Genomic DNA, 72,089 nt, shown 5'->3' on the forward strand with positions numbered 1-72,089 from the left:
AATCAGGGCATAGACAATCCCTACATAAAAATACTGGAAGAAATCTACAGTAGATCCGCAATGACCATAGTTCTCCGCGAAGAAAGCGACATAATCTCAATAAAGAATGTAAGGCAGGAAGCCATCCTGCCTGCCTGCCTGCCTGCCTGCCTGCCTGCCTGCCTGCCTGCCTGCCTGCCTGCCTGCCTGCCTGCCTGCCTGCCTGCCTGCCTGCCTGCCTGCCTGCCTGCCTGCCTGCCTGCCTGCCTGCCTGCCTGCCTGCCTGCCTGCCTGCCTGCCTGCCTGCCTGCCTGCCTGCCTGCCTGCCTGCCTGCCTGCCTGCCTGCCTGCCTGCCTGCCTGCCTGCCTGCCTGCCTGCCTGCCTGCCTGCCTGCCTGCCTGTCTGTCTGTCTGTCTGTCTGTCTGTCTGTCTGCCTGTCTGTCTGTCTGTCTGTCTGTCTGTCTGTCTGTCTGTCTGTCTGTCTGTCTGTCTGTCTGTCTGTCTGTCTGTCTGTCTGTCTGTCTGTCTGTCTGTCTGTCTGTCTCGTCAACTGCCAGTGGGCTAGGTAGGTACGTCTTTGCGTTTTTGGTGATTATTTGGGAAATACGTACGGCCCCTTCCGTGCGTGTCAAGTGACAACTACGGGCGCTAATCTTTCACTTTTATCTGCTCAATTGACATCTAACCACTTTTACAGCATGAAACTGTCTCGGTATTTCTAGTGGCGTCAAAACAAAAAGCGATCATATCAGTGACAAAAGATACCTTACGCTGCGCCCTCCACGTCAGACTTGACTAAGCGTTGACAGATTACACTAATTATGATTTACTGTCTGGAGGGAGATCAAGTGAGAAGCAAGATTACCGATGGAACTCGATGGTCTTGACTGTTTTGTCGGGGCGTGCAATTGGGGAGTAAGAGAATCAAATTTGAAATAAACAGTAATTACTCCGAATCAAATACGAATAATATTTGAAACATGTTTTAACAGTTTTTGAATGGGTTGTAAATCATATTTAGAGCAGTCCTGAAACACCAAACTTCATTTTAAACAAATATTCACAAACTTCCACCAAAAACATAACAGTTAGTGTTATTCGACTAAAAACCTCACAGCTACAAAAACTAAGGTAAGCTTGTATGTTGCAGAGACTGGAGCCTTCGTGATATTTTTACCTGTGGGCTCAATCGAAGAATTCACTAATGCCTTGAAGGTCACATTTAGTCCCCTAATTTTAAATGAAGTTAGGACCTAAAAACCAAATATTTTTCAACAAACATAACGTATACAGGTAAAAATGTGATGAAGCTGATCAACCTGTAATTACGACAAGGCGTATGCACTGAAAGCATGTAACAAGCCACAACGAAAATTACGGGAATGCATTTCTTGTTAGTAAAAAAAACTGAAGCAGTCGTTGTCCCCTCATTCAACTATGACAAGATCAAGACAGGAGCTGATTAGTGCTAAGTAGTTCAAGCTTAGTAAAAAGAAATGAAGTGGAGTTTGAAGAAGAAATACGTTTATTTGGCAATAAATATAGTGCCGGTAGTCTCATAAAAGCATAGGGTTCATGCATATCATTAAGGTAGTAAAAGAAGAAAAAAATACCTATAATTGTTCACAGACTTTTGTTTCGGGGTTGACTTGTCGGTGCTGACTATTCAAACGTTATACGCAAAATATTCAATATTTTGAATACTTCAAGTTTGCACTATTCCTTTGTTGCACCGAATCAAATATAACACCATTCAATTAGTTATTCGATATAATCGAATATTTGCGCACCCCCTACTGTCTGAGGACTGCCATGCTTTCGTGCGTCTTTGTGCTTCCGGTGGATATTACGGAAACCGGCAGGTTATCTCTGCAATGTTTAAAAATAGAGAAGTGCATACGCGAAGGGCCCACATACCAACCATTGCTGTAAGTCATCATGCAAGAAGCACAGCTAGAGTCCTTGTAGCGTTGATTTTAACACAGTTACGCCCGCATTAGTACTATCTGCTGCGTAAAGACACTGCCTGGGTACCTTTCGTATTTTCGACAGTGCTGCAACGTAGTTGTCAGATGGAATATATATTAGTAATGCAGTGGGGCTTTTACCACCTTCATTTTCATCTCCGAATTATAACATCAGTCTTGCAGGCTCTCACAGTCATTTTCCACCATTTTGCTGTACATTACTAAAAAAAAACCTTATTCGTGCCTCATTTGCCCTTCTCTTTTTCTACATTCTCGCACTTCAATCTTTCCTCCCAGGTCTGACGTACTTACCCGCACTGTCAGTATAAAATAGAGTAGGAGGCTATTCTGTGCATGGTTTTCAAGCTCCGCGAATCTCTTTATAGCTATGTTACACTATTCCCTCTCTCATTACTACCCTCCTACGTAACTTCTGCTCACCTTCACTTCTCTTTACCGCCTCTTCCTAAAAAGAGCTATATTATAAATTATTATGCTGTATACGGTTCTGTGCTGAGAGACGCTAAGCGACATTATATACGACGAGAACTCGGGTACCTGAGCTGCTCCGCAATTGAAGGAAAAGAACGAGCCCTCGTTACTAAAGTAACCAGCTGCTCGTGCGCTTGAGCGATGCTACCATCCATAACGGCTTCGCGTCTGTCACGACCCCATCCTGTGAGCAACTCTCTTCGCTCTACCTTCATGACAAAACCAAAGACGACTTTAAGAGGCTTGTTGACAGTCAGTAAGCGAGAGGTTAGAATTACAATACACTAACAGCGGACAAGAACAGCCGGCCAAATTTCTACCCAGTAAACTGGCGTTGTATGTGCTTTTTATTTCGTTTCATCATTACTCCGCATCGTCAGCGGCTTTGAGCGTATCTATCTATCTATCTATCTATCTAGCCATCTACGACTATTAGCTCTCCTGGCTGTTTCGATAATATTAATAATACCAAAATTGGTAAGGCATAACATGACTGTATGACGAGCAATAGTGAGAAATCATAAGAAAAAATCTTATAAATAGTATATCATGACTGTCATATTTTCATTTTATGGTCTTGCTGTTATTGTGGTAGTTACGTCATCATGATATGCTGACGAAAAATTCAGCAGATCCCACGTAACTGGCAATTGGCGTTATGCGAAGCACGCGGAGGAAGGTTGACCGTGTTGCAATTTTTTCATTGAGTGACAAGTCATCAAATGGCGTAAATATATGTACGAATTTTGCAGGAATAGACAAAAGTTGAAGAATTGCAGTTGTTTATATAAACAGTTCTTTCTACCTGTGCAAGATGCCAACTAAAACAAGCATATTTGCAAAAGCAGAAGCTGAATTAAAGCGCTGATGCTCGCGAGGATCCTGGCCCTGCACACTGGTACATTGATCATCTTCAGCGCGTGGCAGCTAACCAAAATTGACGTTATTGCGACGTGATGGCTCTATCGCAGGAGTACATATGTAATGTTTATAAAGTTGGCTTGGCAGCTCTGCAACCATTTTTGACATTTACTGAAGATAAGATTAGTATCTATTTAAAAGTACTTCAGAGCCTTCACTTAGCTCTGCGGTAAAACGCTTCATTTGCCAAACAGAATGCTTGGGTTTGATTTCAGCTCGGAGTCTGACATTTATTCCTTGCATTCGTCGGGTTGGCGCTACCGATGTCGGGTATACCTTTGCGCTTGCGCGTTAAAATGGCCCATGTTTGTTCTCGTCATTCCTAGGTACAAAATAAGTGTCAATCACCTGCGGCACATACCCGCACACCAGCGGCACATACCCACCCTTAGATTTGTGCCACTGTCTGGCGGGAAATGTCTTGAGACATACGCGATGAGATTTTGACATTACTCAATTCTTGACCAGTGCGTAATCTTAGTTAAACCATCTTACCCTCCCATGCTAATTCTGGTTCACGCCGAGTTAAGGGGCGACCACGAGAGCACCCAAACATGAGCGGTGAGATAGATAGATAGATAGATAGATAGATAGATAGATCCAAGTCGTTGAAGATGGCTTAGAAATGCTACGCATTTAAAACTGGTGGGGTCAGACATAACTGCCTGGCGAGTCCAAGTGATAGACCCTGACGTGAAAATCATGACATGCATGTCATGTAAATCATGCCTACACACCGTGCTCACGGTGCGCTTGCAGTTTGATTGATATGTGGGGTTTAACGTCCCAAAACCACCATTTGATTGTGAGAGACGCCGTAGTGGAGGGCTCCGGAAATTTTAACCACCTGGGGTTCTTTAACGTGCACGCAAATCTGAGTACACGGGCCTACAACATTTCCGCCTCCATTGGAAATGCAGCCGCCACAGCCAGGATTCGAACCCGCGACCTGCGGGTCAGCAGCCGAGTACCTTAGCCACTAGACCACCGTGGCGGGGCATGTGCGCTTGCAGTCATTTCGCTAGTTTCACGTATACCAAATGTGGTATTACGGGACGGGAATGTAGGACGAAGGTGTATGACTGGTTCATACATAATACTAATGACATGCGTTTCATGTAAGAAGAAGACAAAATACAAGGCTCATTAGGCGCTCGCGAAATTTCCGCTATTTTCACATATACCAAATTTGGTATTACGTGAGGCGAACGGACGACGAAGATATATGACACGCCCAAACATGATAATCAGGACATGCGTGTCATGAACAACCTGACTACATGCGACGCTCATGATACGCTTGTGGCGTTTTCGATACCTTAACATATACCCAATTTGGTACTACACCACATGACTGAATGACGAAGATACTTTACATGTGTAAACATGATAATTATGAGTGTCGCGTCATGTAAGAACATGGCTACATGCCACGCTCATCATGCACGCACCGCCGTTTCGCTAGCTTCAAATATAACCAATGGGGTGTTACGTTCCGCTAACGGATGACAAAGGTAAATGACACGTTGAAACATGGTAATCATAACATGCGTGTCAGGTAAAACATAACTACATGCTACGCTTATAGCACGCTCGCGGCCGTTTCGCTGGCTCCACACATACAAAATTTTGGTATCACGTGACGTTAAACGATGACTGTTTCAAATGACACGTCCAAACATGATAATATGGCATGGAAGTCATGTACGGCATAATTTATGTCCACTTCGTAATGTTGGACTGATTTTAAAGTGACATATTCCCCTTCCTATTCGTGCTTCTCGTATCAACGATTTGAACTAGATGTGGGATGTGACAACTTTTTGATTCTTGTGCCACAGTGCCTGTTTGAGGTTGGATATAGCTCAGTAGCCACTGTCCCGCTACGCATTCTATTTAACGTGTTTTGTGAACGAGGTGGACACATCATGCTAGCCAGTGCAAATACATTGTTACCTGTCCGCATCGTTAGCCTATTTCGGCATTTTTGTATGGTCTTTCTGGTCCACTACAGCGACAGGTTTTTCATTTGAGGTGACTGTCTGAAGCCTCATTTACTTTTCAAGGCTACGACTCCCTGTTCTAAAGCTGTCTAAAACCAAATCACATGCACGCGATTTTCGTGCGACAGCAACAAACTTGCTCCGTCGCGACGGCTGAAACCACTCGTCGGCATCATTGTGTGTATACTCATAGTCGCTAAGACGGTCAATGACATCCTGCCAAATTTACTACTATTTTGTGCGGTCTTATAAGAAAGTCACAAATGCCTTTCATGACCTTCTTGTTTTTTGCGACCTTTGGTTTAACCCCAACGAGATGCCCTGAAACATACACCACGATGGCTGCGACGCACTTCACATGATGATTTTACATTGTGTTGAGCTAACCTAATATTCACAAGCTATCATGGAAACATCCAAACTAACCTTCAAAAACAAGATTTAGTACAAGATATGGTCGGTGTTACTCTATGCGTAAGATGCGACTTTAAAAAGTTTCAGCATGTCCACAGAGTGAATGATGATGAGCGTGGTGGAACGTCCATCCATCCGTCCATCCATGACTTCGCCCGTCCGTTCATGCTTCCATTCATCTATCCGTCCACGCTAACGTCTGTCCATCTGTCCGTGCTGCTGTTGGTTCCTCCATCCATCCATCGATCCGTCGGTCGTCATGCTTCTGTCGGTCCATTCATCTGTGCTTCCATCCATCTGTCCATTCATGCTTCCGTCCACCTCACCATGCTACCATCCGTCTGTCTTTCCGTGCCTCTGTCTATTCCGTCCGTCCATGCTTCTGGCTGTCTGTACATCCATGCTGCCGTTCATCTGTCTGCCCACGCGTCCATCTGCCCGTATGTCCGTCCTTCCGTCCGTCGATGCTTTCGCCCATCTGTCCGCCCGTGTGCCCACCTATGCGTCCATTCATCCGTGCTTACGTGTCGCTTAGTCTGTTTCTCTGTCTGTCTGTGTTTCTGTCCGTCTGTCTGTCTGTGTTTCTGTCCGTCTGTCTGTCATTTGTGTCTTTCCGCCTGTAAGTCTGTTAGTTCGTCCGCCCGTCTCTCTGTCTGTTCATCCCTCCGTGAACTACAGTTCTCCAGTTCTTTGCAATTGGATGACCACGTAAATAATATTCAAATAAAATTAGGCCGGATAACTGGAATACTCAGCCGTATCCGGTACCTCATCCCCAATTCGGTGAAGTTATTGATATACAAATCGCTGTTTAGTTCTTATCTCAACTATTGCTATTTGGTTTGGGGAACAACTACAGAAACAAACTTAACAAAATTACTGAGAATACAGAAGAAAATACTGAGGCTGATAGACAACGCTACAGCTCTAGCACCTAGTGACCCACTGTTTAAAAAATATAAGATAATCAAAGTGAATGACCTATATCAATACAGACTACTACGAGAGTACTGCCTTAGCTGCAAACGCGCAAACTTTTTGTTTACGGAAATGGCGAATCTTTGCTTAAAGGAAAAGGCGTATGAAACAAGAAATACAGAAATGTGGAACGTTCCGTACTTTCGCACTAATTATGGTTTTCAGATGCTTCGATGTACTCTACCGCGAATTCTGAATACTTATATTAGCAAAGGTATAGATGTGTCTCTTTTAAGTGTCGCAGAATTAGCGGCTCTTTTTGTTCTATAAACTATGTAGCAAACTATGTTATATGTTCTATAAACTATGTATTTATTCAGGTGCAGAAGAAGCTGCAAGTTTCTTTGTTGTGTAAGCTATGTATCAACTACGTTTTCAGGTTTCCTTCCTTTGTGGCATGATCTTTACGTAAAACAATGTGAAAGTGTATGATATTGTGATGTCCTTCATCTGCTGCCATTGTTCACAAAGGGGGCGGAGGATCCCTCAAGCCGTCATTACGGCTTTTCCCTCCGCCTCCTGTTACACTGTACTGTGACGAAGCAAATAAAGCAATCAATCAATCAACTATACGACATCGTGAACTATACGAAAACCACTGATGCCATCAAGTGATATTATCTCTAAGGACATCTAGACGTGACTACTACTACTACTACTACTACTACTACTACTACTACTACTACTACTGCAGAGGAGAGAACGACCGGCTGCCCGAGAAAGTTTTTACCAATGAAAATCACAGCATATCCAAGGAGTGAATGTTGAGAGGGGGGGGGGCCGAACATCTCTCAGCCCGTGCGTGCTTCCAACAGTCCGTGCATTTTTGCTACCTTCTGTTAATGCATCCGCATGTGTGTCCGTCCATGCGACCGTACGTGCGTTGATGCGTCCGTTCATCTTTGTATCTGTATGTGTGTCGGTCCATCCGCGCGTATGTCCGCCCGTTCGTCCGTGTGTGCATCCTTCCTTGCTTTCATCTGCCATCCGTCCGCGCATTCGCCAGTCCGTTCATCCATGCGTCTATCCGTTCATGCGTGCGTCCGTTCGTCCACCCATGCGTCAACCTGTCAGTCCGCGCGCCCGATCTTGCGTACATCCATGCATTCTTGTGCCTGTATGTGCGACTATTTGTATGTCTGTCTGTCTGTCTGTCTGCCTGTCTGTCTGTCCGTCCGTCACCTCGTCTGTTTGTCCGTGCTAGCGTCCATCCATCCATAAAGTGAACACTCCGAGTACCGCTGTCTCACACCCTTTTATCATATATTCATCATCATATACAAGTACCGTCATCCAGCAGACATTTTAAGGAATTAACAAGAGGTAGCTACCTACTATGACGAAGATGTAGTCGCAGGCTACCTAATACTACTTCTACTATCACATACATCGGGAACGCACGTCCCAAGCACAAATGAGGAAGTTTGATATGTCACTTTAAAATCAAAAAATAATTACGAGTCTTGCCCTGTGCAAATATGTTGATTCCCGATCCCCCCATAGCCCAAGCAGCTGTCTTATCAAGTTATGAGGCAGACGTAAATTATGCCGTACATTATTTTTATTTTTTATTTTTATTTATTTATTTGTTTATTACATACTGCAGTCCTATAAGGACCAAGCAGGAGGGCAGATGGGAAAGTTACATGTATCGCATGGAAGCGGTGAATACATATCAATTAGCATGTTTTGGTCATACACACGAACAGTATAGATATATAAACAAATACACACATACACACATTTATACACTCATTTGCTGGTAAAAAATCGTTGCACAGTGCAAAACTCATTGTAAACTAGAAAGTTGCAACGATCACACTGTCTTTAGGTCAAGCAAACAAAACCTTTATACAGTAGAGCACGTACATTCAAGGACCACCCTAAATTTTTCAACTTCAAAAAAATCAGACAAATACGCACTTTTCCTAACAAACAGTGAAAACCCACGACTAAAACATCCTCAACCGTTCGAGAGCTGCACAAAAACTAGAAAAGCACCAGCAATCGGTCAGCAAACCTCTGAAACAAAGACGATAATTATTCTAGGGCAGCAAACACCTTCGCTGAAAAAACGGCCGCAGTTCGCGCAGAGAAAACCGAACTCGGTAATGCATTCCAATCCGCAATTGTCCGCGGGAAGAAAGAGTGTTTGAATAGATTTGTGCGAGCTTTGTAAGGAAGAAGATTGTGTGAGTGGCGATGTCTCGATGCTCGAGGTAAGAACGGCTTGACATAAGGGTTTGCGTTAAGCTTCAGGTGGCCATGAAAAAGCGAAAACAAAAATTTTAGGCGGGCTAGTTTACGTCGCTGCTCTAAAGTTGAAATTCCATTTTGCACCATCAGCGAAGATGGGGAATCAGTGGATCTGTACTTGTTGAAAATAAAACGCACTGCCCGGCGCTGCACCATTTCTAGCCTTTGCTTGTCTTTCTTAGAAAAGGGGTCCCAAACAATGTTGGCGTATTCAAGCTTAGGTAACACTAAGGTCTTATAAGCCAACAGTTTTGCTTCTGTAGGGGCAGCTTTAAGTTTGTGCCTTATGAACCCAAACCTGCGCATGGCAGCTGCGCAGGTATTTTCAATGTGCTTAGACTACGATAACGTATTGGTAATTGTCACCCCTAGATATTTGTATTCCGGGTTTTCTTTAACAGCCTCTCCATCGATACAGTAAGAAAACTTAAGCGGCTCTCTTTTATTTGTGATTCGCAGTAGAACAGTCTTGTCCGAGTTTAACTTCATGGACCACGACATGCACCATTGGCCAACACGTGTCAAGCTGTCATTTAAGAATATTTGATCCTCAGTACATGTAATTTTTCTAAACATTATGCAATCATCTGCAAATAATCGTATTTGAACATCAGACGAGACAATTGAAGTTATATCAATTGCATAAGTTAAAAAAATTGCCCGCAGCTTCCCTCGGGGGAACACTGAGGAGGATGCGGAGCATATAATTGGTTAACGGGGTGTTAAAGTGCGACTTACTTGGGTCGATGGCTAAATTGGTTAACGTGGTTGTGAAATGGGGTGTTAAATTGCGACTTACTTGGGTCGATGGCTAAATTGGTTAACGTGGTTGTAGGAGGGGGTGTTAAATGAGTGAACACGTACACACGTATGCGAAAGGGCGGCGCTGGTCGAAGGGACGTCGATCATTGTGTTTGTGGATTCGTTGGAATTCATTTCACCGCGACCTTGGACGTCGACGCGCCGTACAAACCAACCGACGAGCGGCAACTGAGCGAGCGAGCGCCGACCTTGAGTATATATACAGCACGACGGCGCATGCACTGTCAGCTGTTGAATGTTCTCGAAGCGCGACACCACATGCGCGTCCACTGGAGAATCACGAGAATTGTAGATGTCGAACGCGGTGTGTAGAGGAGGAAGGGTGCACAGATGGTGGAGGAGTGAAGCGCGCGCGGTGTGTAGAGGAGGAAGGGATGCACAGATGGTGGAAGAGTGGGCGACGGCGCGACGGCGCATGCGCGCGCGTCAGCTGTCGAATGTTCGAGAAGCGGTGCGGACGGCGCGGACGGCGCACTACAAGGCGCGAGTATAAGATGCTTTCGCATCTAAAAGAGAATTGGGCCCAAGACGCTTGCTTCCCTGTGGAACACCCGATAAGACAGGTAATGCGCCTGACGAGCACCCAGAGATCTCCACATATTGAGTCCCGTTGGAAAGGTAAGATTTAATCCAGTTAACAAAAAAATCGGTTATACCAATGTTTAGCAGTTTGCCTATAAGCTTACCATGAGGAACACGATCGAATGCTTTGCTGAAGTCGAGGAATACTAAGTCAATCTTGCTGGCCAAATCAAAGGCAGAGGCAATTTCGTGCACCGTAGCTATGAGCTGTGTGTGCATCGATAGCCCTTTACGGAAACCGTGCTGAAATTCGGAAAGTAAGTTGTTACGTTCAAGAAAGTCTGTTATGTAGTGAGCAACAATGTGCTCCATCAATTTACAGCATGTAGACGTTAAAGAGATCGGGCGGTAGTTTTCTATCCGTAATCGATCTCCCTTTTTGTGTGTGGCCAATATGCAAGCAACTAGCCAGTCATAAGGCAAAATGGCAGACGCTAAGGACAAACGAAAAATTTCAGTTAAAATTTGAGATATTGGTTAGGCGTATCTGCGCAAGAATGCGTTGGGTATGCCATCTGGTCCACTAGATGACTTGTCTCGCACACTGACCAACAGTGATAACACGCCGTTTTGACATATAAAATCTTCAGGAGGGCAGGCTGTAGGAACCAAGGGATAACTGTCATCGTGCGGTGCGGAAAATACTGAATGGAAGTAGTCGTTTGCCTTGTCGGCCACTAAACGGGCATCGGTAGTAAGAGAATCATTATGTTGGATTTGTTCTAGTTTACCACTTTTGGAGGCTAGATAACGCCAAAATTTTTCCGGGCTTTCTTTGATGAAGTTTCGCAGCGTTATTCCAAAATATTTGTCTCTAGAAGTTGCCAGAGCTGTGGAGAGCTCAGTCTGCGGCGTCTGTATCTGCTGAACACTTACGACCTGTTTTTTTTTATTTCTTGCGCGTTTTAGTCTTCTTTTTAAGTGTATTACGTTCTGATCAATCCAGGGACTTTTGCGCCGTGACTTGATGCGGCGTAAGGGAACGTGCTTGTCAATACAGTCCTTCACAGTTTTCTTGAATGTTTCTCAAAGCGTTCGTGGATCAGTATCAGAAATATTGTCAACAAGCTCCCACAGTCTGTCAAGTACGGATTGATCATCAGCACGCGTAAAATCTTTGATTGCTATAAGTACAGGCCTATTAGGTGCACACTTATCGAAATCGCATGTAAGAAGAACTATTTTATGGTCCGATACTCCCGGTTCCAAACTTAATACATACTCGGTAAATGTGTTGCTTACGAAAAGAAGGTCTATTATTGAGCCGCTGTCACCATGTTCATGCGTGATGGTGCGTACTACTTGTTGTAAATCGCATGCTAGCATTATATCCACCAATGGGCAATCGAGCAAATCAGTAACATTTTTCCAAGACCAGTCGATTAACGGTAAATTAAAGTCACCTGCCATTATAATTTTTTTTATGAACCAGGGAAGACATGTATCTGTACAGAGAAGATAAGTACTGAGATGGCGATGAGGGCGAACGATACGCAGCGCACACTGTAGGAATGTGGCCCCAGCAGTTGACTTTTACAAATAAACTTTCATGTTCATCAATTTGGGGCATCAATGTAGCAGAAAAAGTGCTCTTCAATATTATCGCTACCCCACCACCGCGGGAAACGCGATCGCGGCGAAATATCTGGTGCGAGGGACCGATTAGCATATCATCCGTGATCCCCTCGTGAACCCAAGTTTCTGTTATGATTGCTACATGCGGGTCGTATTTTAGAAGCAGATCTTCCAGTTTATCAATCTTATTTACAACACTGCGGAAATTTGCACTTAGGACACGCAGCTGCCTCGAGTCACGCTGATGTACCTGTCACTTGGTTTTCCGTGACCTAGGAGCATTGATGATAACACGGCAGTTCTTGGAATCATCCCACGCATAAAGGGTCCCATCAAGTTTTAGCTTATCATGAATAAGATACGCTTCCTTTCCGTTAGCATTATCGTCCTTCACTGTTTTCCACAAAAGTTTACGCTTGCGCAGCGTAGCTCTGCTAAAATCATTTTGCAGAAATATGTCTGTGCCTTCAAGTTCTTCGTACGGCGCAAAATTGTCTCTTTCTCAAGAAAATCTTGAAAGTAAACAATAACTGGCCTTTTAGTGGCACCAGGCCTTCCAATGCGATGAATTCTAGCGACAGAGCTGCACTTCTGTTTAAGCTTCCGTTCGAAAATGCCGTCTAGAACCTTTCCTCTTAAGCTTTCATCGTTTTCTTCGCTGTCCTCTTCAACGCCGAAGACGACAAGGTTGGAACGGCGGCTTCGGTCTTCCAAATCGACAAGTTTCTGAGACTGTTCCTCAATGACCCGTTCGAGATTTGATACCTTTGTCTGCAGTGTGTCAATTTGTAAAGTTTTTTCCCAAACTTTAAGGAGCAGTTTGTCGAGATCATTCCATCGAGTGTCGAAATTTGCAACAGTATTTTCAGTCATTGTTAGTCGTTCTCGAACATCAGTAAGTTTCTTTAAGATGGTTTCCTGGCCACTCTGAATTTTCGCGAACATTTCCTCAACGGTAGGACCTGGGTTCTCTTCCACGTCCCCACAAAGAAGAAGCACACATATACGCAAGCAGTTTTGAACATACAAGACACAGGACCGTGGGCACAGCAAAATAATCAGCATTGGATCATTGCAGCGAAGTGTCGACACGGTTTCACTAACCTGTGTGGTGAACGAAAATTTCTGGATGAGCGACATGGTTCCCGCTGCCTCGCCGCGCCCACTGGTGAACTGCAGCCACGGTTGATCCTTTATAGGTTGGACCGATGACGTCACAGTCGCTGGAAGACCCCAGTGCAGAAGACTGAGGCTGCGCAGCTGTGGTTGTTGGGGCAGCAGCAATGGTTGATAGCCGATGTCTTCGATGTGGTAATCTTCTCGACACGTTGAACCCGTGCACGCGCCTACCTGAGTTGCGCAGGCGTATTCATCCGCTCCAAATACCGGTTTGGCGCCGATACTTGCGACGAAAAGGCAGACCTGTGTGGTGAACGAAAATTTCTGGATGAGCGACATGGTTCCCGCTGCCTCGCCGCGCCCACTCGGGAGTCCAGGTCATCAATCCACGTCATCAATTTTCCACGTCATCAATCATGTTTGCGCCTACAGCAGGTGTGTTCGACATCCATTCCTGTCACTTAAAACAAATTTTGGTATATACGAAGCGAGAAACATGGCCACCAGCACGCTGTGTAGGCAGCACATGATTGTCATGCTTGTACCTGTCATTTACCTTCATCGTCTATTGATGTCACGTGATACCTAATTTGGTATATCTGAAGCTAGCAAATTGGCCGCGGCGCACCATGTAGTCATAATTAGCATGACGTACATGTCAAAATTGTCGTGATTGCTTGTGTCATTTACATTTGTCCTCAATTCATGTCACGTAATACCAAATTTGATATATGTGAAGCTAGTCAAACGACCGCAAGCGCATTATGAGCGTGGCATTTAGTCATGTTTGTACATGACACGCATCTGATTATTATTATAAAAGGGTATCTTGAAGAGAGTTAGTACATGATACTGAGGGGAACAGTGCTAACAGCGGAACAGTTATAAAACGATTTTCATGTTATAACTAGTCACTTATGCTCATCATGCGGTGATGTTATGCAATACCAATTTTGTTATAAATATTATATAACGAAATGTCTAGGAGAGCTAAATGTAGGTGGCTAGATAGTTAGAAAAATAGATAGGTAGAATAATAGATGAATAGATAGATAGATAGATAGATAGATAGATAGATAGATAGATAGATAGATAGATAGATAGATAGATTCCTAAGAATTTTCTACCCTCCATGGAAGTTTAGCCTCCAAGGCACTCGGCTGCCGACCTGCATGTGGCTGCATGAAATCCCGGTTGTGCGGTCGCATTTTCAATGAAGGCGGATATGCATGAGGCCTGTGCGCTTAGATTGACGTGCACGTTAAAAAACCCCAGGGGGTCAAAATTTCCGGAGCCCTCCACTACGGTGTCTCTGATAATCATAAGGTGATTTTGTGTTAATAAACACCAACAATTATTATACCTTCCGATTATCGATTGCCAGCTTGCAAGGAAAGCTACAGACTTGGTTGATGCCGTGTATGAAGGTAATATTAGAACTGATGATTTTGCCTTCGTTTTAATTCACTACTCTACGGCAGGTTTAAGCTAAATAACGCTAATCTTGAAGATTTGAAGTCGAATTCAGCGACGTTTTTTACGTGAACTTTAACACGTCTCTACTTGCCGATTTGGTGATGAAAAATTTAATTTTGCATATTAGAGTCGCGTCACTAAATATTTGATCTTTTTTGTAAGAATAGAAGTTTCTCGAGAAATACTTATCAGGTCATGGTTTGGTAAGCCGCACCTTTAACAATAGAAAGTGAGCATAACTCATGATTTGGTGCAAATTTTTATAGTACAAATATTTTTGTCTGGCAGTCACGGTTCATAATAAACACATCCCACAAAGGGAAAGCGTGCAACTTTACTTGATCATATTTGTGCCGGGCGAACTATGTATGTTCTTGTTATGTTAGATGTGAATTGTACCCCAACAGCTACGATGCCGATCAACATTCCGAAATGAAGTTCATTTCGCATAATATTATCTTAAGGCTATACAGTGTTCTCGTATTCATTCCTAGCAGAATTCGCAAGTACTTGAAGATGCGTGGGACAGATTTAGCATAGCACAAGATATTCAGATACCAATGGTTCTTGTAGCTGTGCTTCAAGTCTGAAACTTTTTAGATGTTTTATCAACGCACACAACCTGATTTGCTGCATAGTGGCTGCTTAATATAAACGAAATGCTGTTGCGCAAACGTCAAAAGTTAGTAGTCGCCATCACTATAGTGTGTAGCACTAGGAAAGCAGGCAGTATTGCCACACGCGCTTCTGTCTTTGTTTTACGTTGGCGTTCTATTGCACGTGTATATACTGCTTTGGGCAAGGCACTCCAGAATTTCTGGGATCATGTCATAATGCTTAATTATCATCTATATAATGTAATGTGCAAACACATAGAGCTCAGTTTATTCTAGTTCACACGGAAACACAACCGATAACGTGCCTTTTTCTAGTCCATGCAGCACCTCAAGTGCAGATCACATAAATCAAAAGTGGTGGCACCTAGACTCCAAAACTGTCCACCGCATGACGGTAGACGATTTCGGAAGCCTGCAGTCGCGCCTGTTTTGAAGAAAAAATTTGCATATTTGTGATTCCAGATGGCGCTTAGCCCGCACCCATTGTTGCGTTTTCGCTAGCAGAAATAATAGCACGTGCCTCCTCGAAGAAAGCGCGCGTGCGCAGGCCACCTACGCGTAAAAAAGGCCCATTGTCTAATGTTAGGTGCTGCATATATAATTGCCGCTGCAGCATGTCATAAATCGGATTATTGACGGATAACGTGGTCCTCGCCGCTCTCGGCGCACAGTCGGTATCGCTCACAGTTTGACTATCCGTTTCTCTTCCCCAAGTTCAGTAAAATAAATAATTAATTGTTAAACCTACCAACTGCTTACTTCGTCTTATTCACGACCCCAGGACAATATTTAGGCCACTGCGTGTGTGCTTATTTGTCAGAGGTTTAAAGTATGCCTATTGCTCTGAGTGGTATTGTTCAGGCCTATAAGAAAAGATTTGATTGTTTGCCGAAAGTCGTTGTGTGGTGGTGTGTATTCATTGTGTTTGTTTCTTCATTGTTTCAGTGTGAGGAACACAAAGTTGGAGTGTGGTGTTCACCCGGCTGCGTTTGTCGCGTGATGGATGCCATTGGAGAACCCCTATTTTTATGCTTTGAGGAAGGCAAACCACTTCCACTGGGCTTTCACTGAGCGTGACACAAGTTGCCTTCCTGTATCAAATGAATGTGACTATTTATTGTATTATGACTGAATCCTAATTAAACATCTTTATGTCTAAATAATACGGGTAATTTTTATAGACCAGTACATGGACAAACACACCTACAAAAACAAACATCGCTTCGCTTGAAGCATCTGATACACTTTTTTTTTCTCTGTTGAAGTAGGAAAATAAGTATAACAGTTGTCACCATAGCTTCGCGACGGCTACCTCTCTTCACTTGTCTGTTGCTATAAAAAATACAGGAATAAAATATATTTTTATATTACAGTTCTACATCAGAAAGTTTCAAAATTATCATTTGGGTAGAGCAAGGAAGAAGTCATGTTGCACACTTCCAATACAGTCCCTCCACTTTTCACCACCAATCGTTGCGTCCTCAAAGAAACGTTAAAGATCTTTGATCATTTTGCCATGTATCATTGACGGTCGTTTTACTAGTGTTTTCACCAACGAAAATTTTCTTTGTGAGTCTAGCACGTGGAGTTTTTGCGCGAGTCGCCTTGTATGTGCGGCGTACTTGAGGCCGTAGAACAGTAGAATATACACATTGTCATCGTCGTGGACGCATGAATATTTTGAGGATGGTGCACGTTGTATCCGAAGAAGTGCTTTGTGATAACTTTTTTGAGTCTTTGGCGATGCATGAACGTGTTGATATGGCTTGTGAGCGTCTGATTAACACTCAAGATCACCAACAAGGGCGTACGGCATTGATTCCCACGGCGTTTAGGCGCCTCAAATTGGACATGCACTATGACTTTTTGTTTTCATGGCCACATGCATTTTTTACAGATAAAGCTGTAAAGGCTACAAGAATAAAAAACATTTCGGCAGTGGTGTCACGAGTGGTATCTATTGACTTTACTAAAGGTTGCACCGTTCTCAGCGTCATACCCAAGAACGCGTACCCTTGGCTGCGTTGCGAGTGAGGTCGTTTGTATGGTCGCTGCCGGGGCGTCAAGGACGCTCTCATTGGTTTCTACTGCAACCTTTCACATGAATGTTCCACGGACAATCCTAGAAGAGCGCCGACATTGGAAACGTGAGAGAACTCGCATATGCCTCGCCGATGGTACAGTCCTGGCGCGAAAAGAGGACCAGCAGGCCGAGTGCCGGCAGGAACTGTGTACCAACGATGCGGCATCCTCACAAAACGCGCTATATTGTGGATTCTGCAAACCACGACACCTTGTAAACCACGATGTCAACTGCTGGGATCAATGCCGCGCCTAACAAGCGCCGTGGCGGGCCGTACAGCGTCAACGTGACGATTACAGGAGCGCGTTCGCCGGGGACAACATCCGATTTCGAGAGCGAGTTTCTGCAGCGGCTCTTTGGCTTCGGCTGCGATGTCTGTGACCACCAACGGTTCGAGAACAACCACTATGATCTATGCATTGCGAAACAAATTTAGCCACTCACAACACTCCTCCCTAACCGTGGTCATGCGCGGCACAATGTGTGGCGTGTGAAATAAACAGGTAGTAAACCCAAGCCAGCGCCTCCTTGCCCAAGCCAAGCGTATATCTAAGCTGCTTAAGAAGCATGAACATGTAACCAATAATTGTGAAAGGCTTCAGTGCAGCGTCGGGTATAACCCATTGCTACGCACCGGGGCCACACAGTTCAGCTTTTGCTGGTTTACCATTCGTACCGAGTGCTAGGGCGGTAAATTTTTCACATAAACACACAAAAAGACATGCACAAGCATACGTAAGATCTAACCTAACACACTTTACGTCTACCCTCTTGACACCCTTCTCTTCGCGAGAGAACATGCTCGTTATGGCTTTTCAAGGTTCCATGATTGAAGATTGAGGTAGGTTGGAAAAAGTATGGCGGCACATTTATACAAGGTTTGGAAGGTTAAATATAAACATTTTCGCAGAACTATCTCTCGCTGGGTAGAACATTTCGCTTGTTGAAATGGCCTCACCCATATTCGTAAAGAGCCCGACATTTCAGGACCGACTTCGTGCCTTACTCAGGAGGTAACTGTGTTCGTCATAAAAACATCGCCATGTTTTCTTTCACCAAAGTTCCAGCTTTCCGCTTTTCTCACGTTTCGGAAAGAATGGACGTGTAATGAAGGCGTTCCTCCCAGCGAGTGGTTCACGTTTTCAGGTTTGTTCTAAATATGCCTGGACTCGTGAAAGAGGTTTCTCCGTCGACTATTATCTGTGGCATAAAGACTTCAAATTGCTAAAAAATACCTGACTTTTTCATAGTTATTCAAACCTAATATCTCTGCAGTAGGAACAGTAGAATACGGTCTTATAGGAGTACCGCATGTGTATACATAAATATAGACATTAGTATGTGCTGTTTTCAATGTGGTGTCGTGTTTTGGAAAAACAGACACTTTCAATGTTGGGGCCCGAAATTTTTTTTGCACAGAAGTGATGCTTTGGACACTCCCCTTCTTATAGGTCAATATAGTCTTGCACGAAGGCCATCGCTTCAGTGAGTATTGTCCTCTTTGTTTGATGCAAAGCGTTCGGGGTAGGCTTTGTAGCTTCCGCTCAATTCTATTGTAAAAGTGATACCTTTATTGAACAAATAAACGTAAACCAGTTATAAATTATGCTGTAACTTAGTCACAACTCCATTTGAGTTTACTTATCTAGAGGTCTATGGCGCAAACTATTTTAAGTAAACGAGAAGTGTTGCAACGAAGAGCTGTTGGTCCTCTTAAACAAATTTCTCTCACTGATACCACACTTCCAAATAAAGTAAGCAGAAACTAGTTCCACCAGGTCTGCTTTACATAGAGAAGCTCTCACGTTATATGTTCAGGAGAATGAAAAAAAAGAGCTAATTGTGAGGTCAGCTATTTTTAACCACCACTAACCGCGACCTACGTGTGATCAACTATAAAGAACATAAAGGCGGAACAAATTATTTAACGCAATCTTTGAGATACGAATTTTTTTGTTCCGGCAGGCAAAGAAACAATTAGGTATAATAAACGAATCACCTTCTTTAAAAGTGTATTGAATACAAACCTGCAAATGTCGTTAGATGTGTCGCATATTTCTCTTCTTGCACGCTGTTGCTGTCAGGGTGGCTGCAAACTTAATATTATAGTCTATTGTTCTTTAGGCTATCTATAATGATTGGTTGGTAACAACTTTATTGTGGATATCTCTATCACTTATGGTATTTATTTTAACAACTTTCTTATGATGATTCCGTTCATTACTCGATCATGGGTATAGTGTCTACATAAGCTGTTTTTTGTTGCTTTTTTGTAATTGTGTCCTTACCGAGCACTGGAATGTACTGGCGTCAGGGCCTCAGTCAGGTGAACACTCACGCTTGACTGTGCGTTCACCTGACTGAATCCTGACTGAGTAAGAAACTTATCAGATTTGCTTATTTATTTCTATACCCTAACCATCCAGAGGGTGTTACAGAAGTGGTGGACACAATATGAACGTGGCAAAAATGATAATGACAGCGATGAAAGAAACACAACAAATCGATTGTGAAAAGGAGACATAAGAGAAGACAAGAGCAGTCACTCCATAAACTGAACTGCTGACTTGAACAGCCCCTGGTCCTTAGTGGCAGCAATGCAAGGGAGAAGGCGGTTCCAGTTTCTACTTGCCTTCGGAAAAAAGAAAATTGCAGAAAACTCTGAATGCAGTAGAAGAGAATGGCTATTTGGGTGGTCAACATGTGTGGGAATCGAGAGCGCGCTCCTACCTGGCGCCTCGTTCCCCAGCGGCCGCGCGCGCGCCGACAACGTAGCCCGGGCACGCTTAAGCACCGGCATCCGCCGAGAGGGCTGCCAGGGCGCCTCTTGGTCTGGGTGGGTCATGCGTCGGCTCCGTCTCGCGCTGGTATGTTCGGGCATGCTACGCTGGCGTGCTGCGCGGGCCTACGCCACAATGCAGCGTCATTTCCCTTTGGCCGCGCGTGACATCCTCCTCTCCTACGAGCTATGTTGCGCCCGACGATTCGGTAGTCGCGGCAGATGCTCTCAGGCCTCCGCGAGGGGTTGACGCGCTGCTCAGCAGGCGACTTGTCGTTCGGCGTTTGACTTCGGCCCTTCAGCGGGAGTCGTCGCACCCTAGGAAAGCGTACTTGCTCGGTCTTGCGGAGTTCCCTATACGGCCTGCAAGCCCGTGAGTTTCGCGCGGTGCTGCATCTTGGGTTAATAAACCCTTTGTTGTTGTTACCCTGCCTCGTGCGTGGTTTCTGCGCCGTGTCGGAGAAAACGACGAACCCCGCCGCAGCGTCGTCGCACGCAGCGGCACTGGAGGACGTTGCATCCCTACACGCCTACACGGTTGCGCTTAGTAGGTAAGCCTCGTGCAAACCTATCTCCAAATAAGTGGCGCCAATCTTCGCTTCGGCAGGGCTTCAGAGCAGACCCCTTCGAGGTGCTAGTTCCTGTTCGATCCTGTGCCGACGGACTTGATCTCATTCGAGGCGGACGGCTGCAACAGCACGGGGTACGGCCCTCTCGGCGACCCTCTGCTTTAGTTCACTGGGAGAGATGCTTTTTCGGGGCCTCCAACAGTGATGCGAGCCGCTTGAACGACTACCACAGTCCTAGCCAAGCCACTAACGGGCTGTATCAGCTGTTCGAGACGCACGCGCTTACGGGCCCGTCCCCGGCGCAGACTCCGCTCGCTGGCCTTTCCCCGTCGGCAGCTCGGTTGACAGCTCATATCGCCGCACCCAGTCCTTTCTTTCGGGGTCACTCAGGTGTTGCCTGGAACACGCTTACTGACCCGTCGTGGTCGCTAGTGCAAAGGGTTGACGATGTCGTTCGGGAGCCTGCTCGCTTAACCGACAACGTCGCCGCGTTCACCGACGCTCGCTGGCCTGAGACTCGCGTAGGCGACGCTTCCGACGGACGTTGGCCACCGTGCTCCGCTGTCGACCCATTTGCCAGTCGCGTGAGGCCTCAAGCACCAGTCGGAGCGCAAACCCTACCCCTTTCCATGCCGTGTACTGGCCCTTTTCGGTCGGACGCGCATGTTGGGGAACAGGCGCACGCACCTGTTACGGCAGCGCCCGCCTCGGAGCAATCACCGCTGCACGCAACTGCGGCGCAGCTCCTAAACGTTCTGTTGGAAGCGGTGCGCTCGCAGCCTTGTGCTTTAAAGGGAGACACCGAGTCCCCTCAGCCAAGCGTTCCTTCCGAGTAGCTTAAGGGTACCTCTGCCTGAGTACAGCGGTTATTCGGACCGCATCAGTGCCACAGAGTACCTCGAGGCGCTGCACCACTATCAGCAGGCTACGCAGCTGAGCGACAGCGTTATGCTAGGCTCTGTTTTGCCTGTGTCGCTGACAGCCCAAGCGGCGAGGTGGTACCGGCTCGTCGGCCACCAAGCTCGCTCGGTGGAGGAGTTTAGGGCGCTCTTCCGTAGCGAATTCCTTCCTCCTATATACGAGCGCCGCATGCGTCGCGAGTTAGAGCTTCTCACACAGCATCCCGACGAATCTCTTCTCGAGTACGTTCGGGCTTTGCAGGAGCTCTACCTCCTTGCCGATCCTACGGCATCAGACGCCGAGAATGTGGAGCGAGCCATACGTCAGGCTAATGAAACCTTCGCCGCTTACCTTCGGAACGCCCGTTATCGTGACCTAAACGAGCTGGCATCCGATGCGAAGCGTATTCAGGGCGCATTTTGGCGGCGCGAGCCTACCGCCTGCCGCCATTGCCGTCCGCGTCTCTCGAGCCTCGTTGCGCGTGGGCTGGTCGTGACTCGTCACACTGGGGTTCCCCGAACCATGAGGCGGCCTCTGCCGCGAGAGACAGAGACGCGCTCGACGTGTCGGACCACGCTCTGTACCCGTACTATTATGCCCGGGCGGCCACCGTTGCCAAGCAGCGTGAACAAGAACGGAAACCCCATGCTACAGTGCACGAAGGGATATCCGATCGCGGAGCCCCTACTTCGGCTAGCGAACGGACACCTCGTAGCTCTAAAGGATCGCCAAAATCCCCTCCTGTTGGACGAAAAGGCGTTCTCTGCTTTCGTTGCCGTGAGCGTTGTCATACCGCGCGTAAGTGCAGCGCTCCCCAACCGACACAAGGGCCTTTTCGCCCGTCGGTAAACGGGGTGAGTCGTCGGTGAGGTCCCCCTTGCCGGCGGCTGCAGCAGTAAGAGAGCACGGGAGAGTAACACAACCTCTGGGACTGATGGCGTGTAGCACTGGACATGACATTCCAGCCACGCCGGCGCCGTTCATCGCCCTTACGATCACTGCTCGAGAGTTTGCGGCGTGGCTGTATGGTGGGGCTTCGATCTTGCTGTTCGGCGAAAAGGTTGGTTGTGCGTTGGGACAATCGGGCACGCCGACAGCGCTTTGAGCATCTCCCTGGTCTTTCCGTGCCTGTGATTCTCGGTCACGACTTTATCGCGCGCACAGGTATTGTGATTGACGTCGCAAGTGAAGGCTACAGGGACGGCCCTTCCGGCACCCTATGGTCTTTCGCTGCACCTCCTGTGGTCTCGGCTGCCAGTAAGTCACCGGACGCCATGAGGAAGGAGGAAAGGAAACAAAGTGTCACCCCCGCGGCCCGCGTTTCCCCCTCCGACGCCAACACTGGTCCTTCGGCCGGCGCGGCCGAAAAGGGTCCATGCGTACAGCTTTCCCTCGAGCATAATGCTGCCGCGGTGAACGAGGTCTCGGCTATTCAGGAGACCCCCCCCCCCCCGCTAATCCGCAACTCGAATGGCTCGCTACCGCCTTTGCCGGACAGCTTGTCAAAACGCGAGAAAACACGCCTGTCGTCGCTGCTGACACGTTTCAGCGACACGTTCACGGAACGTCCGGGTTGCACCTCTGTGGTGAGGCACTGGATTGGCACAGGCGAAGCACAACCATGGAAATGCGATCCTCGCCCCGTTACTGCGGCAAAGAGGAAAGCAAATGACCAGGCACTGGATGAGTTGATTGAGACCGGAGTTGTCCATCGCTCAAACAGTCCTTCGGGTTCACCGGGTGTAATGGTCCCCAAAAGAGACGGCTCTCACGGGCTCTGTGTGGACTACCACCGGCTGAACGAGGTCACGAGGAAGGATGCTTATCCTATCCCTAACGTTGACTCGATCGTGGCTGATCTAGGTGGTGCTTGCTACTTCAGCACCTTGGATGCCAGCCGTGGTTACCTACAGGCTCTGATGGAGCAGGCTGATGCGGAGAAAACTGCGTTCACCTCTTACAGAGGTTTGTACGAGTTTACCCACATGCCTTTTGGCTGTTCTGTAGCTCCAGCTACGTTCCAGAGATTGATAGACCGCGTTCTAGGGGATGCTAAATGGCAACACGCCATGGCGTACCTCGACGACATCGTCATCTTCTCTGGAACGTTCGAGGAACACCTTCACAACTTCGAGGATGTCCTCGGGAGGTTGCGTGCCAATTGGTTGACTTTAAACCCGAAGAAAGCTCAAGTAGCTGAGACTCGCATCTCACTATTAGGCTTTACCATTCAGAGTGGTCGTGTTCTGCCGTGCGAGGAGAAGGTACGTGCCATTGCGTAGTACCCGACACCGGCAAACATTCAGGGCCTGAGGCGCTTTTTGGGCATCGTGAACTACTATCGACAGTTTATCCCAAACTGTGTGGCCCTCCAAGCGCCCTTGACTGCACTCTTGAAGAAGTCGGCACGATGAAGCTGGGGGCCAGAACAAGAGCGAGCCTTCAAGGCGCTCTCCGAAGCTCTAGTGACCACAGTCGAGTTGAAGCTGGCCGACCTTAACAGGGAGTTCGTTGTCCAAGCAGACGCGAGCAACCTGGGTCTCGGCGCAGAGCACGACAGCGTCCTCCGGCCAGTCGCCTTTGCGAGCCGGTCACTTAACACCATCGAGAGTAACTATAACGTCACAGAAAGGGAATGTCTCGCTATAGTTTTTGCTCTCCAGAAGTTCGACTGCGATGTCGACGGCGTGCCATTCGTGGTGGAAACAGACCACATGGCACTCACATGGCTTAAGTGCATGAGCGAGTCCTCGGGCCAACTCGCACGCTGGGCATTGACCTTGCAGCGGTACAACTTCGTTGTGCGCTACCGCAAAGGGAGTTGGAACGTCGTGGTGGACGGCTTGTCGCATTCCCCTCTTTTGGCGTACGGCACTTGTGTTCACCACTCCCGAGAGCAATCGCATCAAGTAGACTCCGGGCCCTCTGGCTCCAAAGGGTCGAAAGGCACGAACCCCGATGGCAAAGTGACTTTCGAGTCGATAGCCTCGGGTGAGGACGCATACCTGGTAGACCCTGTCACGTCCGCCGGTATCATCTTTAGCAAAGAGGAGCTGCCTGAGGCACTGCAGGACGATCCGTTTTGTCAACACATCGTTGACGAGCTCAAAGAGCTGAGCTTCCAAGCGGAGCGTGGCGGTCAGGCCGCCGGGCGCGGACAGCTGGTATTGCTGTCAGCGCCGAGTGCCGTAAGCAGGCTGGTATTGCTGCGGGCACGCTGAACTCGCACCTCCTTGATGCCGACGGCATTCTCCTGCGCTACGTCCCATCTGAAGAAGCTCCCCAGGAGTCTTTCAATGTGGTGATACCCCACAGTCTAAGGAAAGCCAACCTAGGTTATTTCCACGAGTCGTGTTTGGCCGGACACGCGAGTGGCCTTAAGACTTTTCGAAAGCTGTGCCGCTCCGCTACCTAGGCTGGCATGAAGTGCGACGCCCTTCACTACGCCCGCTCATGCCGCGTGTACCAATGAATCAGCCTCGCGGGGGCAAGCCTCCCGGGCTCATGCAGCCTATCGACAGCCAACAATCTTGGCAAGTCGCGGCCTGTGACATTATGGGACCTTTCCCAAGAAGCTTTTTCTCCTGGCTGTCACAGATCACTTCACGAAGTGGGTCGAACTGTTTCCCCTTCGGAAGTTAACTGCACGCGCAAGCTGGGACAAGTTCACCTAGGTCTTTACCCGCTTTGGCTTTCCGGCGGAGTTGATCACGGACGATGCGTCCTGTTTGACGGCCAAGGTGTTCGTGGATGCCTGTGCTGCCTCTGGCATTAAGCACCATAAAACAACCACGTATCACCCACAGGCCAACCCTACCAAGCGGATCAACTGGAACCTCCAGCCCTTGCTGACAGCCTTTCTGCAGCAACACAAGGATTGGGATGCCTGTCTTAATAAGATCAGCTTCTCCTTGCGATATATGGTCAATCGCTCGACAGGGTACACGCCCACTTTCCTCAACTTTGGGAGAGAGCTGCCTAACCCCATGGACCACGTCCCACGGGGCGGCGGCGGGGCAAGCGCCGTGAAGGTTAGCCCGTCTGGCTACGCGGAAAATCGCGCTGACGGATGGACGCGGCCCTCGACCTGGCGCGTTCCAACTTTGCAAAAGCGCGAGCTGGTCAGAAGGCTCAATACGACCGGTCGCATCGGGATGTCTGTTACCATGTCGGCGATCTCGTAATCAGGCGCAATCACGTCTTGAGTGACGCCGCCAAAGGCATCTCCGCCTCCCTTTCGGCCAAGCGGTTGGGCCCATACCGAGTGCAGATCAAAGTGTCGCCCCTGGTATACAAGCTGGCTGACTCCCAAGGGAAACCAGTTGGCGGTCCAGTTAACATCTCCGACCCCCAACCTTTCGTTGCCCGCAGCAACAACTTCGGGGAGGGAGAGGCGGTCACCGAGCCGCAGGGAAACCGGGATAAGATTGGTTCCAAACCACGCTACTGGTACAACCTGCGAAAACGCACTTAGACTGATTTTCGCTCCCGACATGTAGCGGGACGTTATCCCCTCCATGTAAGGTAGCAGAGATTATAGCTGTTGTGCGAGAGCCCATCCAGCAGCAACAGTAACGGCTACCTGGCGAGCCTTTTCTCTAGGAACATCATTACACGCGCCGCGCGCAGAATATCTAACCGTTTCCCAGCGCTCCCGGCTGCTCGAGAGAGAAAAGCTCTTTCTCTGGTGACTAACTCTCTCCCTTGGTATCTTCCGCGTAGTCGGCGGGAGAAGGGAAGCGTGCGCCCTATTGGCTCACGCAACCTTCAATACGATGGACTAGGCTCTCTTTATTGGGCCAGCCTTTCGCGCCTCCGGGGCCGCACCTTCAGTTGCGTTTCTGCTTTTCACCAACACCCCAGCATTCCTGATGTCCTCCTCGATGACCCGTTCCTCCAAGAAAAAGCCCGGGAGACCAGCCCCGTGCTCGGTCATTCCGCAGGCACTGGCTGCGTCCTTACCCCCTCCGTCGAATTCTCCCCCGGCCCCAGCCAACAAGACACCGCCTCGTCGTGAAGTCGCTACGTCGACGTTCCAACAAGGAACTGAGGCCCCGGTCACCTTCGTGTCGACTCGTCGCTGGTCCAAGCAACGCAAAGTCTAGGTGGGGTTAGACCCCGTGACCATCCCGCGTCCTTTCCGCGGACGCACTCTTTCGGCTCTGCTCGACGCTTCCAGAGGTGCCTCGCAGCCGCCTGTTCTTGAGGCCTCCTACTATGACGCTTGCGGTGTCCTGCTTGTGGAAGAGGCTACCCACCTCCGCCGCGGGTTCACCGAGCGAAGTCCAGCGGTGCCCCTGCAGTCTTGTCCACCCCGGCGGTGCCGCCTGGCCCGGGCCTTCGAACCACCCCGTCGACCGACTCCATTCAGGCGGTCGTGGCAGCACTCGTTACGGACTCTTCATTCAAGTCGGCCATCGCTGCTGCGGTGTCCACCACCCTCCCACGGCCCCAGGCTCCTGCTCAGACGCCACCGAACGAAGACACTGGGGTGCCCGATGATCTCGTGGATGGCACTGAGCTGGACCTAATTGTTCGGTGTCGGTGGATGCCTTTACTACAGCGTCTTTAGGGCAACCTCGGTCTTAGGAGAGGGGGAATGTGGGAATCGAGAGCGCGCTCCTACCTGGCGCCTCGTTCCCCAGCGGCCGCGCGCGCGCCGACAGTGTAGCCCGGGGCGCGCATAAGCACCGGCATCCGCCAAGATGGCTGCCAGGGCGCCTCTTGGTCTGGGCGAGTCAAGCGTCGGCTCCGTCCTGCTATGGCATGTCCGGGCTTGCTACGCTGGGGCGCTGCGCGGGCCTACGCCACGATGCAGCGGCATTTCCCTTTGGGCCGCGCGTGATATCCTCCTCTCCTACGAGCTATGTTGCGCCTGACGATTCGCTCGTCACGGCAGATGCTCTCAGGCCTCCGCGAGGGGTTGACGCGCTGCTCAGCAGGCGACTTCTCGTTCGGCGCTCGACTTCGGCCCTTGTGCGAGAGTCGTCACGCCCTAGGCAAGTGTACTTGCTCGGTCTTGAGGAGTTCCCTATACGGCCTGCAAGCCCGTGAGTGTCCCACGCCGCTGCATCTTGGGTTAGTAAACCCGTTGTTCTTGTATTCCTGCCTCGTGCGTAGTTTTTGCGCCGTGTCAGAGAAATCTACGAACCCGGCCGCAGCGTCGTCGCGCGCAGCGGCACTGGAGGACGTCGCATCCCTACACGACTGCGTTTAGTAGGTAAGCATAGTGCAAACCTATCTCCACACATGGCAACAGAAATGTTCATGTTCTGAGAATAATTCCTACCTAAACACTAGATTATGTAATAAAATTTTGCGAAAGAGTGACAGACGAAAGATTATTCTTCTAGTGGAAAATTTAGAAAGTTGTAGAGCAGCTTTTATTAAGATCACGTGGGTAGTACGAGCACAGTTATTATAAATGAAGTGGGCTGAGTGGTCTTGGACAGCTTCTAAAACTTCAATTAACACTGATTGAGCTTTTTCACAAATGGCAGACACGTACTCAAGTTTTTGTCGGACCAATCTTTGGTAGAACTTTAACTTAAGGTATGGGGGGTGCTTGGCGCAAGTTTTTGCTGAGGTAACGAAAAGAACGGTTAGCGTTGTTAGTGCTGTATGAAACGTGAGAATGCCTTGACAGATAATTTTTATGTGAACACCAAGGTATTTGTATCTATATACCAGTTTAAATTAGTTCCATTTGTAGCTGAGAATTTTTGGAGTCAAAGAAGTACGTGTGATTGTCATGATTTTACACTTAGTTACGTTGAAATCTATTAACCACATGTTGCAACAACTAGCGACGCTATTAGGATGTGCATTAATAAGTAATTTGTCGTCTTTTTGTTTATTTTACAGTACAACACTGCACTCGTCTGCAAACAGTTTATTGGTCGATTGAACATTAATTGCCAGATCGCTGATGTAAACAAAACAAAAATTAAAAGACTAGAACCAGAACCTTGCGGTACACCAGGTCTAACTTTATTCACATAAATTGGGATGTGGGAGTTAAAAATAATGACGAGAAACGGTGAGTCAAACGTAAAACACTAGTCCAGCTTGTGTCTCACACACGCGCAGTGGACTCGGCACCATTGCTTTGGGACCACAATACTATTGAAGACCCTATTCAAAAACTCCTATTATTCAGAGGGGTTTAACATACCGAAACTGCAGTGTATATAAAAGAGACACTGTCTGGGAGCACTATGAAGATTTTTACAACCTGCGGTTTTTAGCGTGCACTTATATTCACATACATGGGCCTGAACATTTAAGCCGCCTTCCAAAATGCATCCCCTGCAGCCGAGATTCAATCACGCCTCCTTCAAGTCAGCAGTCGATCACCATAGCGGGTATACTTTCGGCAGGTCAAAAGCGTAACACAGCAGCCATTTCATGATTCACAGCTATTGCCGGAACCAGCATGAAAATAACTTCATGTCCGTTCCATAGTATCCATCCGTGTGGGCCACTTCAAGGGTGATCTCACCCACCCATAAGGAATGCAGCGCTAGGATTAGTCATCATTGAGCATGCCAAACCGGACGCTTTATAGGTACCCGCAATAAAAAGACATTGTCTACATTATCCTTATGACCAGCCTGTATCTACCTTTCTTTGTCAACTGGCTAGCGCGAGGGCCTTCATGGCGTCGATAGCAGTAAACAGGGTTTGAATACCCTAATTTGCTACAGCCTTGCAATTTTCGCATGTGGGCTTTCCGCTTCCGAGGAAACGTGTCTGTATTGTCACACACAACGTCTCTCACGATTATCCTCCGGATCTCAAAGCACATGGGAAAGCATTTCAATAAATGCGTTGGTTTTAACCAGCTATTTGCTGAGCGCAATGCATGCCGGGTGCACCAGTAAATAGTTCATGAGCGGCTCTTACTAGGTCTTTCCTTATTAGCCAACATCTTAATTGTGCAGTCTGTTCTACGCTAGCCTAAATGTTTTTTTTCATGCCTTGCTTAGTCAAACCTCCGACCATATAGGCACAAACGCTTCTAGCTTTTCGTCGGAGTGAGCCCATAGGAATAAATTGCCGATTAGAATTCATTTATTAATAATATAGATTTTATTATTAAGAATATAAGAATAATAATAAAAATAATAATATATTAACGTGTTATCAGTACCAATAATACAATGATAATAACATTATAATAATAGGTTGCATTTGACGTTAGAAACCCACAAATTCATTTTAAATACCAGTACATTCAGATGCAGTTGAAACGGCTACAACCTCTGAGCGTATTTTTAAGATAACCTAAATATGCTAGTTTGAATTCGTATGAACCTAAACAGCTCAATATTGGTCTAAAAAGAAGACATGTGTACAGCTGTGGCTCCGTCTGTGTAGAGCACGGGAACAACCGTTTTTTGCTCTGCGGGGCGAAACCTTGGGACAGTATCAGGCTCTCACGTGTTCAGCCTGACAACTAGGCTGTGCATGCTCCTGATACACCACTTCAGAGTCCAAAACTTCCTCATGGTTTTGGCCCGCAGAGCACGAACCGGCTGCTCGAGCGCTCTACACATACGTGGCCATGGCTGTACGTCATTGGAAATTAAACTGGGCTCTCTATAGTAGTATTCTTTGCGAATAAACACGAACTGACACACTATGTGCACTTCATGTGCACAGGCACTCATAAACTATTGAATACATAAATTCCTATAAAACTTAGTTGTATTGCCGAAAGATAAGGTCTCCCCACTTCTAGTTAAGACTGCCTCAATACATGCATTGCCTCGTTTCGGTGTACTGCACGATAAGGCGTAAGAAAGTAGCCGTACCTTCATTGCGATAGCAATGATATGGACAATATCGGCTGGATATTGCCACCGGCGTCAGCGTCGACATCCCCGTCACTCAGGGTATGTGTACGTTACCTATGTATACGAAAATTGTATCTATGTAATTGTATCTATGTATATTGTAATTGTATCTATGTATATGAAAAAACCAAGAAAAGACTCCGGCACACGGATACGAACATTGGTCCTCTGAATCTTGAGTGCCAGGCATTAAACATTGAGCCACTCAGGAGCACTTCCTCCACTGTTCAGACGGCAAGCAATTTCTATTTACCAATTACCACTGCTGACGGGCATCTCAGGAAGAATTATTGCGATTTCAGCATTACTATCAAGATTGCGCAAAGAGCGCGCGTCGCCACATCGCGCAGCGGCGCGCGATCTTTTCTCCCACGCGTCCTTTGCCCCGCTTAAAGATGGGGAGCGAGCCTCTCTCGCGATTCCTTATCTCGCAGTGCGGAGAAAGAGAAAACGATACGTCTAGCTGGCGTCGGGTTTCACCTGGAAGAATTCTGTTGTAGTTACCAGGCGCACAAAGGTCACTGCAATCATTGCAGACTCGGTTTGCGAAAAGCGCGCGCTTTCAATACACAGCGAAGTAACAACTGAAACACTTATTGGCGTGCATCTGTACCTGTGAGTATACGTTTCGTGCGTAATTTGTGCGTGAGAAACGCAGGGCACATTTTGATCTGCTTTCCATCCTTCGCGCAATCTTCCAATTTGTTGCTATCACTTTTATTGCTTCCCCTCTGCAGCAAAGCAGTGACTTTTTTGTCATGTAGAGTTATTTTCCTGGGTAATTTGTTACGTTGCCGAGTTTCACCTTGAATTGCACGCCAACTCGCCTAGCTATCTACATTGCTGCTACACATTGACTGATGTCGCGGTAAAACACCATTGCTGTCAATATTTAGTTCACAATACTTTTCCCGGTTATCAATATTGCTGAACTTTATTAGACTTGCATCTCGAAGTACGATAGGTCATACGAGAGCAAGAAAGCCAGTGTGTCACTTTTCAAACTTCTCTTCGTTTCTTCCGAATAAATTTGCCATTGCTGCAGCAAATTCAGGAGTGATTTCTTCAGCATGGTAGGATCCAATGTTCAGCGCAACTGGAAAGTGATAAGTCAAAGAATTAGGCTCACTTCTCTTTGAAATATTTAAGAACATATTCCCAAATATACGATTTAGTACTGCTTAAATTGTGTAAATTGTGTATTTTTATGTTGTGCCACGGTTTTTTGTAATGTTTCAAGTGCATATCAGACACAACAATTTTAAAAGAAATGAAATTGATTGCCTGCCTGGATTGCTTTTTCATCACGAAAAAGTGGGTCTGCTTGAGACAAAAGCGTTTGCAGTCATAACGCTGTAGTCTTTATTAACGTAGGGTTCATATATTTATCTTTGTTCATTTTTTATTTCAAGATATTCCTAAAAGGTTTCAATCTAGAAAGCGTATAGCCAATGAGAGAATAATGCGATATAGAAGTGGCAGATTGGTAAACGTAATGGTATTTATACGAAACGAAGTCATTACCCAAGTGAACGTCCACAATAAAGTTATACTGGAGGTACCGAAAATAAATAGCAAAATAACAAGTAAAAATTAATGTGGTCGCATATAAGGCTATCAAAATGTACCAGAATCGTTTTCACAAAGGTAAAGCAGGCACTTCATAGAGTGACCTAAACAAAGAGCGTAACACAATGGATACTGACGCGCGTATGTGCCAGTGGTGAGGACAACGAAGGAGCGCGAGTGTCTTTTGCCGAGGGTAAAAGACGAAGAAGTCGTTGCAGTCTGTTTCCTGCGATCGATAAATCATATTTGTTTGAGGCGCTTTGTGTGCTCGTCAATCTCGCGTCGTCACACTGGTGGAAGTGCTGGGTACGTCTTCATGCTTGGCACCCCTTCGCGGACCCGACATTCAAGCCCGGAATCACTACCACCCGTCGACACACCAGTCCACCGTTCCAGCCGCCGTCTGCGAGGCCTAGCTCTCGAGCTAAATCCATTTCCAGAAACTGCCAGCAATCGCTTGCCTCCTTCAACCACTATGGCCACTGCAGCTACATCGCACATGACAATTCAGAATCCCATGATTCCTGACTGGTTTCATGGTGAGACCTATGAAGATGCACAAGACTGGCTGGACCAGTTCGAACGCTGCGCGAAGTACAACCAGTGGGCCACCCCAGAAGACAAGCTCGCGAATGTGTACTTCTACTTGAAAGACAACGCCCAGACGTGGTACATTAACATGGAAAGAAGCATGGCTACGTGGGATGACTTCCGTAACCAGCTGATTGACACCTTCAGTAGTCTTGACAGAAAGGAGAATGCGCAACGTCTCTTGGAAGCTCGAATTCAAAAACCAAACGAGAGCGTCGCTATGTTCGCCGAGGACATGACCCGTCTTTTCAGCAGGGCGGATCCCGAGATGCCAGAAGACAGGAAGCTCCGGTATCTAATGCGAGGCGTGAAGGAGCAACTGTTTGCTGGGCTTGTGAGAAATCCGCCAACAACAGTAGCTGAGTTCACGAAAGAAGCCACAGCTATTGAACGGGCCCTACAGCAACGGTACCGCCAGCAGAACCCGGTCAACGTTGGAGCGAGTAGCCCTGTCACGACTGCGTCGAGCCTCTGCGACAACGACAGGCCTCTGCGGGAAGTCATCCGGGAGATTTTGAGGGAGGAGCTTGGGCAGCTTGGTTTAATTCCAGCAACTGAACCGACGCCGGCATTGTCTTTTGTCGCTGATGTTGTCCGTGATGAGGTCCGCCATGCTCTCTCTTCATTCGGCTATAAGGGTGTGCGACTACATTTTACTTATGCTGATCCAGTCCGACGCCCCGTCGTCGCTCCTTCAGCACAGCAGACCCCAATGACTGGACCACCACGAACCCTGCAAACACAGCCACTGTCAGCACCGACCACTTTCGCAACCTCACCGATTCCCCCGACAAGACGAATGCCGTATAACCAACATGCCCCACAACGTCGCCCCACAACGTGGCCCAATAGTGAGTCTCCACTTACCTACCAGCGTCGTAAAACCGATTTGTGGCGTACCGCTGACCGTCGACCGGTATGCTTTCATTGTGGCGAAGCTGGGCACGTCTACAGAGTTTGCCGTTATCGCGACGCTCAGTACTCGAGATTTCCTCGCTACCCTGATTACGTTGCGTACGACGATCAACGCATGTACAACTACGCCCATGTGAACACACCGCCGCAGAATCCAGTAATGCCCAGATCACGTTCTCCATCTCCTGCGCGGGCCAGTTCACCTAATCGTCGCAGTTTTGCCGACGTCACCAGGGGCAGGTCCCCTAGCCCGCGACGGGGAAACTAGACGCAGCGACCTCGGGGGGTGGGGTTGCCAATATTGGAAATTCAAAACAGCCCCCATTGCAGACAAGTGACAGCTCGAAGCCATCGATACCGAAGAAGACGACAGCAACGACTAATTCGACGAATGAGACAACTGCCAACGTAACCGACGTTATCAGCGCTGACCTTGTCGTTCACATTGATGGCCACCAAGTGACGGCACTTGCGGACACTGGCTCCCACTTTTCTATAATAAGCCTACAGCTAGCCGAAAGACTCAGGAAGGTGAACATGCCATGGCAGGGACCCAATATAAGAACTGCAGGAGGTCAGTTGATGACACCGGTCGGAAAGTGCACGGCCCGACTCTTCATTGCTGGTTCCACCTTTGTCGCCACCCTTGTCATTCTCCACGAGTGCTGTAAACAGCTCATATTGGGAATGGATTTCTTGCGCGAATACGGGGCTGTGATTGACATCCGTGACAGAAGCGTAACGTTCACTGTAAGCTCGGAGACTGCTACAGATGAGAAACACCAGCCACCTCACTTCCGTATTGCCGATGACGACGTCATACTGCCGCCACGAAGTTGTTCTCTCGTATCCGTGCACTGTGACAAACTACGAAATGGTACTGGCGTCGCTTAACACATCAAGGAGCTCGCATTCACTAGCGGCATTTCTGTTGCCAGGGCTGTCATCACTGTTATTGACGGATGCGCTGAACTGCTATTGACAAATTTCAGCAGAGAACGCCGACACATAGTCAAAGGTACGGCTATTGCCTATTTTGACGAACTCTCGCAAACAGAAGATTGTCATTTAGTGGAGGAAGCAGCAGCGTCTACTATCACTACACCGACACCTGTAGACGTTGGTCCAATGTTATCTCCCATTGAGCGAGACCGCCTTCTCACGCTCATCAACAAGTTCCACGGCTGCTTCTCATCCACATCAAGAGTTGGTCAAACGGCACTGACGAAACACCGCATCATCACGGATTCCGATGCCAGACCCATCCGGCAAAATCCTTATCGAGTCGCCTCAAAGGAGCGTGAGGTAATTCAAAAACAGGTGAAAACGATGCTAGAAGATGGTGTTATTCGGCCGTCTAACAGTCCTTGGGTATCACCTGTAGTACTCGTCAAAAAGAAGGATGGTAGCTTGCGTTTCTGCGTCGACTACCGTAAGCTTAATCAGATCACAAAGAAGAACGTCTACCCTCTGCCGCGTATTGTTGATTCATTGGATAGACTACGAAACGCACGATACTTTTCGTCTATGGACTTAAAAAGCGGCTACTGGCAAATTGAAGTGGACGAGAGAGATCGTGAGAAGACCGCCTTTGTTACGCCCGACGGACTTTATGAATTTCAGGTTCTTCCTTTCGGTTTGTGTTCGGCGCCAGCAACATTCCAGCGTGTCATAGACACGGTTATGTTGGGACTTAAGTGGCAAACCTGCTTGGTGTACCTCGATGACGTGATTGTCTTTTCGGTGACTTTCGAGGAACACTTACGAAGGCTCAAAGCAGTTTTTGAAGCAATACTCTTGGCCGGTCTTACTCTAAAACCAGAAAAGTGCCACTTCGGCTTCCATGAACTTCGATTCCTCGGTCACGTCGTGAGCAGCCAAGGGATCCGACCCGACCCGGATAAAATTGCCGCTGTGGCAAATTTCCCGACACCATCAGACAAAAAATCAGTGCGACGTTTTTTAGGTCTCTGTGCCTACTACCGGTGGTTTATTGCTAATTTTTCGCGCATCGCATGGCCATTGACACAGCTTACTCGGGAAGATACCCCCTTCAGATGGGGTGAAGACCAACAGCAGGCATTTCACGAGCTTCATCAGCGAATGCAAACACCCCCCGTGCTGGCCCACTTCGATGAAGACGCACCGACAATACTTCATACAGACGCTAGTAATGTGAATCTTGGAGCAGTGCTCGTACAGTCGAAGGACAACAATGAAACCGTGATCGCCTATGCCAGCAGGACGCTGTCCCGAGCTGAAGCTAATTACACTACGACGGAAAAAGGATGTCTTGCAATGGTATGGGCAGTCCTGAAGTTTCGTCCTTATTTGTACGGCTGCCCATTCACCGTTATCAGCGATCACCACTCTCTCTGTTGGTTAGTCAACTTGAAAGATCCGTCTGGCCGCCTTGCACGATGGAGTCTTCGGCTCCAAGAATTTGACTTCACTGTTGCCTACAAGTCGGGAAAACGACACACCGATGCCGACTATCTTTCTCGGTCTCCTGTCGAGACGGCATCCCCGGACAACGACGATGACGACACGGCCTTTCTCGGAATTGTGGACACTGCCACCTTTTCTCAACAGCAGCGTGGCGATGCTGAGCTGCTACCACTTATAGATTACCTAAAAGGGCGAGCGAATAGCGTTCCGAAGTTATTTGCGAGAGGGCTGCCGTCGTACTGCTTGCGAAATGACGTTCTTTATAAGAGGAACTTTTCACCCACCGGCAGCAGCTACTTGCTTGTCGTTCCTTCTTCGCTTCGCCGTGAGGTACTGCAAGCCTGTCACGACGAACCTACCGCTGGTCAATTGGGTTACGCAAGAACATTGGCGAGGATAAGGCAGAACTATTACTGGCCAAGACTTGCCGAAGTTGTCAAAACTTACGTGCAGGCATGTCTAGATTGCCAGCGCCGCAAGCCACCATCCATCAAACCAGCTGGCCTGCTGCAGCCTGTTCGAGTGCCGGCGACACCGTTTGCACAAATTGGCATGGATTTTCTGGGCCCTTTCCCAAAGTCTGCCACTGGAAACAGGTGGATAATTGTCGCCACGGATTACCTGACCCGATACGCAGAGACAGGCGCTCTGCCACGGGCAACGGCAGCTGAAGCGGCGCAATTTTTCATCGAAGCCATCGTCTTAAGACATGGTGCCCCTGCAATAGTAATCACCGACAGAGGTACTGCGTTCATGGCCGAGCTTTTGAACACCATTTTCCGACTAAGTGGTACAGCTCACAGGAAGACAACGGCGTATCGTCCCGAGACCAACGGGCTCACCGAGCGCCTCAACAAGACCCTGGCTGACATGATAAGCATGTACGTAGATGTAGAGCACAAGAACTGGGACATCATTTTGCCCTACGTCACGTTCGCCTACAACACAGCTAGTCAAGAGACCACTCGGAAGACACCCTTTAGTCTCCTCTACGCACGCGAGGTTACAACAACGTTAGACGCAATGCTCCCTCATGAAAATGATGGCAATGAGACAGACGCCCAAGAGATTACCCAGCTAGCAGAAGAAGCCAGACAACTTGCCAGGTTGCGAATCACCAAACAGCAAGACGACGATGCCAAGTATTACAACCTCCGGCACAGACTCGTCATATACAACGTGGACGACAAAGTATGGGTCTGGACACCTGTTCGTCAGCGTGGGCTTTCCGAAAAGCTGTTGCGAAGATACTTCGGACGCTACAAGGTTCTGCGACGCATTAGTGACGTCAACTACGAGGTTGTTCCGGACGGCGTGCAGTGTTCAAAGCGGCGCAGACATTCACCAGAAATTGTCCACGTGCTTCGGATGAAGCCTTACTTTCAGTGACTAACTGTGCAGTTTTGGTTTCGCCTTGGTTCTCAAACGTTTAACATCGGGACGATGTTTTTTTTAAAGGGGGAATAATGACGCGCGTATGCGCCAGTGGTGAGGACAACGAAGGAGCGCGAGTGTCTTTGGCCGAGGGTAAAAGACGAAGAAGTCGTTGCAGTCTGTTTCCTGCGATCGATAAATCGTATTTGTTTGAGGCGCTTTGTGTGCTCGTCAATCTCGCGTCGTCACAATACGCTTAATATTATAAGAAATTACACACATTGTGCCATGATATTTCGTGAATAGAATCGTTAAGAGGAAGAAAAACGCTACGGGGAAGAAATTGCGAGGCGAAAAGCAACAAGATTCCGTGCTAGCAAGTCCTTGACCTAACTGTTTAGCACCTGCTGAAGATTTACGAGATGTGTCCAGCAGAAGTTCATTCGACTATGCTATTGTATGTTGTCTAGGAGATTATGAGAGCTACATACTGAACCTTTCAGATTGAGCTGACAGTGACTGTGTGGAAAATTCCAGCACAAGACCAAAAAAAAACTACTCGCGCTATTTGGATCAGCCTAACAATTATCTACCTACGGAACACGGGCAGTTTTGCTGTGAAGGCATCATCTTCCCCTGTGAGGTTGGCTTCTGGGATGATGCTAATAAAATAGAAGTGTAAATCTAAGGAAGCGTTTCTACTCTAACTCAATTGTACGATAAAGTAAATGGATCCAATTTGAAGAGTTTAAAGAAGTTCTGTCTCGATGAAAGAAGTGCGGTTGCCAATCACATCTACGACATGAGAACTGTGTTCAAATCATGCACTTGACAGTGCTTTCTTATGGCAGGGTTTCCGGCAATTATGCTCAGGACGCGAATATGCAGTGCGAGATGATTTGTTTTTGAATATGTGATGTTTCTTCAAATATTAGCATCTGCTTTCAACGCAAAATCTAGTGCGCTAATTAAATTTCATGGTAATTACGTATAAGTTGTCTCAGTGTTGTGCGTAGTATGACTTCGAATGGCTTGCTTCATCTAGTATGTGACTTGAAACTAAAAGCGAACAGTTGTAAACCTGCGCCATTTGTACTAACAGGCGAACTTTTATTAATGAACACTTAGAAGCGGGTTTGCTTATGGTGACTAAACTTTGCCTAAGCGTTATTTAAATACCTTTTGATGATACAACTTCAATTATGAAATGCCTTTCGGTTTTCATAAATTGAAAATAACATTTCTATCTAAGCAGCGTAACAAACAGAACCAACAAACACGCGAAAACGTGGGCGTAAATAATGATGATTTTTCAGCTGTGTTGCAATGCAATGCCTGTACGTCACAGCCTTGTTCCCACCAAGCTAATTCCTTTTTTCCCACTTATGTGTACTACCTATAAAACATTCGGAGGCGAACCGGCTGGGCTACTCTAGTTGGTGGTACGCGCTCGGGTCACGACCACATTCAGTGGACTCCAGGTGTAGGGTCTGGTCACTCAACCATGCGCTAGTATAATTCTAATTATGTTTTCGTTTCTATGTGTTTCTGTTTGTGCTCGCACTTATTTCTCGAAAAAGATTTGACATGTCGCTCATATCTTTGTACGTCTTCTGCTTCAACCCTGCAGTTCACGTTACATAGACTCAATGAATGTCACTTTGCTCGCGGCAGCGAAAATAATTGCTGCAGAAGTGATCTGACATGATTTCTTTGTATGACACAACTTTGTGTTGATAGGTGTCAATGCCTTATTTTCACGACGAAAATGACTTAACTCAAGCGTGCTTTATGTCTGGCTGCACCGTGGCTCCGCTGATTCATTTCCGTCATGAACATATAATATATAGATTTTGACGTTGCAAAACTAACAGATATGACGTTGTATGGATAATACATTGTAAAAGTAAGAGATTGCGAAGAGGAAAAGAAAGCACAAGAAAATGCCTGACCACCTGGCGTTCAACCTTCGACCTTTCTGCTCACAGCTCTGACGTTGTAAGGTTTATTAACGTCAAGCCATTTATATTCACGATATACCGTTGTTCATACTCTAAGCTAAGCAACTTCAGGGCGTTTTCGTCATCAATAGCAATATGTTCACCCGTGCACGTGCACTTCACTCGCGATTTAGGTGCTTCGTGTGTCTCGTGCTTCCACCAGAAGTTAGCTTTGAAGTTACAGTGGTTAAAGAGAGCACGAAGAAGACTTCTCTCGGTGCCATGGCCATGTTTACGAAAGAAGTACGCTGTTCACGCGAAAAGGGATAATTGGGACAGCTGTGGGACCTTCTTGTATGTATACCTGTGCGTCCTTGTCTTGCGTCTCTCTTTGTGCTTTAGCAACGCGCTTTCAGTGCCAAACGGTGAGCGTTGTTAGTCCGCCTTGGTCTTGTGCACGCTAATTTTGTGCGTGCTTTCTGCTCAAGGTTTGCGCTGCAAAGTTCGAGATGGTTGCCGCTCTTCACGTCACTTTACAAGCATTCATTTGTTTGCCTTTGTGAGAAAAAATACAAAATACACAATCAACTGCCTCTATGAAGACATACTGTTTTGTCACACCAATCCCGATACTGGAGGATGAGCGACAATTTTTTAATTATGTTTATACTTAGAAATTACCATTGCGAGCCCCAAGTACTTGGCAAGGAAGGAGTTCATGTCTGCAAATGCAGAGATGCAGGTAAAAAACACTCATGTCTGAAGAGATGCACATTCGCTCAAGTACACGACTTCTATGCAACTCCGCCGGCAGGTTAACTTCAGAGAAGTGACGAGGAGCTGTTGTCGCTATTGACTACGGCTGAAGGCGCAAACGTCGGCATCACCTTCATTGTATTTCACGTCTGCCAAACAAGCCTCATAGAAGAGATAAGTATTTAACACTTTCAAGCCTCGCTTTTTATAAAGCCTATTTGTTTTTGTTTACTCCTCATAGTAGTGCCACCCATTGAAAATTTTCGAGACCCGTTTTTTGATAGAGAATGTTTGCTTCAAGTTACTCCGTTGTAAAAAAAAAGTATGCAATGACACTCTGAGATATTAAAATATCTTTAAGTTCATCACTGGAGGAGTTTGTGGGACGTACTAGAAACTAATATTACCCCAAACACAAATTACCAGCTGAGGAAGCTGGATTTCTTCTGTCCTCATGCTGTTCAAATGCCTTTAAGTTGTTTTGAACTGAAACATTTCAAGAAGATTTTTACCGGTGAACGTGACGTCAGAAATTCGACCACAACAAATGCGCAACGTTCAGGATCATCCTTTTTTTCAGCCACACAGATAAAGCAACATTAGTTTAGTGTAAACGCTCAAAATAATAAATAAAAAACACTAAACATACGGGATTTTTTAGCCAAAAATAAGCAAATGAAAATTGTACGCCTCTATTTTCATTCAGGTCACTGAAACTCTCTCTTGCCTATGTTATTAAACGTGGAAAAAGGAAACGATATGTGAGGAGCTTTACTCACATAATGAAGTATTTACAACAATATGCTTGATCTATGCCCTAATTATTTTTTGTCAACCTTAACACTCGGCAGACGGAAGCGGTCTTTTTTTTTTCAAAGAATAATGCTATTCTACGAGTTACACATACGCTGCGGCGCGTTTTTGGCAGATCTTGTTGCAGAAGTGGCTGCTTGCAGAAGCTGGCTCAACCATCATTGGTCTATTTAGTTCTGGACAATGGCTAAAAAATGTTCGTTTAGGCTGCTCTTTGGTAACAGCGTTCTGAATAAATTTTTTTGCGTGAATGAAGTGACTTTCACACATAAATAAAAAATGATACTATTCAAAAGTTGCGGGCTTACCGTTGAATTATCTGATGAGCAAGCTTATGCGATCTAGAAGTATCGGTGCTTTCGCAGAAAATACGGATCCGCAGTTTCTTTTTTATACCGCGCACAAATGATTTCGATAAACCAATATGTCGAGTTTTGATGAAAAACAGAGGACGCTGGAAACGAAATTGTCCAAGTGGAAACTAATGATCGCACTTAAGCGATTGCCCCATATTATGATATATAAAAAAAGCTTATCACTTTTTCTTTTTAAATTATATGACGCCTATGAAATGCGTGGCAAGAAATGTCAAAACAGACGTTCCGAAAACAGTGTCCTCAATTTCGCCCACTTCAACATTCCGTTGGCTGTGATGAATACCCTTTCGCAGAAGTAATTCGCAGAAGTAATCCGACAGGTTTAATCACATCAGCCGCACGTGACAAAACAAACGGGGCAGGTCGAAGAGTTGATTGAGCCAAAATGGCCCCAATATGTCTCGGCAACAAATTCCAAAAATTATCGTGAGTGACACACTAATTTCTCGCACAGTACCAAGCAGTGGAATGAACACACGATAAATTAGGCCAGCGAATGGACGGAAATTCTGCTGTCAAACCTAAACTAGGCAGCGTAATTTGAAACGAAGATATGAAAGATTTTTCATAGATTACTTTGATAGATTCTTCTTGGCTTTTTCATTACTGGCATTGTTCTCCAGCGTGAGGCGTTATTTCATTACAATGAAAACAGTGGGATCAAAAAGCTTAGTTTTTGCTGTACAAGCCTCTGTTAACAACACTGAGAGTAAAGTAAAAATTTTCAACATGAAACGCCATTATTTAATGCCTTGTATGGTTTTTATGAAGACACACTGTGCTTAAAGCAATGAGAACTTGGTGCTGGCTCTAATGAATAGACGAAAATCAGAATAATATGAGTAATAATAATAATATTATTATGAGACTATTGTGAGAATATATGAATAGTATGAACATAATTCAATGCAGAATAGTATTCGATGGGTTTCGACAATGCAATGTACTTGATGTCTACCAATTGTTGCGTTGGATTCTGATAAGCCGTTCCTGAGCTGTAAATAAAAAGTTGAATTCCGCAAGTTATGTGCCTACTTGCTCACGTAACGCCATCGACGGGAAAAAAATACCAGCTAATACTCGGCAGTTGTACAGCACACAGTCATCTCGTTTAGTTGGCGTACCAAGTGCGAGAAAGATAAAACAGAAAGTTGTGACGTGCACACAACATAAGCTGCAGTTAGCCACGCCGAGCTAGTCAGCCAAAGGTTACGCGAAGGTGGCTAAATCAGTTCTCACATGTTTCTTTTGTCTCTGCGATGTGTTATCCCTGCGATAAAAGTAGTTCCTATTGGAAACAGGTTTGCGCAAGTATTTGGGCGCATTATTTCAGCCTTTCATACTTTGGCATAATCACATGACTGTAGTGAGCCTAGTTCTTTGCAAGCCTGACTACACTGACGAAATCACAGTGCGATTAGAATATTGGACCAAAACTACAGCCTCCCGTGGGTCAGCAAAATACGTTTAATGAAAGGCTTGACTTCGTAATCCGTGAGTTGCATAGTTTTATCGTGTTATAAATTCAGAGTATATTTCAAATGACGTGAAGCCATTAGATGCTTCTTCCTGTTTTTGGGAATGTATGTGACTAGTAAGACACTTTGTAGGCACTTGCTTCTTATAATGTCCCTGAAATTAATGTGATGAACTCAGTGCTTCGAGTGGTAGTTTAATAGGGACTGTCGCTAGAGCAAACGATTTGACAAGTGGACTATTCTTCGTGAAGGCAACGCTGCTGCTCTGACAAAGACAAGTCACACTGCTGAAACATTGTTTCCAATAATCTTCTCTGATAACTTCTCGTCGGTTTAAGCCTCTACATTCCTCTAAACTACTGTCTTGTGTGGCATGGAATTGTAGTAAGAAAACTGTGCCCGCTGTCATAACAAGCGTTATTAAGTCGAATACGACGTGTCCAGCTTGTGACTTTCGATGATTTTTGCATGAGTTCAGGTATTCCGAGTTCCATGTTGGTCATTAGGCCCATATTTAAGTTGGTAATTAAATCTGCTTTCAAAGATTGGCCCCTTCATACTATGTGTATGTGTGTGCTTTTTAATACAAATTGTGCAATAAGAAGATTTTGTTTCTGTAAATTTAATTTTGTCCTACAGAGGAATCGGGAAGCTAAGTTTTCCCGCTCCAGAACGCGCGAAAAAAATTTAATAACAAATGGTTAACGAACTTTCGCGAGTGGCAGCACCACCCAAGTGGCCTATGGACCTGAAACAAAGTACGAGTGCATTCCGCTTTCAAGCGAAGTGGCAAGAAGTAATGGCAGACTGGGATTGTTGATTTGATAAATTGGAAGTTCAAGGCACGAATGTGACACAGACGAAGAAAGACAATACCCCCCCCCCACACACACACACGGAGTGCCACTTCAAACGAAGATTTATTTCGAAAGAGCACAGAACATATACCGACACCACGCGCGCCAACAATGATGCCTCAATGCGCAGTCGCAATCAAGTAGCGTAACCCTTTTTGCGATAATCATGAGGTGCATATGGTTGTGGTGAGGTAGCGTAACTCTTTTGTTGATACTGAAGAGGAGCGTATGCACCCCAGAGAACGCTCATATGGTTGTCAGTTGAGTGATAAGTGAGAAAGTTGCGAAGGGCCAGCCACGGTGCCAATATTTCGGGAATCTGAATCTAAGTTAGCGTCTGCAAGGTTGTACCTGGCCGTAATCTGAAATGCCATGGCGATTACATTATATATATATATATATATATATATATATATATATAAAATGTATATAATGTATTTATATATATATATAATTACCCCTTTACATTCTTTGGCATTCTCGTCTGTTAGATATCATTATTATTGTGCCACAACACGAAAAAATGAGCTCTTAAGTGTACGCTTCTTTCTCTCTCCCTCTCTCTCTCTCTCTCTCTCTCTCTCTCTCTCTCTATATATATATATATATATATATATATATGTGTGTGTGTGTGTGTGTGTGTTTGTGTAGATACGTTTTCTGCATTACCACAGTCCCGTGTCCTAATTGTCTTCCCTCCAATAAAGACTTTGCATAGCTGAAGTGGTCCTCGACTATTTTTAGTATTCTTGTTGCTCGATGCTCTGTCCGTCTTCTTTCCCCTGTACTATGTCTATTAGTCAGCGCAACTTGTTCTAAATGTTGTAAACTGAAATATATATAGCTTGTTTTTCCATAAATACTTGATAGTGTTTACAGTAGGATCTGAAAAGAATAATGCACCTGACTTGGTGTCTATGCACTATTTAAAGCATTTATTTTGTGATGACGTGGCGGCAGAGAAAATTGCGAAGAGACGGCTTTGTCACAAAACTGAAATTAGACTGATGTTCTTAAGTGGTAAGTGGTGGCTGTGGTGCAAGTCACACCTGCGAAAATATCGTTTTTCGTTCGATGCGACGCCAATGTTTTTCGGTAATGGAAGCGCGGTTCTTCACTGACATAGTTCCGGCTCCGAAGCACTTAATGACGCGTGGGTTGAAATGTGCTGACTCGAGCCTTACAGGTCTCTTGGGAAATCTCGCCAAGCGCTGAGTTATAGCGGCATCTCGAGTGGCTCTGGAAGGAAAGCTCCCGAGCAAAGGAAACAATGTTCGTCCAAGGTCAATGAACCGCAGCGGCAGGAGAGACAATAATAGAATAAGACGTCTCCGTCTGCAAAAGCCATCATCATCTCAGAAAAATGGATACTGCCATAACACGACAAGAAAGCAAACAAGAGAGAGGAGGCAACATTTCTGAGAGATACTCAATTATAGCCGACCTTCTACCACTGAGAATGTTTTGTACTTGTGTGTGCATTCTCGCTTCTTTAGCGTTTTCTTGCGCTCAAGCGACAGTAAAGTACGCTTAAACGATTGAGACAGGAGATCTATTTTGTGACTGAAATGTAGTGGCAAGAAATTACTCCGCGTAATTTGCCTTAACGCACTTGATTGTTACTTGATGCGGCTGGCTAGAGAAAAACTTTTTTAGGGGTTCTAAGTTTGCAATGTTTAAGGGGGGTTGCACTTAACTGTAACTATCATAGGTGACCGTAGATTACCGAGTTGTTTTGCGCGACCCAACTGGTTTAAAAGATTGCATTGCCTTGCTTCCTTACACAATTTAGGCTGACACAGGGGTTCTCCTTTGGAACGAGACGTTACCATATTTTGTCATTTCAATCAAAAGGCTCTTACCCAGATAGCAATATTAATTTGTATTCTGTAGACGCAAGTGTAGCGAGATACATTGCGCATTCTTTTTATGATCATGGCAATACAAACTTTGTATGACATAAGCGAACACACAAGTGACGTGTGTTCACACAGTACAACGTTTTTGCCTTTAGTTAGTGGTGCAGCGGGGCATCTTCTGTAGTCTTCTGGCTCAATACACTGATCAGGCTTGCTTTGAATCTGTAATTGACTGGCCAATAAAAAATATACTGCTCTAGGACTATGTATATCTTTAGAGTTATAGAAATTTGAGGTACCAGTGTACTTCATTAAAAAAAGGAAAAGCACGAGCTTTTTCTGTGAAACCCAACAGGCGCAATTGTAGCACGTCGTGGCTAACATATAGCGAGAAGCCGGGATGGCGCTGAAAATCTGTCGAAAGTTTTCACCTCTGGGTAGGAGTCTCAGATCCGGAGCAATCCAGCTACGAATCCAGCTGCGCTAAACATTTATCACTATACAACTCGTGCGTCATGCCTGCGGCTTCAAGTTTTATACGTAGCTTGAAGAGAAAAGAGAGCAAAAATTTATGAAACAATGTTAACTATGCGGAGCGTTTTAGGGACCACAGAATGCTCTAACGTTGCTGTTCTCGTGTCATAACTTGCGTTGGCGTCATGAATATCCCACGCTTGGTGCGATTAGGCTCACAGACTGCAGGTTTGGGAACGCCACCATACACTTGCCTGTAAACGACCGCATTGCGAAAGGGCTAGTTTGTCTGTCCGAGTCAGCCAAACGCGACAGCCAAACAAGACCATTTCGTTTTCAACACACACCTAGAGATAGAGAAGTGGAGGAGAAACCTCAGCGCCGGGAGTTACTCGCGTTGCGTTTGGAACAGGAAACAGTGCAAGAACCGTATAAGGAAAACCTCTAAACAAAAAAAAAATGTTGGATTCCGCGTACTTTTGGAATCGACGTTATGCGATGCATGCCGAGGGAAGGTGAGCGTGTTGCAATTTTAAATGCGAAGCATTTCTTAGCGAAATTCTGCGACTTTGAGCGTATCTATCTATCTATCTATCTACCTATCTATCTCTCTCTCTCTCTTTCTATATATATACATACATTCACCTACGACTTTTAGCTCTCCTGACCATTTCAATAATAGTATCAATACCAAAATTCGTATGACATAACAAGACTGTATGAAGAACGTATTTTACTAGTCATAACATGAAAATGACATGTATGTCATGAATGTCATGATTTACATCTCATGGTCATGCAGCTCTTAATATGTTGCAAAACTGCAGCTGTTTGTATGTTACATGGCATGTTGCAAAACTGGTATGGTATGACAAGATTCCATGGTGAAGACAAGCGACGAACCATAACATAAAAATCATGACATGCGTGTCATGTAACAACATGACTACATGCCATGCTCATGATGCGCTCGCGGCCGTTTTGCTAACGTCGCATATACCAAATTTAGTATTACAGTACGTGAATGGATGAAAAAGGTATGTGACTGGTGCAGACATGATAATCATGAGATGCGTGTCATGTAACAACATGACGTCATACCACGCTCATGTTGCACGGGTGGCTGTTTCGCTGACGTCACACATACAAACTTTGGTATTGCCCTTCGTGAATGGTTGACGAAGGTATGTGACTGGTGCAAATGTGATAATTATAAGATGCGTGTCATGTAGCAACATGACTACATGCAACGCTAATGATGCACTGGCGGCCGTTTTGCTAGCTTCACTTATACCAAATTTGGTATTAAAGAACGAGAAGGAATAACGCAGCTAATATACTGGTGCAAACATGATAATCATGAGGTGCGTGTCATGTAACAACATTACTACGCGCCACACTCATGATGCGCTCGGGCCATTTCTCTAGCTTCACACATGCCAAACTTGGTATTAGGTGACCTCGATCGGTGACGAAGGTATGTGGCTGCTGCAAACAAGATAATAATGAAAAGTGTGTCATGTTATAACAAGACTACATGCCACAGTCAAGGCGCCAATACATTTCGACGTCACGCGGTGGGCGTGCTTGCCGGCATTTGTTTCGTCGCGTCACGCGAACGTTGGCTCGCCAGGCGCCAGTCCTGCCATATACTTGCAGGTGCGCGCCACGCTGCGTTGCTTTGACGCCTGCGCGTTTCAGTGCACTCGGCGTCCATCCGTCACGAAAAGAGGGAGACGCAGTGTTCTTTGGGTAACTCATCGGCGCGAAATGCAGCATGTCGCATTTCGCACCGGTTGCCGCCCAGCCGCGCCGACGGACGCTGATCGCTCCGGTCGCGCCTGGCGTCAGACTATAGAGTGCTCGCGTTTTGCTAAGGTAGCGTCGCTGTGCCCAGCGTGCGCGCGCTTCAAAGCTAAATTGGAGTATATTGGGCCCTTCATGATGTTCTCGCGGTGGTTTTGCTAGCTCCACATATACCAAATTTGGTGTTAAGTGACGTCAATGGATGAGGAAAATATATGACTGGTGCAAACAGGATAATCTTGACACGCGTGTCATGTGAGAATATTACAACATACCACGCTCATAGCGATCTCGCGTTCGTTTCGCTAGCCCCACATATACTAAATTTTGTATCACTTGACGCAAATATATGACGAAGGTAAACGACACATCCAAACGTAAAAATCTTGGCACGGAAGTCATGTAAGGCATCATTCACCTCCACCTCGTAACGTTGTGCTGATTTTAAAGTGACATACCAACATTTTTCATTCGTGCTACGCATATCATTGATTCTCACTGCACGTGGGATCTGCCATTTTTTTTATTGAGTGACACGTCATGAAATGATGCTAAATATATGTATGAATGTAGCACGCGAAGACATATGTTGAAGGGTGCAGATGTTTATATAACCAGTTTAATCAAAAGGTGGTTTCAGGACGTTAAACCCCACAAATCAATCAATAACCAGTTGTTCGCACTTGCGCAACGATTCCAATAGGAACATGCGTATAAGGAACAGCAAAAACTATCATTAAGCGCTGATGCTCGCGAGGATGCTGGCCTTGGGCACTGCTACATATATCAATTTCAGTGCAAGGCATCTAAGCACAATTTCGTTATTTCAACGTGGCGGCTGTACTAACGAAGTACATATGTGATGTTTATAAAATTAAATAGGCAGCACTTTAGCCACTATTGACGTTTCACGAAAATTAGCGTCTATTGAAAAAGTATTTCTGAGACCTGGCGTAGCTCTGTGGTACAACGCTTCATTGCAACGCAGAATGCTTGGGTTCAATTCTAGCTGGGACTTTGGCATTTATTTGCATTCGTCGGGTCGACGTTACCGATATCGGGCATTGCTTAACGCTCGTGCGTTAAATTTGCTCATGTGTGTTCGCATCGTTCCGGGGTAGATACTAAATATCAGTCACTTGTGGTACATTCATGCATATCAGTGGCACCAAGTTACCCGTGGGTATGTGCCACTGATATTGATATGTAAGGATTAACGTCCCAAAGCCATCATATCAATCAATTGACAAATCAATCAATGTTTCTTTATTAGCGCCAGAAAGGTACATTGTGAGTAAATGTGAAGGAAAGGTCCCAAGGTAGTAAACCGTACATGATAACACAAAAAAGATAAAATACGAATAACAAAGGAGCAACTCACAAGAACATTTCAAACTTTTTTTACAAACAAAGCAAGATAACAAACATTTTAAAAATGCAGCATTTATACGTTTAATAGAGACTTTTTCAATTTTGACTTAGAAACATGAATGCGCATTAAGCCTTTCATGTCATGTGATAAAGAATTCCGTAATAAAATTGATAAACAACGCTCATTTTTTCATAGTTAGTGTGAACTTTAGGCAATAACAGGTTATGGGCGACCACGAATCTAGTTTTACTTGAATTATTCGACGAGGCAACAGGTAACATGTCGATAGTGAGGGTGCGGTGAAAAATTCTGAAAAACAAAACACACACATTATAAACGTACATTTTAAAGATGGTTAATACGTCAAGCTGGCGAAAAATCGCATGTGATGACATTTGACATGAAGCGAAAGTTATGAGTCGTATTACTTGTTTTTTCAATACTTTTAACTGCCAAATGTGCACTGAATATGAATTAGCCCATAGCTGAGATGACTAACTGAGACGGACGAATGGATACACGAATGCATAAAGCGGGTATGTGCCACAAGGTATGCGAGATGGTGGTACTTGAAGTGTTCACTAGATGAACGCACTGACGGACGCATGGACGGACGAGCAGATATAGCAGACAGATGGACGTTAGACGGATGCGTAATGCGGGTATGTGCCACAGGGTATGCGAGATGGCGGTACTTAGAGAATTTACTAGATGGATGCACGGATGGACGGACAGACAGACAGACTAGCAGACGGACGGACGGATAGATGGATGCGTAAAGCAGATATGTGCCACAGGGTATGTAAGATGGCGGTACTTGGAGTATTCACTCAATGGACGCACGGACGAAAGCATGGATTGACGGACAGACAGTCTAGCAGACACACAGACTGATAGGCGGACGCGTAAAGCGGGTATGTGCCACAGGTCATGCGAGATAGTGGTACTTGGAGTGTTCACTAGCTGGACGCACGGACGGACGCATGGACGGAAGCATGGACGAATGGACAGATATAGCAGACAGATGGACGTTAGACGGACGCGTAATGCGGGTATGTGCCACAGGTTATGCGAGATGGCGGTGCTTAGAGTGTTTACTAGATGGACGCACGGATGGATGGACAGACAGACAGACAAGCAGATGGACGGATGGATAGATGGACGCGTAAAGCGGGTATGTACACTGAGATGCAATAACTGAGATTACTGTGTATGAATGCATAATACAATGCCTTCAGAGTTTTGATGTTAAAACACATTCGTGACTTGACAAATGCCCTGATACCGTATAAAATCTTGTTACAAACAGAATTGATATGTTGCTAAAGTTTCATATGTGTGCCCATTAAACTCCTAAAAATGACGTATGATCACCTAAAGGAATTACTACTGAGTTCACAAAAAGGTGAGGAATGAATGGTAGTTTTTTGTTTGGTGAATGAAAAAGCATAAAACAGGTTTCGGAATGATTAATCAATAATCTATTATGGTTGCACCATTCAACAAGACAATTCAGCTTGAAGTCTAGACACCAGAATCGCTAAATCCAAGTGATGAGAAAAGCGAGTCGTGACATCAGCGTAAAGTAAACAAGAAGAATAATTAAGGCAGCGTGGTAAATCATTTATGAATATCAAAAATAATAACAGATCCAAAAATGAACCTTGCGGAACACCTCTGGTAATGGGGTTGGGATTGGATGTAAAATTGTTGACCAAGACCACCTGAATCCTATCAAGAAGAAAGCTCTGTTATAGCGTAATTGCACGACTAGTTAAGCCATAGTCCTCACGTTTACGAAATAGGATGAAATGATCAATACTATCAAATGCTTTAGTAATGTCCACGAAGACAGATCCTGCAATGTTACCATTATCAATGAATGATTTGATTTTGTCAGTAAAACAAGCGATTGCAGTATCAGTGGAAACACCAGCCCTAAAACCAAACTGACAAGGAGAAAATATGTTAAATTTGCCTAAATATTTAGATATTCTTATTTCAATTATATTTTCCAAAGTTTCATCCAGGAAGGGAAGGACAGATATGGGTCTGAAATTGCACACGCTGAGGAATTCACCTTTCTTAAATACTGGCACTACCTTCGCATTTTTTTATTTATCGGGGAAAACACCGTTTTTCAAACAACGGTTAAATGTGTGGCCTAATATAGGCGCTACAAGAGATCTTACAAGATATCTGATTATGAGACACGTGGGGCTCCGGAAATTACGACCACCTGGGGTTTCTTAACATGCACCCAAATCTGAGCAAACGGGCCTACAGCATTTCCGCCTTCATCGGAAATGCAGCCGCCTTAGCTGCTATTCGAGCCCGCGACCTGCGGGTCAGCAGCCGAGTACCATAGCCACTAGACCACCGCGGCAGGGTGGTTATGTGCGTCTGTTTGGTGGTACGTGCTTGACAACGTACGTGACGGTAATGTGACTTTATTCATGTTTTGATCAGCGCTTTATATTGTTACGGGGAAGATTTATTCACCGAGAGCTGGTCTTGCTAACGGCTTAAAGAGCGCACAGTCATGCAGGCCAACGGGAGAAGCTCGAGAGTCCAACCCACTACAACCACGTTGTCGTCTTCTTCATTTGGGTGCCAATTCAGCTGTGTCGGGGTGACCGTTTCATACACGTATCATCACCCCGGCCCGTAAGGCACCGTCTCGGTGCCTGTTAAATGAGCGAGTCGGCGTTGTAGGGCTTGAGACGAGAAAGGTGGACTACTTCCGTTCTGGGTGCAGCAGCTGATGAGTTGGTAGCGGAAATCTCGTAGGTCACAGGTGTGACCTGACGAATGACTCGGTAGGGCCCGGCGTATCGCGATAGTAGTTTCTCGCAGAGGCCAACACGTCGAGATGGGAGCCACAAGAGAACAAGAGATCCCGCAGAAAAAACGGCATCTCTATGTCGACAGTCATAAAAGGACTTCTGCGCTGTCTGCGACGACGATAACCGAGCGCGCGCTACCGCGCGTGCCGTGAGGGCCCGGGTGATCGCATCCTGAGCGTACGAAGTGGAGGATGGGTGGTCTGATGAAAGCAGTGTGTCGAAGGGCAGTAAGGGATGACGTCCGAAGAGTAGATAAAAAGGGGAGTAGCCCGCTGTTTCATGACGCGACGAGTTATAGGCGAAGGTTACGAACGGAAGAGCTATGTCCCAATCAGTGTGGTCGGTAGATACGTACATGGAAAGCATGTCCGTCAATGTGCGGTTTAGGCGCTCCGTAAGGCCGTTAGTCTGAGGGTGGTAAGATGTGGTGAAGTTGTGACGGGTAGCACAAGATCGGAGTAGGTCATCAACCACACGAGATAGAAAGTAGCGACCACGGTCTGTGAGCAGGTGAGTCGGAGCGCCATGCTGGAGAATAATGTCGTACAGCAGGAAGTCGGCAACGTCGGTTGCGCAGCTGGTTGGTAGCGCTCGAGTGATTGCATACCGAGTGGCATAGTCTGTGGCCACTGCAATCCATTTATTTCCAGTTGTAGAAGTAGGAAAGGGACCTAGCAAGTCCAACCCCACTCGATAAAATGGCTCGGCTGGAACTTCAATAGGTTGAAGAAGGCCGGCAGGGGGAGTCGTAGGCTTCTTTCGGCGCTAGCAGAGGTCACAAGATGTGACGTAACGGCGAACAGAGCGGTACAGACCCTTCCAGAATACTCGTCGTCGAATGCGGTCGTAAGTTCTGGAGACTCCTAGATGTCCAGAAGTTGGAGCGTCGTGGAATTGTCGCAGAACATCCTTTCGCAGGTGATGTGGTACGACGAGTAAAAGTTCCGCGCCGTCGGGGTGTAAGTTGCGGCGGTACAAAATGTTGTCTTGAAGTAGGTATCTGCTAAGAGAAGGGTCAGCATAACGCGATTGAAGGCGGTCAATGATGGTGAGCAACGATGGATCTCGGCGCTGTTCGTCAGCCACGTTCAAAAAGTCAGTGATGGCTAAAACGCAGGCATCGGATTCCAAATCAGTGGAGCTAGGTGGATCAACGGGGTGCCGGGATAAGCAGTCAGCATCGCTGTGCAGCTTTCCAGATTTGTAAACAACCCAGAACGTGTACTCCTGTAATAGAAGAGCCCATCGGCCGAGTCTTCCTGTAGGGTCCTTAAGCGTCGACAGCCAGCAAAGCGCATGATGGTCCGTGATGACTGCGAACGGACGTCCGTATAAGTACGGACGGAATTTCGCGATAGCCCAAACGAGGGCTAAGCATTCCCGCTCAGTTATAGAATAATTTTGTTCTGCTTGCGACAAAAGGCGGCTAGCGTAGGCTATCACACGGTTGGTGCCATTCTGTATCTGAGCGAGTATAGCACCAATGCCATGGCCGCTTGTATCGGTGCGAAGCTCTGTTCGAGCCGTTGGATCAAAATGAGCCAACACAGGTGGTGAGGTGAGGGCGGTAATTAGCGACGCGAAGGAATGTTCTTGGTTCCTTCCCCAAGAGAAGGCCACATTATTTTTGAGGAGATCCGTGAGGGGCCTAGCAATATCCGCGAAGTTGAAGACAAAGCGGCGGAAGTATGAGCAAAGCCCAATAAAACTGCGAACTTCTTGTGTGGAACGCGGAACCGGGAATTCTCGGACTGCACGGACTTTGTCAGGGTCGGGTTGAACACCAGTGGTGTCAACAAGGTGGCCGAGTAGTTTAATCTGCCGACGTCCAAATGAACATTTCGACGAATTCAGTTGGAGACCAGCGCAACGAAAAACGTCAAAAATTGCCGAGAGACGAGACAGGTGGCTTTCGAAGGAGGGCGAGAAAACTATTACATCATCCAGATAGCAAAGGCAGGTCAACCATTTGAAACCGCGAAGAAGAGAGTCCATCATACGTTCAAACGTAGCCGGGGCGTTGCACAACCCAAAAGGCATGACCTTGAATTGGTAAAGGCCGTCGGGTGTGATGAATGCTGTCTTCTCGCGGTCGCGGTCGTCGACCGAAATTTGCCAGTATCCGGATCCAAGGTCAAGGGTCGAGAAATAGTTGGCGCCGTGGAGGCAGTCGAGCGCATCATCGATTCGGGGTAAAGGATAAACGTCCTTCTTGGTGATCCGATTCAGGTGGCGATAGTCGACGCAAAAGCGCCAGGTGTTGTTCTTCTTTTTAAATAAGACCACAGGGGAGGCCCAAGGACTCGATGAAGGCTCAATGACGTCTTTACTGAACATTTTCTCGACCTCCGTCTGTATAACTGGGCGCTCAGCATGTGACACGCGATAAGGGCGTTTGTGGAGTGGACTGGCGTCGCCGGTGTCGATGCGGTGGGTTACGGCACTTGTGCGGCCTAGGGGACGGTCGTCGACGTCAAAGATATCCAGGTAAGAAAACAGAACACCCCGGAGCGCCGCAATTTGGGAAGTTAAGAGGTGGCTGGATATCATTTTGCCGAGGAACGCCTTATTTTGCGACGTGATGACAGGTTTCGCCATGGTCTTACTGTCAGGTGTAAAAGAACAAATCGAACATTCATCAAGGGTGGAAAGATCGGCTAAACTGATGCCTTGGGGAAGAACTTGGGTCGACGTAGAGAAGTTCAGAACTGGAAGTAGCACCGTGTTGTAAGCAACAATCACTATAGTATGTGGTAGTGCGATGTGGTGCGTAAGGGTCAAATCAATGAGGCGAGCTACCAGATAGTCTCACTCAGGAACGGACGTGAAGGGTGACAGAGGAACGTACATAGCAGCCTCGGGCGGTAGCCGTAGAGACTCCACGGATCGTAGCCGAGTGCGACTTGGAGGAGTGAAATCGGAGCACAAAGGCAATTCGAGCCGTAAGATACCGGTAGAACAATCGATGAGGGCGGAGTGGGCGGTTAAGAAGTCAATTCCAAGGATGACGTCGTGTGGGCAAGCATCGAGGACTGCGAAGAGAACGGAAGTGTGGTGGCCAGCAACAGTAACGCGGGCAGTGCACATACCAAGCACCGATGTTCGACTTCCGTTAGCAACTCGAACAGTAGAGAACATAGCTGGTGTGAAAACTTTTTTCAGGCGAGATCGAAGTGTAGAACTCATAACAGATACTTGGGCACCAGTGTCAATTAGAGCAGTAACGGCGTGGCCATCAACGAACACCCGAAGTAAATTGCGTCTTGAAATTGTAGCCGGTTGAGGGTTTTCGTTCCGAGTCGTCAACGCAGCGCCACCTCCAGGAGCTGCACTCGTCAGTTTCCCGGGGAATGGCCAGAATAAGCCGGTGACGGAGAGCGGCGGCGTTGAGGGGAGCGTGACGGCCGACCCTGAGGTGACGGCGAGCGGCTTGACCAGTTTCTTTGGGCGACGACGTCAGCGTAGGACGGTTCGGAGCGTGGAGATGAACGGCAAGCTGAAGAGTCCTGAATATGGTCATCCGAAAAACCGGGTTGCGAATAGTGTCCACGGTCCTGACGGCGGTCGACATTACGAAAGCTTGGCCGGAAATACCCCCTGTTGCGACAATGGCGGGAGATGTGCCCAACTCGAGAGCAAGAAAAACAGATGGGTCGATCATCGTGCGTACGCCACTCAAATGAATTTCGGTAGCGTGGTGGAAACCGAGGAGTCGAAGCTGCCGCAGCGACAAGTGGGGCAGAGGGGTGGTCAGCGTTTTGGACAGGAGTGCTGATGGGCTGCGGCTGGGGAACCTGGACGCCCAGGTTAGCAAACTCCTGGCGTACGACGGCTTGAATGAGCGAGACTGTTGCCCAGTGGTCTTGCGCAGGGGGCTGATAGGAAGCGGGTGCCATGGCTTCCAGCTCCTGGCGAACAATCCTTGCGATATTGGCAGGAGGCGCAAGTGAACGGGGCGCTGCGGAATCCTCGCAAGACGAAGTCGCAGCAGTGTTTGGTAGTCTCGCGATGTGGTGGGTGATTCGCCTGCTTTTTGCTTGTTCAAATCGTCGGCATTTGGATATGATGGAGTCGACAGTGGTGCAGTTCTTGCACATTAGTATGTTGAAAGCATCATCAGCAATGCCTTTCAACACGTTGCTGATCTTGTCCACCTCGGACATGTTTTTGTCCGTCTTCCGGCACAGTGCCAGTACGTCTTGGATGTACGTGACGTACGACTCCGTCGATGATTGCACACGCGACGCGAAGTCCTGCCTGGCTGCCATCTGACGAGCAACTGACCGACCGAACAAATCGCGAAGCTTTTGCTTGCATGTGTCCCAGCTGGTTAATTCTTCTTCATCCGTCTCATACCAGGCGCGTGCCGTACCCTTCAGGTAGAACAGAAGTTTTGCCAGCATAAGCGTTTCGTCCCACCTGTAGTGCTTGCTGACGCGCTCGAATAATGCGAGCCATTCTTCGACGTCCGTGCTGTGCGTCCCGGAAAACGTGCCAGGGTCGAGAAGATGGGGGGGAATCACAGGTGATGGAGCCGGCGCGGATGGCGAGGCCTGAGTGCCAGTTTCAGGCATCGCGGCTGGAGAAAGCTGGCGTCCACTGCGGAGTTCCAGAGCCGGGTTGTGTGAAGAACCCGCACCTTCCACCAAAAGATGTTACGGGGAAGATATATTCACCGAGAGCTGGTCTTGCTAACGGCTTAAAGAGCGCACAGTCATGCAGGCCAACGGGAGAAGCTCGAGAGTCCAACCCACTACAACCACGTTGTCGTCTTCTTCATTTGGGTGCCAATTCAGCTGTGTCGGGGTGACCGTTTCATACACGTATCATCATTTGTAAAACCACTTTAGCCTCTCGCGCTAATTTTGATTCACGCCAATTTAAGGGGAGTGATCAGGAGAGCAAGATTGGGTGGATTACCCCGACAAAGGCGAGCTGGCCTAAGGAAATTTAATTTTGCGCATTTCACCTCGTCACGTTTTGCGATGCTCGCTATGATTACTTATCCTAGTTAATCAGTGTCAATAACAATGCGAGCCAGCGCTTGAATCGGCCCAGTTACAGCCGCTACGTAAAAGAACGGCACATATTCGAAGGAGCAAAGAAAGCGACAGCCAGTTTTTGTTTCGGCACGAGCGCCGTAAGAGCGTTCAACAGAGTGACCTGAGAAGCTAAGTGATAAGATAGGACGCGAATGTGCCCTTGCAGATGGTGTCTTGTCGTGCCTCGTCGCTAGCTGGCGTGTCGATGCATTCTGCCACGCGATCCCGTGGTCTGCACACTTTTGATCGCACTTATAAATGCAGGTAGATTACCACTAGATTTCGAGGCATCTGTTGTGTGCTCATGAGGGCACAACAGCAGTTTGCGCCACACAGCCATTCCAACAGATTCACATCCTTAGTACCTCATGCATTTACCACAGACGCTCGAGTTCTTCTAGAACTCTGGAGGGCAACATCATCGTGCGACAGCCTTTGATACTTGCACTGCATGTACAGTGTGTGTCTTTCGCGCAATCTGTATCTGCTCCTCCTCTTCGTCCTCCTCCTCCTTCTGTTTCTACTCCCCTATCTCTCTCCTTTATTGCGTCATTTCTCTCTGCCCCGTGCTGGGTAGTAATCCCGACTTAGTCTAGTTAACCCCCCTACCTTTCTTATAATCTTTTTGTCTCTCTCTACCGCAGATGCACGCAACACTTCAGATTTCAACAAATTCCAACAAAAATCGGTCACTATCAGCACTACGATATGGAACACCAACACAAGAAAAGTCTCTGCAATATTCACAAGGTGAGTGTTGTTACAAGAGTTGGCTCGGAGATTATCCGGTAGCACGCAAATTCCTAGACATTTCTCAAGCACCAGAAAAAAAAATGGCCCAAGTGCGTATATTACACTGCAAATGTCGTCGAAAACCGATAGTCTTGCGTCTAGAGAGAGTGAGCGAAACGTTTGTTTGATGTTCTGCGCAAGAAAATCCGTGAATCGTATTCTGAAGGCGCTGCGTTAGAGTGCCTCGAGCGTGTAGCGGAGGCGAACGAGCGCATCAAGGCACGTTGGACACGAGCGCCATCTTGACGTTATCTTCAAAAACGAAGGCGTGCGTGCCCGAGGAGAAAGGTGCATGCGTGTCTCGAAGGTCATAAGGTGTAGAACGCAAAGCGACGTGCAGGTGCCACCACACGAGAAAATTGGTTGGTTGGTTGGTTCCTCAACACCTTGGCGCAACACACCCAGGGGGATAGGCCATGAATGGGACATTGCCTTGCTTTTAAAATTAATTTACTTCTTGGGAGGGAGAGTTTGAATAATTGGGCAAAATAGGTAATAATTTAAAGGTGTCAGATTTCTAAACAAATAAACAAAAACAAAAACATTGAAAAACCGAACAAACACAAAAATAAAACAATTTTCTACATAAAACAACTGAAGTTATCTATTTTTACCATTCCATTTATTTACATTCTCGTAAGAAATTTGTAACAGCGGTAAAAACGCTCCTGTGGCTGAAACGAAATGCAACTGTGCCAAATGAAAGAATTACGGGAAGTGTTAAGTTTAAATCCAACTTTCGTAGGGGTTCATCTAGTAGATTTTTCCTTCAACTTTTGCATTTTCGGCATGACAAAAAGAAATTCACTCTCATTACAATAAAGCCACAAAGGCGAGTGTGCCAGATCCGACCTGTGAAGGTAAGTGTTCAATGAAGGGACTCGACAACGCAGCCTTGTAATTACTATTTCTTTCTTTTTTAATGAACACCACTTGTTTTTCCAAGGGAACCTTAGCTGTGGATATTCTGATAAAAACAAAGTATATTTTTCGAAGTTATTGGCCGTTGTGCGTTTTTCAAAGCGTGCTGCTGTGATATATTCCGTAGTAGGCAAAGTAGGTGAAACAGGACATTCAAGGGAAGATACAGCTAGTGCATCTGCATGCTCATTGAGAGCTAAACCTCTATGGCCTGGTACCCAATCTAGTCGAATGAATCACACATGTCTAGAAATCAGCGAGTCGAAAGTTTTAAGGTACTTGGAAAAGTTGGTGAGCTTAAAGCAGTACAGATCGAGAGGCAGTCGGCTAGAACGATCACTACTGATAGATCTTGGGGCACTTTACGCAATGCTAGGACTATTGCGAGTAGCTCAGCTTGGTAAATAGCAGTAAATTCGGGTAATCGAATTGAGAAAGCGCAATCTAGAGAGGATGATACGACTCCTACGCCAGCCTTCTCTTCACAAATAGAAGCGTCAGTCACTATCCCAAAGGATGTTTCTAGATTGGCCAAATGATCTTCCAAAATGCCATTTATATACTGATATGGAAAGTTTTTGGCATTCTCGGGGCATATGTCATCAAATTCAATCCAAGTTGCATCTACAGTGGTGAGTACAAGTATTTGCCAAAGATCAACTGTTAAGGGGTCCAAATGTTTATGTGTAAATATTACTCGAGGGCACCGTAATTTAGGCCATTGGTGGTTGAAAAATGAGGTCTGCTGGTTAATGAACACATACTGTGACCTCCTCTAAGGTGATGCATCGATATTAAGCAATGTTCTTACTGTTAGAATGCGAAATCTTTTGATAAGAGAAGCCAGGCAGGATTCTTTGTATAGAATATTGTTCGCAACATATTTAGCTAGCCCTAGGCATAAGGGTAAAGATTCGCGTTCTAACAGAATCAATGGTCGATCTTTGTAAGCCGGAGCGCCAGAAAACAAAACGCAGCCGAATTATAATATCGGTCTACTGTACATGCAATATATTGTCACGGGGTCGTGACGTGGCCAAAGACAGCAGACTTCGTGTTGGGATTTAACTGTTAATTTGGGCGAACCTGTGCCCAGTAAACGGAAAGTCCAATTACAGCAGCAGTCTCGCACAGATAGCAGTCTCCGACTGATAGCGGCGAACGGAGCGTCGGCCTTCGATCAACAACTGACAAGCGGTGAAGCGCGTCGGCATTTATACTCTTGCTTTCGAATATTCTAGCGTTATCGCTGGCGGTGGCGCAGGTTCCAGAACAATCTGTACCGTTCGCACAGTGGGCGTGATCTTATCGAAATGATCTACTACAGTCCGGAACCTTCTCGAAAACTGCAGGCGCGGTTTGCGCTTAAAATCGTGTGGTGTTTTGGTACGATAACAAAAACTTGGGAAATGGAACGTGGCATTGCTCCTCTGAAAAAAGGCATCATCCCGATGCTTTAACTAAAAATGAAGGTACAGTAATAATGCAAGAAAGTACAATGAATAAATTACGATACAACAATAACACAAAAAAACTGTTTCAGTTTGTTAACGCGCATGAAACGGCTTGAGGCGCGCGACATGGACGACTTCAGGTCGCGATCAGCGTCGTTGAGAGTTCGTGATGCCGTCGGGGACAACCTCGTAATCAAGTGGGCCGAGACGTCGAACTACCCTGTACGGTCCGAAGTACCGTCGCAGAAGCTTTTCACTTAGTCCACGTCGGCGTATCGGCGGCCACACCCAAACACGTTCACCGGGCTGGTATTCCACGAAGCGTCGTCGAAGGTTGTAGCGGTGGCTGTCGGTAGTCTCTTGATTCTTGATACGGAGACGCGCAAGTTGTCGGGCTCCTTCGGCGCGTTGAAGGTACTCGCTCACATCGAGGTTTTCTTCGTCGGTGACGTTGGGTAACATGCCATCGAGCGTCGTTGCCGGGCTCCTTCCGTAGACCTATTTGTATGGAGATATCTGCGTCGTCTCCTGCACCGCCGTGTTGTATGCGAAGGTCACATACGGAAGAATGGCGTCCCACGTCTTGTGTTCGACATCGACGTACATTGACAGCATGTCGGCGATCGTCTTGTTAAGCCGCTCGGTGAGGCCGTTGGTCTGTGGGTGGTAGGCTGTCGTCCGGCGGTGGTTTGTTTGGCTGTATGCCAAAATCGCTTGAGTTAAGTCGGCAGTGAATGCCGTTCCTCCGTCGGTGATAAGGACCTCCGGGGCGGTGTGACGTAGGACGATATTTTCAACAAAGAACTTAGCTACCTCGGATGCACTGCCTTTAGGTAGGGATTTTGTCTCGGCGTAGCGGGTGAGGTAGTCGGTAGCTACCACGATCCACTTGTTTCCGAAAGCCGACGTCGGGAACGGCCCCAGTAGGTCCATACCAATCTGCTGGAAAGGTCGGCAAGGTGGATCAATTGGCTGCAGAAGTCCCGCTGGCCTTGTCGGCAGTGTCTTGCGTCGCTGACAGTCCCGGCATGTCCTCACATAACGAGTGACGTCGGTGGTAAAACGTGGCCAATAGTACCTTTTTTCTATCCTCGCGAGCGTGCGAGAAACACCGAGGTGCCCTGCCGTCGGATCGTCGTGCAGGGCCTGCAGGAGTTTTGGGCGCAGAGCTGAAGGCAACACAAGGAGGTACTTAGCTCGAAGCGGTGAAAAGTTTTTCTTTTGTAGAAGACCGTTTCGTAGAAATAACGGCGCAAGTGCGCGCTTGAATACCTTCGGGACTTCGGCGGTCCTGCCTTCGCGGTATTCTATTAGGGCCTTAAGTTCCGGGTCGGCCCGCTGTCGTTCAGCGAAGTCGTCGGTAGTTATCGTTCCCAAGAAGTAGTCGTCATCCGGGTCGTCGGGTAGCGGTTGGTCGACAGGCGCACGAGAGAGACAGTCGGCGTCGGAGTGTTTTTTGCCGGACTTGTAAATGACAATAATGTCATATTCTTGAAGTCTCAGGCTCCATTGTGCGAGGTGACCTGAAGGGTCCTTCAAGGTGTCTAGCCAACACAAGGCGTGGAGGTCCGTAGCAACTTTGAAGGGCCTGCCGTAGAGGTAGGGGCGAAATTTTGACGTAGCCCAGATGATGGCGAGGCACTCCTTTTCTTTTGTGGAATAATTTGCTTCTGCTTTGGATAGCGATCAGCTGGCGTAACTAATAACCCTTTCAAGTCCGTCAGCCCTCTGCACAAGAACGGCGCCAAGACCTACGCTGCTTGCGTCAGTATGTATTTCTGTCTCGGCCAATTCGTCGTAATGGGCAAGTAACGGAGGGGTCTCGAGGCGATGTTTAAGCTCCTGGAAAGCGTGTTCGTGGGGAGTTTCCCACTTGAACTCCACGTCGGCCTTGGTAAGGTTAGTGAGAGGATCGGCGATGCGGGCGAAGTTTTTCACGAACCGCCTATAAAAGGCGCACAGGCCCAAAAATCGGCGCACGGCTTTCTTGTCAGTGGGCGGCGGGAAGTCGGCGATAACGGCTGTTTTCCGTGGATCGGGACGAACTTCAGACTTGCTGATAACGTGCCCCAGAAACAAGAGCTCCTCATAGGCCTCCCCGCAGCTCTGCAATTCCTCTTGCGACGCAAATATTTCGGGTGACCAAAAGATGCTGACTGCCTTCAACGACGCCTTCCAAGTCAGGAGATTTAGTAGCGCCGAGTGAAATAATGACGCTTGAGCGAGGCGGAATGGTGACTTGTTCTTCCAGCCCATTCAAGGCATGGTGTCCTGATGGCGTGCGCGGCGGTAGTGCTTCTTCTGTGAATAACGTTTTCGACTTTGTTTTTAGGTTGATGACAGCACCATGGAGGCATAAGAAGTCCACGCCAAGGATGACATCTCTCGAGCAACGCTGTAGGACTACGAAGTCTGTAGGATAAATACGGCCGTTAATGGTGACTCTCGCTGTGCAGATTCCTGCAGGCGTTACGAGATGACCTCCGGCTGTGCGGACTTCAGGGCCTTTCCAAGCTGTCCTAACTTTCTTTAACTTCGCGGCGAACGACCCACTGATGACAGAATAGTCGGCTCCAGAATCGACGAGAGCGGTCACACTGTGACCGTTGATAAGAACGTCGAGGTCGCTAGTTCGCCGTCTCGCATTACAGTTAGGGCGTGGCGTCGGGTCACGGCTGCGTCGGCTTGTTTCGCTGCTTCCATGTTGCGTCGTCAGGCCACCTTCGGTAAGTGAGCTTTCGCCGTCAGGGCTTTGCCTGGTTGGCGTTGTGTTCGGAAAGCTCCGTCACGGCGTCGCCGTCGTCGGAGGATCTTCGGTAGTTCGTCGCACAGCAACCGCACCTCCACCGGTTGCTGCCCTTAGTTTGCCGGATACGGGATAGGAGACCGGCCCCGCGTCGGGCCAGAGTACTGCCGGTGGTGTTGTGACGTGCGGCGGCTGGGCGACGGTGAACGCGAAGGGCTTCGTGGTGTTTACCGAGTTCCTGTCAGGTAGTCGGCAATGTCACGTGGTCGTTCTCCTGGCCGTGGACGCGGTGAATTGACGGCGAAGCCACGCAGTCCCATCTGTCGGTACTGGCAACGGCGGTATGTGTGTCCGGCCTCGCCGCAGTGGTAGCAGAGCGGGCGATGGTCAGGGGTGCGCCAGACGTCAGTCTTCCTCGGTGCACTGCGCTGGGCCACTGGCGAACGGTATGACGTCGGTGGGGGTGGTGGCGGCGGTGGCGTCTGTCGACGGAAGTGCGATGGGGCGGCGTTTTGGCGTGGACGGGGAGGAGCGTTGTGGCGCAGTGCAGTGGCGTAGCTCATAGCTTCCAGCTCAGGCAGCGGTGCGTGGGGAATTTGAAGCGATTGCCGAACTTCTTCTCGCACAATGTCGGCGATTGAATCCACTTCAGGCTGCATCGAAGGCAACAGCTTGCGCAGCTCTTCCTGCACAATCGCTCGGATCGTTTCACGGGGTCATGATGTTGTCACGGGGTCGTGACGTGGCCGAAGACAGGAGACGTCGTGTTAGGATTTAACTGTTTATTTGGGCGAACCTGTGCCCGGTAAACGGAAAGTCCAATTACAGTAGCAGTCTCGCACAGACAGCAGTCTCGGACTGATACAAAGAGAAGTTTATTAACGTCAAACTCAAAAAACTCTTTACATCATTTTATACATACAGTGCTCGTTTAGACACCCCTCTTGTGCACTATGGGACAAACAAACTCCATTATCCATAGAGGAAACTAGCGGCACATACACAGTTATATATATATATATATATATATATATATATATACATGTTTGTGCTAAACTACGCATACATTCGTAAAAAACACAAATATATATTTACAATCACATATACATATATTTACAACAGATCGTGAACATGGGTAGGCATATTTACAATACTTTGACTGGCGCTATACATACACTTGTAACACAATGTTTTGGGGAGAAGGGGTTAGTAGGGGATTATGGGGGTACGGAGTTTCGCACCTCTGACGAAAAAAAACTGTGTGCCAGCGGCGAAGGAACTGGTCCTCCCCGCCAGCTTCCAGTTGCTTGGCCAAGTACTGCACTATTTTCTGCCTGATCATGCCTAGTGCTGGGTAGGTCGCTCTCACTGGGGTGTTCTTTACTTCACTCAGCAAGACACCGGCGTTTCAAATCACAAAGAGTATGATGGCAATCACCAGCCTTGTGAAGCAGCCCCTATTGCTTTCGAGGGCCGGAGGAGGGCGGATGCTGAAGCACCTCGCAACCAGGCGCCATACCAACTTGGCCGCCCCGCATTCTAACAACGCGTGGGAGATCGTTTCCTCAGCGCGGCAATTAGGACACTGGCTATTCGGCGTGATGCCGAAACAGTGCAGGCGATGTCTCGTGGGAAAAACTTGCCACTTGCGCTTCCACTCGAAGTCATGTACTTCGCGCGGTCGGTACTTGTTGCTTTTTTGTTTGCACAGTCCTAGGCTTTTGATCTGCTCCTTTTCTTCTTGGACAACTGGTTTTCTGTTATCGCTTCGACGATTCGGGCGGCTGGGTCCTTGTCAATATCGCAGTTCGGGGCTTCTTTTTCTATGATCTTTGTCGTAGTTGCCGCCATCCTGTAAAGGTGTGAGGGCACTTCCGCGCGCGGGCCAGTGTGTTTGTCGTTTTCCAGATAGTGCGTGATGGTGCTTGTCCAGTAGTTGATTAGATTCTTCCCAACGTAACTCGCTGCGTAATAAAGCATGCGGGTAATCTTGAGGGCCAGTATCTGGCTGGTCATTTGTACGTGTGGGAGGCCGAGGCCACCTTTGTCCTCGGGTAGTTGAAGGAGGTGTCGCTTGACTGGTGCCGGTTTCCCTTCCCATAGCAAATCGGTGATCACGGCGTTCAGTTGGCTCGCGGTTTTCCTAGGGATCACCGCTACCCTAATGTCGTAGAACGCAAACGCGCAAACGGTGGTCCTTGCTGCCAGCGCTTTTTCACGTAACGTAAGGTTTATGAGGCGAATGCGGTCAGCTGCCTGCTTTGCCCTCTCTAGGGCTCTCTGCTACGTGGCTGGTGCCACCCCTTCACTGGAGAAGTAGATTCCCAGTACTTTAACGATGGACACCACTTCGATGTTTCCTAGGGCTCCTCTAGGGAAAGTTCCAAATAGCATCGCCTTGCTCTTGTCCGCATTTATCGCCGCTCCGGATGCCTGCGCGTATCTTGTGAACGTCGCACTGAAGGCTTAAAGGCTGCTTTCATCCCGAGCAAACAGGGAAATGTCGTCCGCGTATGCCAGCACTTTCACCTGCTCCTGGCCCGTCAGTGGGAAGCCCCGAATGCCTTCATGCGCAATAACACTTGTGATCAGCGGCTCGCACGACACGACAAAAAAGGTCGGGCCCAATGAGCATCCTTGCCTTATGCCTCTGCTATACTTGAATACCGGCGTTGCGACTCCGTTTATCACAACGGTGCAGGTTAGGTCCTCGTACAAAGTTTTTGCCAGTTTTATAAAACTTGCCGGTAAGCCAAACTCCTGCACCACGTCGAAGAGGTAATGGTGTCGTACCCTGATTGATTGATTTGTGGGGTTTAACGTCCCAAAACCACCATTTGATTATGAGAGACGCCGTAGTGGAGGGCTCCGGAAATTTTGACCACCTGGGGTTCTTTAACGTGCACCCAAATCTGAGTACACGGGCCTACAACATTTCCGCCTCCATCGGAATGGTGTCGTACCCTGTCAAAAGCTTTAGCTTGGTCTAGGGAAATAAAAACACCATTGAAACCTCTTGTCGTCGCGTATTCGAAAGAGTCACGGATCACTGTGAGGTTCGCAAAAAGCGACCTTCCTGGAATCGCACTCGTTTGGTACGGGCTAATGATGTCCGGTAACAGGAGCTTGAGCCTGTTGTTCAGTATAGTGGCTACCAGCTTGTAATCGGTGTTCAAAAGCGTGATTGGACGCCACGCCGTGGGCTCGTTTGGTTGTGCACCCTCTTTGTGTAGTAGGACAATTTTACCCACTCCGAAGGAATCGGGTTTCCTAAAGGACCTGAAGGTCGCATTTACCATCGCGAGCAAGGGTTCTTCGAGAACTTCGAGAAAAGTCACATAGAAGGCTGCAGTCAGGCCATCAGCGCCTGGGGCAGAATTGGGGGTCATGCTTCTTATGGCTTCGCGAAGCTCTGCAGGGGAGACTTCAGCGCTAAGGGTTGCTGGCTCCTCCTCCTCCTTAATTCGCTGCAGATGTTTGCAAAGTTCTTTGACATGGTCGGGTCCCCGATTGGTGTCTATTGGTTCTGTGTCTTGGAACTGTATGCTGAAGTACTCTCTGAAGATGTTCTCAATTTCTGCTAGATCGTTTGTTACAGAACCATCTAAGCGCTTTGCTTCCGTAATTCGCAAACAGGCATTTCCACGTACTTCCCTCACATCAACTCCGCTCGCCGTGCCCAACAGTCCATGCTCACTTCTAGGTCGCCTCATGGTATCTCTGAGGAGTTGGTTGTATTGCTCTTCGAGCGAGGTCAGGTACTCTGTTGTACATGAGGTCAACATGTCGGCTGCCTTGATGATCTGCATTCGGCGAAGAAGTTGTTTCATCTTTTGTGTATGACGTCTTTTTCTGGCTTTGCCTTCTTTTTATAACAGGGCCATCCATTCTTCTTTAAGTTTATCCCACAGAGGGGGGGCAATATGTCCGGCATTTTCTACTGATGCGCTGATGGCAGCTTTCAAGTTTTCTACGCAAGTCTTATCTCTCAGCAGCTCAGCGTCTATTCTCCAGCTAATGTTATCAGAGTGCGGGCCGGAGGATCCCTTTACTATCGTGACAAGCGGGGCATGATCCGTCTTCTCTTTCAGGTTGGCCGGGAGCGCGAGTACTTCGCATCCTTCAACCAAAGGAAGGAGGAGGTCCGGAAAGTACATCCGGTCTATTCTTCTTCCTGCTGATCTGGAGGTACGGGTTGCTACGAAGCGGTCTTTATAGAGGTGTACCCATATGTCCGAGAGGTTTAGGTGCCGAAGGGTTTTCACCAACTCTTTTGCATTGTAGGTTGATCTTCCTTGGCTTGGCCCCCTCACGTCCTAGTTAGAATCTACCACGGAATTAAGATCACCGACCAGTACGTGAGGAATGGGCTCTAGGAGGAGTTTGTGCATCTCTTGAAAGAACTTATTCGTATGTTTTCTTGTCACGGGGGCATAGACGTTCACAATGAGTATTTGTTTGCCTTCGATGAAAATGTCAATCATTATGTACCAACCATTCGCCCCGAAAATACAATGGGATTTTGATCGAAATCTGCCCGATACGAATATTACTCCGACCCCGCATGCTCTCGTGGTCGCCAGAGAGAAAAAGGCGTCGGTCTGATGATCTCGGCGGAAATTAACCACATCCAGCGGCGTTCGGAAATTCGCCTCTTGAATAAAGAGGAGGTCTATGTTCTGGTTCCTAGCGAAACCTGGGATGGCTGCTTGCTTCACCCTATCTCTAAACCCTCGGATATACCACGTAGCCAATTTCATGAAGGCCATCAAAAACCTTAAAAAGAAGAAAACAAAACGCGGGAAGCATCGAGCCTAGCAGGCAGCGTGGCCCTCATCCGCCGATTGGGCACGATGCCAAGCGCTGGAGGGGAGAAGGAAAGAGGGGTCAGCGAATGCACCGAGCAAGATAAGCGACAGCCGCGTGCCGACAGAAGGGGGCGAGGAGAGTGCTGTACCAGAAGGAGAAGGGAAGGCAAGTGGGACCTAGTGCGGCCAGAGCGAACGAGAGGAAGGGAAAAGGGCCGTGAAGCCGACAGAGTAGGCGCGCCGCTTCAGTGACGTGCGTCTCGGGGCTTGGGGAGTGGTTTCCCTTTGCCTACACCGTCTTTCTCAAGCTTCTGAGCCTTCGCGTGTGGTGGAGCGTCGCTATTACTGCTTTGGACTGCTGACCCGGGTCTACGCTGCCGGGCGTCCTTGCTGGCTGCCCTCTCACCCAGATACCGCTTATCGTCATCAGGGCGTCTTCGTGAGCGCGAGCGAGCTCTCTGCTCTAGCCCAGCGGCCATCTGTCCAGTTTTCGCGTCCGATTTCCGGCTTGGCCGTGCCGAATGGGAGGCGGGGGAGGAAGTCGGAGCAGCATGGTCGCATTCGCTGTCACCGGGTAGAAAGTAATACCCTTTACTTTTTATGGGGGCGTCGTCGCCGGCTGGGTCTTGGGTGCCGGCCTCCAAGGCCAGGCTGGTCACTGGGGCCCGGACGTTGACGGGTGTGTGGGATAAAGCGAGGAGGGCCTCTCCCTGCTCGTTCGACTCGGGGGTTGCTTCAGCCGTGGTCAGCGAATTCCCGCAGTCATCCCGGCTCGCCGAGGGTGGAGGCGGCTTAGGGGCGGACGATTGCGCCGAACCCGTCTCGAAATCGCTACAGTGTTTCGGTCAACCTGGTGGTAGTCTCGTCAAAACTCCCGGGCCTCTCCCCTCACTGGCGGACGGATCGCCCATGCCCCTACGTGAAGTCAGATCGGAGTCTAAGTCGCGGTCCCCGGGGATCCCCTCTCGGTTGTGCGGGATGCGGACCTGGGCGTAAGGACCTGCATACGCGGCGAGTTAGTTGCTCGGGCAGAGGCGGGGGCGCTTGACTGAGAGTGCGACGAAGCGGATTCATATAGCGAGGGGAAGCCGCGGGCGGCCGAAGCGTATGAGCGCTTACGAAAGCACTCGCGTGTTCCGTGGTGACCCCCGAAACGTTTACAGTCTGCCGAGCAGCCCTCAGTATCGTGGCCGAAGGTGCCGCACCGCTTACAGTACGCCGTGGTGCACGCAGTCGCCATATACCCGACTTCACCACAACGCACGCACACCCGGCGCATGCCTCTGTACTCGCACATGACTTTGTGCCCCGCAATAGTGATAAAGTTCGGGACTGGGCGGCACATCTCAATTTTAACCACACGTACCCCGTTTAACTTGGTCTGGCGAGTGGCTAGGGAGGCGAACGTATTGCCCTTCATATTACCAAACTGGGCTAAGGCGTTGCTAGGGGCCTCGTCTGATAGAAAAGCGGGGTAACGGTAAACGTTCACATATGTAACCGGCGGCCCGACTGCCTCTACTGGCACCCTCGCCCCGTTCACTTCAAATCCTTCCGCCACCATTAGCCTCGTCGCCTGGCCAGCATTGCGGGTGCATACAAGAAATTTTGCGCCCCCTATATGTTGCAGTACTAATACGCTGTTGTCACCAGCTGTCTCTTCAATTGCGTCAATTAACTCATCGACTGAGATATCGCCCTCGGGCGCGGAAAACATCAAACAATTCTCCCTCATCGGGAGTTCAAAATGGCGTGGCCATTCTGGTGGGCGGACCCTGCAAGCCGCCGGTTGGGCGTGGCTCGTGAATGACTTGTAACGTGCAGTCGAGCTGCACTCTGGTAGGAAGCGGCTCAGCCGAGGCGGGCGCCGCGCAGGCCTTGGTGATACCAGGTGGACCACAGGGGGACTCCGGGACGACGGGCGTGAACCGGGGACCTTGCACCTCCTCCTGGCATGGGGTAGGCGGGCTCCAGGCAGCAAGGCCCGAGACCCTGGGGGGCGGCGGTCGTGCGTACAAGACGCCGGTGCCGCGTAGACCTCTTTTGTCGGCTTGAACCCCTGGGGTCGACGTCCGCTTGACGTGACCCTGGGTCTCGCGCGAGGACTCGAGAACAGACAGCTAGATCGGCGAACGAAGCGTTGGTCTTCGATCAACAACTGGCGAGCGGTGAAGCGCGTCGTCATTAATACTCTTGCTGTCGAATGTTCTAGCGTTATCGCTAGAGGTGGCGTAGGTTCCAGAACAATCTGTACCGTTCGCACAGTGGGCGTGATTTTATCGAAATGATATACTACAGTCCGGAACCTTCTCGAAAACTGCAGGCGCGGTTTGCGCTTAGTATCGTGTGGTGTTTTGGGACGATAACGAAAACTTGAGAAATGGAACGTGGCAATATCTTGACGAGCACGTCTCTACGCAAACCGGCACAATAATTACTGAGCCTGCGCAGCATCCCTACGGCACGTGCTCCTTTAGCAGCCATCTTTTCTATGTGGGGACTCCAGTTAAGTGTTTCGGTGACGGTTACCCCCAAGTACCTCAGTTACTCTACCTGAGGTATGGCGTCTTCTCGGTACATTAGTGAAATTCGCACTGGGGCATTTTGTCCGGAAACTATGGTGATGCTTTTGTTAATATTGAGGCATAGGTCGATATCCTTCAGCCACGTTTCCAGGCTATTTATGTATGTCTGCTAAATCAGATACGGTGTGTGAATGTCCGCCGACGCAGCAAAAAGTGCGATATCATCGGCATACACATGTGACGTCCCCGCAAACAAGGACTAAACCCCGCTCCTTCCGAGATGTGTGTGCTCGTTTCTCAAACGCACGCATAAAGGGCATTCCGGAGTTAAGTACCAAGGGGATTATTTCTGCTGTTCTCGCCCCCCCCCCCGCACAAACACGAGGACCGGGCGGCGCCTTGTCGTCTACAGACAGTCTGACAATGTACGATGGAGATAATCGGCGCGCTCCCTTCAGATCTGTGGCATGGGGGAGCAGCAGAACACCTTTTGTTGGTTCGGGGAATGCAACCTTTGCGGCAAGCGCGTCTGCCGGGTCCAGTATGCTTTTCCGTCAACCTCCGTGGCTCCAGGGCTTATTACTGCGTTCTGCGCGGATGGCCGCCCGCGGTGGTGAACGACGAAGAAGCGGCGGCTACGGAGAATTTGGCGGGAGACACCGAGCTGCATGAAAACGTTGAGACTTGGTCTAGACATCGGCTCGCCAAGTGCCGAAATCATCTGGACCATTGTTCGCCCGTAATTAAAGTGTCTTCGGATGGCTCGCCCATCACTCTCCCTGAGGCTTGAGTTTGTACATCGTTACTTGCTCGGCTTTGTTTGGGAGAGGGTTTTCTACTGGTGTAGGCTGCGGGGGCGGCCGCCGAAGAGGATACACTCGGACTGAGAAGAAAAGATATGCCGCGAGGAGTGGTGGACTGGTTTGGTGCCCCGGTAGGGCGGAGTCGGGTCCTACAAAAAGGGGACTACGAGACGAGCTTGAGGGTCCGAGATACGATGTGAAGAGTCGGAGAGAGACGGAGCGTTGAGATTGAGATGGTAGAAAGACGGAATGGAAAAGGAAGACAACGGTGCGAAGAGATAGCAATGAGAATCGATGAGATTATGATTGAGGCAAAGACGGTATGATGAGGAATGAAAGTTGAGGATAGGAGGTGAGTGAATGGAGCATTCTGAGAGGCACGACGAAGGCGACGATGACGAAGACGATGAAGGCGCCGACGAATCGGACAATGACACCAGGAAGAAGCCCTGAGCCCCAACTCGAACGGCCAACTCCGAGGTCCCCGTCAACATGGACAATCTGTGAGACGAACTTCATCTCCCTTACTTAAATGAGCTTTGCGGGTAGGGATGCGGCAAATTGGGACATTGCGCGGTTTTGTTAATTAATGACTTTATCATCTGTGTCGTCGTGTGTTTGCTTTATATATGCATAACCTTGTGTTGTTACAACTACTTTTTTTATGTGCCTGCCCTGTGGCGAATTTCGCGAGTGTTTAAATCATGTGTCATAATTTCGTGTAGTGGTTGATGTGCGCGGTGCTACGATGTTTGCAGTTAGTATTAAATTAAGTGAACCAGTAAACAGAAACAGGTCGTAGCGTCTCTTACTTCCCGGCCCCAGCACGAATCCCTGTATGTGGAAAGTGATTGAGACACGTAGCCAAGAGGGAACCGGATAGAAAAAGGGTTGAGTGTTCTTCCCTCTCTTTGACGATTGGTGGCGTAGCGGGGGACGTCTTACACATAGAACTGTACATCTTGCTGAATGGGACTGGTGCAAAGTAGTGCAATAAATAATAAGGGCGATAGTACTGACCATTGCTTTAGACCTCTCGTTTGCCTTCATATTGAAGAGTTGACACCAGATTGCGAGCAGTAAAATTATCTATCGCTTAAGATAGCATGGATCCAGGCCACAAAGTATTGAG

This window comes from Rhipicephalus microplus, chromosome 5 (genome assembly GCF_043290135.1).
Source record: "Rhipicephalus microplus isolate Deutch F79 chromosome 5, USDA_Rmic, whole genome shotgun sequence".
Classification (NCBI taxonomy): Eukaryota; Metazoa; Arthropoda; class Arachnida; order Ixodida; family Ixodidae; genus Rhipicephalus; species Rhipicephalus microplus.